A 70,826-nucleotide genomic window follows, 5' to 3' on the forward strand; every position below is an offset into this window, starting at 1 on the left:
GAGAGACTAGAGAAACTGGATCTTTTCAGCCTCCGCAAGAGAAGGTTGAGAGGCGACCTTGTGGCCGCCTATAAGTTCATCACAGGGGCACAGAAGAGTATTGGTGAGTATTTATTCACCAAGGCGCCCCCGGGGGTTACAAGAAATAATGGCCACAAGCTAGCAGAAAGCAGATTTAGACTGGACATTAGGAAGAACTTCTTCACAGTTCGAGTGGCCAGGGTCTGGAACGGGCTCCCAAGGGAGGTGGTGCTCTCCCCTACCCTGGGGGTCTTCAAGCGGAGGTTAGATGAGCATCTAGCTGGGGTCATCTAGACCCAGCACTCTTTCCTGCTTATGCAGGGGGTCGGACTCGATGATCTATTGAGGTCCCTTCCGACCCTAACATCTACGAATCTATGTTTAAGTTAGCAGGCCCAGATGCGCTGCATCCGCGAGTACTGAAGGCATTTGCCGGTGTCATAGCAGAACCACTGGCACAGCTGTTTGAGCACTCGTGGCACTCGGGTCAGGTCCCAGAGGACTGGAAAAGGGCCAATGTGGTCCCCATTTTCAAGAAGGGGAGGAAAGAGGATACAAGTCATTATAGGTCAGTCAGCCTCACCTCCATCCTTGGAAAAGTCTTTGAAAAGATTATTAAGGATCATATTTGTGGGAGTCCAGCGGGAAAAATAATCATAGAATCATAGAAGTCGGGTCGGAAGGGACCTTGGAGATCTTCAAGTCCCACCCCCTTCCTGGGCAGGAAGAAAACTAGGCTCAAATGGCCCCAGCCAGGTAGGCATCAAGCCGCTTTTTAAAGACCCCCAGGGTAGGAGCCAGCACCACTTCCCTTGGAAGCTGGTTCCAGATCCTAGCCGCCCTAACCGCAAAGTAGTTCCTACGGAGGTCTAATTTAAACCTACTCTCCAACAACTTGTGGCCGTTATTCCTTGTTATCCCGGGGGGCGCTAGGGGAAACAAGGTCTCCCACAAACCCTTCTGGTCCCCCCGAGTGAGTTTATAGACAGTCACCAGGTCCCCCCTCAGCCTTCTCTTGTGAAGGCTGAAGAGGTTCAGGTCCCGTAACCTATGGTTGTAGGGTCTGCCCTGCTGTCCCCGGATCATGCGGGTGGCCCTCCTCTGGACCCTCTCGATGTTGTCCACATCCCTCTTGAAGTGGGGTGCCCAGAACTGGACACACTACTCCAGCTGCGGCCTGACCAGTGTCGCGTAGAGGGAGAGGATCACCTCCTTGGACCTACTTGAGATGCACCTGCGGTTGCACGATACAGTCTGGTTAGCCCTGCCGACCGTGACCTCGCATTGTCGGCCCGTGTTCATCTTGGAGTCAATAATGACTACAAGATCCCTTTCTGCCTCCGTGCTCTCAAGAAGGGAGTTTCCCATCTTATAAGTGTGCTGCTGGTTACTACTGCCCAAGTACAGCACCCTGCACTTGTCACTATTGAAACGCATCCTGTTTTTGTTAGCCCACCCCTGCAACCTATCCAGGTCTTTCTGCAGTCTCTCCCTCCCTGCTAACGTGCCCACCTCTCCCCATATTTTGGTATCATCAGCAAATTTGAACAGACTGCTTTTCACCCCCGTCTTCCAAATCGTTGATAAAGCAGGGCAACCAGCATTGATCTGTAGCAGGTAGATCATGCCTGACTAATCTGGTTTCATTTTATAACCAGGTCACAAAATGCTGATGCAGAAGTAGAGGTGGATGTTGTTTTTTGGGATTTTAGGAAGACCTCCGATACGGTATCTCATCCCATTCTCTTAAATAAATTAAGAGGCTGTGACTTAGATGTTTAAACGGTCTGGTGGGTGGCAAATTGGCTTGCGGGTCGCACCCAGAGAGTGGTAGTAGATGGGTCGGTATTGACCTGGAAAGATCCGGGTAGTGGGGTCCCACCGAGCTCAGTCCTCAGACCTGTACTCTTCAGTGTCTTCATCAGTGACTTGGATGTGGGCGTGAAGTGTCCTGTGTCCAAGTCTGCAGATGATACTAAATTGTGGGGTGAAGTAAGCACTCTGGAGGGTAGGGAATGACTGCAGGCAGACCTGGACAGGTTGGAAAAGCGGGCTGAACACAACAGGACGCAGTACAACAAGGACAAATGCAGAGTACTGCACCTAGGACGTAAAAATATCCAGCGCACCTACTGGCTAGGAAATGACCCTCTCAGCAGCACAGAAGCGGAAAGGGATCTCGGAGTCCTAGCAGACTCCAAGATGAGCATGAGTCGTCAGTGTGACGAAATCATCAGCAAAGCTAACTGCACTCTATCGTGCATCAGCAGATGCATGACAACTAGAACCAAGGAGGTGACACTTCCCCTCTATGCGGCACTGGTCAGACTCCAGATGGAGTACTGCGTCCAGTTTTGGGCACCATACTTTAAGAAGGATGTGGACAGCTTCAAGAGGGTCCAGAGGAGAGCCACTTGTATGGTTAACGGTTTACAGCATAAGCCCTATGAGGAGAGACTAAGGGACCTGGACCTCTTCAGCCTCCACAAGAGAAGGCCGAGAGGTGATCTTGTGGCCAACTACAAATTCATTAGGGGGGCGCAGCAAGGAACCGGAGATGCTCTGTTCACCAGAACGCCTCTTGGGGTAACAAGGAACAATGGTCACAAACTGACAAAGAGCAGATTTAGGCTAGATATCAGGAAAAATTTCTTCACTGTAAGGGTGGCCAAAATTTGGAATGGGCTTCCAAGGGAGGTGGTGCTCTCCCCTACCTTAGGAGTCTTTAAGAGAAGGCTGGATAGGCATCTGGCTGGGGTCATCTGACCCCAGCGCTCTTTCCTGCCTAGGCAGGGGGTCGGACTCAATGATCTGTTGAGGTCCCTTCCAACCCTAGCATATATGAATCTATTAATTTATGAATCTTGCGTTTGAAAGCTTATCTAACTTAATTCCAACCACGCAGTTGGTCCAATAAAAGTCACCACACCCAAAAAATCCTTTCCTTTTGCATACTTCCTGGATCATCTCAGTGAGAACACTACTCTAAACAAAGAGTGCTCAACCTTTTTGTCCGGTGAGACGGATGGGCAGTGCCCAATCCGCATGCAAGCAGTACGCAATCAAAGCCCATGGAGGGAGGAAAGGTAGGGGCAGAACAAGAACCCAATCCATCGACAAATGGGGGGGAGGGGAGTGCCTCACCGAAGGAAAGAGTTTAGACAGGTGAGAAACGCCAAATTTCCCAACTGTGGGGAGCCTAGTGGGGCAGATATCATAGCTCCACAGACTGCAATTGGCCCAAGGACCAGAGGTTGAGCACCCGTGCTCTAACACTATCATCAAAACGCTATAACAATATTTATTATGCTTGCAAGCATTGAATCCGAACACTTACAACACGGCTAGCAGGAAGATTCTAGCTATCCCACGCTGCCTGACTCCCAGGAAAGCTCACTAGCAAAGAATCCACCTCTCCCCCTCCACCCCCAATCTCTCCCAACGTCATCTTCTTCAGAGCTAGCCCTTAATTCCACACACATCTAGCTTGTCATTCCCCATACACGTAACCTTCATTCCAGCCTGCCTGCAAGTCACTGCTTGGGTGACTGGAGCCAGCAGGCACACGTGTGTCTCTGCACACACATCCACATGGCCTGCATGCACCCAGGCAGGGTCCTGGGAGAAGCACCAATAGCTGGATGCAGTTAAGTGTATGATCAGTGGGGGTTGGAGGTCCGGGACTTGGGGACTGTGTGTGTGTGTGGGCAGGGGGGATGGGTACCTGCCAGATATGGGGAAGATAGCCGGGCGCCAAGGCTGCATCAGGGCAGGGGGGACGGGAGGGGTAGGCGCCTGCCCCTTCAGCAAGAGAGGGAGGCATCGGGGGGAGCTGCATAGCTGGGCTGGTGGCACTTGAGCTGCTGCTCATACTTGTACGGGCACAGCAACTGGGAGACGCTGCTGGGGGACGGGCTGGAGGGACCGCGACCAGGCTGCCTGGTGAGGCATGGCAGCCCCAGACCAGGGCAGGGGGGGCTGCCACAGCGGACTCACTCCACTGAAATCCGCGTGAACTGCGGGACTTCGGCCCGAATGGCAAAGGGGCAGCTGGGGGCTCCCTTTAGCAGGGCTGGGGGAAAGCAGGTCAGCACTGGCCACTGATCTTCATAAATAGGTCCTGGTACAAAAAAAGTTGAGAACCACTGTCCTAGACCTCCCACCTTTTTAACGGGTATTTATTTCCTTGCCATTGTACACCCACCTTTTCTCTTACATTAGCATATCACTTCATCCTGCCAACTGAAGCATTTGGATTGTCTGTCTGGCTGCCTCTCTCAAGTCATACATTCCTGAAACTGTCCTGCTTGAACCTGAGATGATAAAATAACACACTACCTATTACTTTACAGTTCTTAATTCCTAGATGTTTAATTTTTTTTTAAGTTACAGGAATCAAATATTCAAATAAGTTAAGAGCTATGATGCTATGCGATTGCCAGGTCAAGGTTAAGTGCAGTTTTAGTAAAAACAAAACCCTTCTTTCTCTAAATCAAATTTGCTTAGTATATAAGGGAACAGGTGGAAGAAATGGGGTGTTTTTTTTCATCCCAGACCTACACACTGCTCCTGAATTTAAAAGCCAAACTGACCTCTTGCCTATTTATACATCATGACAGGTGGTAAAAGAAGATATTCTTACAGAATCGTTTTTCAGATTTTGTTCTCTTCAATCACTTCCCCAAAGTCCCCCCCCCCCCCCCCAATTTATATTTGCTTACAGAGATAATTAATAAAACATAAATAAGAATGAAATGTTAGTTAAAATCTCAAAAGATTAAGAAATACCTGTCAGCATTTTCATTTTTACACTCAGCCTTGTATGGATAGCCATTTTAATAATATAACATGAGGTGTCGTCTTCAAAAGATCCTGCCTGTTTGAAAATATGCACAAGTGGAGCAGCTGGAAATGCTTCACAACAAGTTGTAGCGCTGAAAGAAGAAGAAAAAACAGTTAATTTCTCAATTAGTGAATCAGTTCACATTTTGGACTCTAAAAATACCCACGGTTAGTTCTGTAGACAATACATTTAGAAATCCTTTCCAAGAGTTACAAAAGTTCCATGTCCAATACAAATCACCATTTCCAAAGATATTAACAGAGCCAACAAACAGTCTTCAAAGCAACCTTGAAAACAGCACAAGAAAAGCTGGAAAGTAGGGTTTGATGCTTTTCCACCACAAATCATACTAGCCTATCTTCAAAAAGGCCAAAAGGTTCCCAAACAGTTACGACTTTTATTCCCTACCAGCCTTTACTAGACCTGAACTAGCAGCTTAAAAATCAAAACTTTTCATTCTATTTTTAAGCCTCCTTTTTTTTTATTTTTTAAATCTATTTTTAATCTTTCTTGTTTCCCCAAGAAAAGCCATTTTAAGGATCCAATCCAATTGACACTGAGATGAATGGGAGTCTTTTCATTGACTTTACAGAGTACTGAATCAAGCCCAAAGCATTCATAGTGGATGATTTCCTCTTTGGAACCTCACCCCCCACTCCACAAGGGAAATCACCTATCAGTTATGATACCACGTACCAATGTAAAAGCAGAGACTCGCCAAAACAAAAGCAAAACACCCAACCTCCATCAATCATTGTTAAAATAGAAACATGTTTCTAAGTATGTAAATCAGGAAGAAGAGGGGCTTTTTCCAGCATTGAGGAAATCAGGACTGTTAGTCTTAACTTTACACAGAAGAGCAATTTTTAAAATATCCCATACTAAATCCTAAGATTAATGTAAAAAGATGATACTATCTCACCAGAGGAAAGCGTTTAGACAGGTGAGAAACAGAATCTAGTATTCATGGAAGGGTAATTATTGGTTTGGCTAGACACTTTTGCTTCTATTTGCTCTAATATCATTTCCCAACCTTAAAATACATTGTACTTTCTCTTTGGGTGTGCATCATACAGTATTTCATGACAATACTTTACCCATTTAAAGGTAAAAATCCCAGTGATACAACATTCAAATTGGAAGATTTAAAATTATAGCAAAAACTGGAATAAATATCCCCCACCACAATTCTGCCTAGATAAGTCTTTTGGTTTCTATTTAACAAAAGAAGATTGACAAATATAATTCTTCCTACACGTTCAAGTTCACAGGAACACAATGATTCATATACACTACAGTACTAAAATAACTGCCTTACTGGACTCATTTTTGGCATCTAAACCTATTACTTATGTTCACTTGGAAATTTTAAAAGCCTTGGTGGGGTGATGTAGTTGGGGGTAGTCCTGCTTCAAGCAGGGCATTAGACTAGGTGACCTCCTGAGGTCCCTTCCAACCCTAGTTTTCAATAATTCTGTTTAGCTTTGAGAGCTTTGAAGCACGGAAAGTTTCATTCAAGAAGTGAGACTTTCTAGTCAAGATTTTTCCCCTCCCCCCAAAATGCAGGAGCATGTGAAATCAGATTTTACTGTAAGTATTTTTAAAGCATAATTATAACTGCTATTGCTAAATGAATAGATCCTACTAGAAAGGTAAGCCAAGCAACTTCCTATGTCAGGGAGCAGATATGTAGTAAATTAACTGAGATCAAAGTGGTTCCGTAACTTCATCAAGCACTTTCTCCTTTCTTTTCCTATGTGCATGCATGACTATGCAAAGGGTGTGGGAAATAATGTTTCAGGCCTCACCGAGCCAGATATTGTGCCTATTTAATTAAAATTGGTTTAAAAAAGTTATCAACACAAGCTACACCAAGAAAACCACCTGTGAATTGGTGTGCACTACTTAAATTGGCCAGATTGAGTAAACCAGAGGTAAACTGGTTCAATTTTTTGTGTAAGCAAAGCCAGAGGCATAACCAGGAACTTTAGTGCCCTGGGGAAGACGGCGCAGAGCGCTGGGGAGGGAAGTGAGGAGTGTCAAGTGCTGGAGAAACAAGGAGACAATTCCAGTCCTACTTAATGTCTTCACTGGAGCATTTCTGAAATCAGTCCCCATTAACAGGCATGAAAAATATATCCAGTTGCTATTTAAGATGCTGTAGAGAAAGCTATCATCATGGCTTCCTGTACCTAGTACACTGGTTTCTCAGCCTTTTTCAGCTCCAGGCGCCCTTCTGTAACTTGCCTGAATTTTGTGGCACCTGCATTTCAAAAATTTCACTCATTTTTTCATTATGAAAAATAGTAGACTGACTCCCACCCCTACCTCTTGCCAAGAGCTTAGACCACAGCAGATACGAACGGCTTCTGAAGCTATGGCTTCCTACCTGAAATCTCGAGGTTTGTCTTGTGAATCACATGCAGGTGTTTACATGCCTAATAGAGCTAATATCACAAAGGAGCCCAGCTGAGACTGACATTTCATGTACCCAGACAATCTTGTAAGGTCTCTTTATTTGGGATGTTGCTGGAAAAAAAAGTTGATTTTTGCCAGATGCTTACAAAAGCTGACGCATCTCTGATTCAGTGAGTCTACGTGGTGCATACGACAACCAACACCATTCCTAAGGTTACTGCAGAAATCTAAGTATTGAACCAGCCTTAACTCTTACACCTGGGCCACGTCCAGCTGGGCAGGCAGCATGGGCTAGGAAAAACAAGAACAGCACCAGCAAGGGCTGCACGTGCCCATGAGCTTCCAGTGAAAGGGGTCGCCCGGATTCACCTCCCTGGGCTAAAAGGGATCTCATTGTAAAGGGCGACTCCACCAAACTCTGTCCCCCGCACCCACTGCTCTGGGAATCGAGTGCTCAAATCCACCCGGTGCTCGCCTCACTCACTCTGTATGTGAGCCAATGCAGCCACATACATGCATGTACATGTGTGTACGTACATGCATGCACACGCATATGTATGTGTAGGTGTATACACACAGTGCAGTGTATGGGGTGCATGTGCATACCATGTGTGTGCACAGTGTGCACGTGTTTGTGTGCGTGCATGCAGGTGTACACAAACAGGCAGACGTGTATGTGCACTGCCACACGCACTCTTTCCAAGTATGTATACTGACGTGCACATGTATGTGTATACATGTACAAGTGTATATGTGGATATCCACACCCCGCCCTACCCCCTACAAACACGGGGTCCGGACTCTAGCGCAGCCGGGGCGCGTGTCTGCGCGGGGGGAGGGCGGCTCTGGAGTGCGCACCCGGACACAACGCCTGCTCCTGCCCCTCCGGCTCCCCCCGCCCCCCGGCTGTGCAGAGACCCGGCCTCCATCGGGGCGGTGCCGGGCCGGGGCCGGCGCTGCCCCAGCGCTCATGTCGGTGCCGCAGGGTGTCAAAGCGGGCCTGAGGCGGCCTCGACACGCTTCCTCCGCCGCCTGCTGCTGCCGAGCGCGCGTGACCGCGACACCCCCCCGCCGCTCCTGCCGCGTTTCCGGGGCGACGGACGGACGCAGTCCCGGCACTACCAGCAGCGGCGCGGGGCGTGGGGGACGGGGCCTAGGCGCGGGCACGTGACTCCCGCCGACCAGCCTGCGCTGCACTGCGCACGCGCGAACCCTCTGCTCCTTCCCCCCCTTCGCCCCGCTGTTGTGACGCGTAAGCTCTCCATTGGCCGCGGCGCAGGTGGGCGGGCTGAGGGCGGGGCGGAGAGACTTGAACCCTTTCGTGTCCTGTCTGCACCCACCCTGGGCACCGGGTCACACCTGTGTCTACCTCCAGGCTTCCAGTTGCACCCCCTTCTCCCCCAGCACCCAGCTGCCCCGCTTTTCTCCCCATCATGATGGTGTGCATGTGATGGGAGGCAGCAGACATGGGCGTGGGAGAGGGGGCTGTCCCCAGAGCAGAGGGGAGCACATGCATGCAGAACCGCGTATCCATGGACGGGGGGCGGGGGGGGGCAAAGGACACGTGCATTGGGCAGGAGGGGTGCAAGGGGAGGGGTGGTGAGCGCAGAGTGCCCCCCCAAGCCCCTGCTGCCCCCCAGCTCCAGCTAGTGACTCCCTGAGGGAAGTGGGTGGTGGGGGGTTCTCATGCCTCTCTGTGAGCCTCCCACTGCTGCCCCCCAGGTGTGGATGAGCTCAGGACCCCCAGCCAACTGCATCTGGGAGGTAACCGGGAGCCATCAGCTACTCCAGGCTGTGGCCCAAGGGGGGCAAATCCACTCCCCAAACTGGAACTGCCCCCCACCGCCCCACACACACACACTGGAGCCCTCCACAGTGCCAGCAGGCCCAGGGCTGGTGTCCATTAACACAAGAGAGTGGAGGCTGGATGTGGAGCTGGATCCTGAGCAGGACAGAAGTAAAGTTTTGTGTTAAAGTGTGTGAACTTTTGGCAAGGCAGGAGTTGAGAGTCCCAGGGGGCGAGGACCAGACCCCCAGGCATGAGGGCTGGGTGGGCAGTGACTGCAGGGACTCAGATGTCCATGTGGGGAGAGTCATGGGGTGCAGGGACCAGGCCCCGTCACCCCCCTGGTGCAGGCAGGGTTTGGGCTGACTGGGGCACAGCGCTGGTGGCACCTCTGGGGCTGCAGTGGGGTCGCTGCTCTGGGCAGCTGCAGCATCCCCTGCTCGGGCTCTGCTCCCGGGCCTCACTGCCCCATGGGGAGGCTGCCCAGTGCCGCGCTGCTCCCGCACAGAGAAGCACCACTCTGGGTAGCAGGAACAACGCAGACCCAGGTCACCCAGCGCAGGTGGAATGAGAACAAGGCCATTCTTTAGCATGCAGGAGCCTACCTGCAGGAGACCTGCATGGAGAGGCTGCGGCAGTACCTGCAGCACGGGGAGGCAGCGCTGCAGAGCAGTGAGTCCCAGTGTCACCGCCCAGGACAGCACTGACCGGGCACCCCCTCACCCCAGGGAATGCCTGCCCCATCCCCCTGTGTCCAGGATGGCGACCACTGCTTCTTGGTCTTGCTGCTGGGTGAGACCCCAGCACAGCTGTAGGACACGGTGCCTCTGTCCCTGCCTTGGTCAGGCCTCCCAGCTGGGCAGAGCCCACGTGGTGTCTGTGCCCTGGCCACGTGTCTGAGAACCAGAGATCAGCTGTGTCGAACCCTGTTCCTGCAGCCCTGAGCCCAGCGCATCCGTGTCTCCCGTCCCCCACGCTCCTTCCCCAACACTGCCTGCTCCTGCCTCAAATGGGCGCTGGAGCCAGTTTGTGTGGCCCGGTGCAGGGCCCAGCCCGGGCTCCTGGCAGGGGTGCTGAGGGCCCAACAGGGCAGTCACTCTAGCAGGTGTCTCCTCCCTCCCAGAGCATCCCGTGGCACAGGTGAGCGAGAAGCCATCATCCTGGGGCGGACGCACCACCCTAGCCTGCCAGGTCCATGACTTCTGCCCCAAGGACATGGCTGCTGTCTGGCTGAAAAATGGGGAGGTGCAACCCCAGGAGACGAGCTATGCAGGGGTCCTTCCCAGCAGAGGTGAGACCTACCAGACCTGGGCCACCATCGAGATTGCCCCGAGCAGCAACCACAACTACGCCTGCAGCGTGAGGCACGAGAGCCTGGGGGCAGCTCTGAGAGTGGCCTGGGACAAGGGCCGGACCGGTGAGTGACCCCCCGCACGGGGAGGGAGAAGAAACGTGGTGCTCAGGAGGGAGGAGCTGACTGACCCTGCTGAGCGGGGAGGAATTGGGGGGTCTGAGGATGCAGGGGTACTGATGGGGAGGGGGCACTGGGCCCATGCAGCATTGGGATCAAGTCTGGGGGTTTGCCTCACTCACAGACCCCTTCCCTCTCCAGAGTCCAACCCAGTGCTGACTGTGGGCATCATTATTGGTGTTGTGTGGGTCATTGCAGGTGTTTACTGCCACAGTAAGTGCTAGGAAGAGCCCTTGGAGCCAGGCCGTGCCCAGGCCTTGGTGCAGGGGAGCAGGAAGGGCTCATCACTGCTGTGCCTGGGACCTGGGAGGACAGTGGATTCTCCAGCTGCTCTGGGCTCCCAGGCCCACATGACCCGGGGGTGGCAGCAGCTGGGGCTGGGGACAGGTCTCACCCTTGCTCCCGTGGAGCTAGCAGCTCTGGCTGGGCGTGGGGCCACGGAGCTCCTTGGTGTGAGCTCTGGGTGAGAGGCAGGACCAGGCCAACTTCAGCTAATACAATCACCACTTCTCAACACATCTGGAGGGCGCAGACCCCGGCCAGGCTCAGGAGCACAGTCCCATGCATGGTCCTGAGGTTGCTTGATGTTCACCCAGGGATGCACACGCTGGACAGCCTCTGCCTGCTGTGGCTCACAACTCCCCAGCCTGCAGCTTGTGCAGCATCCACATTACTGAGGAGTGTTTGGCCTCTCCCTCTCCCTGCCCAGATCCTGGGTTCCCCTGCCACCATCACCCTCCAGGCACCCACCTTCCATCTCCTTTGGGCACAGCCCTGAGATGTTGGCAGATATGATGTCCTGCAGTAACCCGACATGGGAGAGAGGCAGAGATGACCGGAGTCCCGTGGCTGCACCAGCCTCAGGCTCAGATGCCCACGGCCCGCTCATCCCCTGGTCTGGGCAGGGCCTGGAGGACCTGGAGGAGGGAGCAGGGGGTGTGCACTGGGCCAGCACCTGGTTCTGGGCACTGGGCACCAGCTACACAGCAAATAGCCGAGAAAAAGGGGCAGGAGCCACAGTGTCAGGTCCAGCAGGTCAGCGACAGAGGCGATACCCAGGAACCACTACTTAGCGGACCAAAGGACTGTGGCAGGGGCAGTCCTGGGCATCTGGAGGGCCATGGAGACCTCTTCAGATGGCCAAGCGGACACACCGTGGGTAGAGCCATGGGGCAGGAGGGGAGGGACTCACCCGCTCTGTCTCCAGTGCACAACGCAGGCTGGCAGCTCACTGCTTCAGGCGCAGGCTGGGTCACAACTCAGGATGCAGCCGTGGCAGCTGCTGTACTGCTCACAGGCCACGGTGTTGACCTGGGTCACATCCATGGAGGAGCCCACGTACAGCTAGCTCTGCACTGGGGATGCACAGGCAGGGAGGGACTGGTGTGAGGGGGAAGCCACATCGGAGGCAATGTGCACGTGCACATGATGGGAAGGAGAGGGAGCAAGGCCTGCCTGTGCTGGGCTTGCTGAGAGCTTGTTTGGCGGGCTGGGTGTGTGGGTCCTGTGCTCTGAGCAGTTTTGCGTGCTGCTAGCTGAGTGGTTGCTGAGCTAAGCACAGACAGCCAAAGAGCCTGAGGATGAAACAACGCAGTCAGTGCTCACCTGTCAGTCGAAGCTGCATGGACTGAACTGAGAAGCAAGTGAACAGGCATTCAGTTTTTTTCAGGAAAGGCAGCCACATCCCCACAGTGGCGCAGGGGGGCACTAGAGCTGGGGGGCGCTAGAGCATGGCTTCCTGCCTGCCAGCCACTGCCAAAAGAAGGGACTGAAGCTCCAGTGGAGGGCACGGGCACCAGCCTGAGGACGACTGCCCCACAGGCAAACCCTGGCTGTGGGCTGGGCCGGGAAGGGGATTGGTGGGATGGGCGGAGCCTGGAGCCTGGGGGCAGGGCTTGTGCAGGCGGCAGGGCATGGAACTTTGGGGCGTCCTCATTGTGCGGGGGGCCCCTTAGGGTTGGGGGTCTGCAAGGGGGGCTCTGGGGGTGCCTGGCCTGGCTGGGGTTGCTAAGAGGGGGTCTGCCCCCTCAGCCCTGCACTTACCCTAGTGACCCCGTGCAGGCAACGCTATCCTGGAGCTGTTGAAGGAGAAGGTGAACAAGCAGGCGTGGAGTGTACATACTTTTTCCTATCTTCAAGGCCGCGGTGAGTGAAGCAGTTGCAGAGGAGTTACAAAGAACAAACACTTTCCCTTATCTGTTCTACTGTACAGAGCCAGCAATTCTCCACAAAGCGGTTATGTCATCTTATAACTCAAATGATCAAAGTTTAAGGCATTTATTTTTTTCTGATTCCACAGTCCCCCCCTTTGAGACTATTTAGTCTCACTTTAGCCTTAAACTTCCATTCTCATGAGCCCCTCTATTTCATCATGCAGCCTTTCATGTTTTCTTTCAATCTGCTCACACTTTTGTAACACCATTATTCTAGACTCTGCTGTGGGTTTTCTTGCCTTGCTAAAGTTTCTATTGTGGCTGAAATGTTAATTATGGCTAATTCCAATTCTCTTATTTCAAGCCACGGTATGAAGGCTCTCACAAATTGATGGAACCCTGTGTTTCTGGTAGCTAAGGGATTAACCGCCCTTTTCATGTGATGGTTGAAATTTTTTACTTGTTCCAGATATATTGCACTATGCAGTTCGAAACCAGGGATAACACGTCCACGATTGCATGCCCCCACTCAATTCCAGGGCAAGATTTTATGAGCCCTGTTTCCGCAGATCCAGTAAAGGCCCGGGATAAAAAGGGTACTCAAATCTGGACAGCTGTTGTGCCATATACAGCACTTTCGATTGATATGCATCGTATAGGACGGACCACGTTCGGTTGCTATCCTGCTGGACCGAGATATATTACAAGAAGTAAAATTGGAGTGAATGTCAAATTCCGATCTGTTTGCAATGAGAGCAACATGAGGTTCCTTAGAAAAGTTGTAGACCATGAATCCTGTACAACTGAGAGAGGGTACTTTACCCAACAGGATTCCACTGGTGCTATTAGGGCTATAATCTAGAGTAGTTAGGCAATGAGGGTAGTGTCCTACAGGTGTGGCTTTATTGTAAGCTCCGGTGTTGTTGGATCTGTAACAGAAAGGCGCCTCTACTCTTGGGGAGATTATCCATTTAGCAGGGGTGGCCCTCCTTTCCTTAGGAGCGGACCGATGGGCAGCTAACGAGTAGTGTCTAAGGCAGCCGCCGTTAATTTTTCCCCATTGCTGGAGGGATATTGGCACTCCGATCATTGGGATTCGTTGGTGTAGGTGCGCTGGGCTGTGAGAGCATATCCAGCAGTCACTTTTATTTCCAGCTTGAGCCACCGTAAGGGAGATCTGCAAGTAAAAATTTTTCTCCCACCTGCCTTGGGTGATACTAAGATACTCAAGTGTGATGTATCAGGATATCAGTGCCATTTTTAGAGACAGGAGGGACAAAGAATTTCAACAACAAACATAACCAGCACCAGTAAGAGAAAGAACACTACCAACCAAACCCAGGATGGCAGCCAAAGCCTTTCTTCGTCCTCTGGGCTCAGGTTACCTAAAGGACTGAGAACGTCGGCTATTGGTCTTGATCGAGGTGGTGATCTTCCTAGTGGGAGCCTTCACTTTCTTCGAGGCCGGAGATGATATCTTTGTTCTTCAACTGATGAATCTGGCTGGGCTGAGGTGCTGGGTTCAGGGGAGAGGTTACTAACACTTGCACCCTGATGCTCCTCACTTGCCTGAGTGAGGTCCTGAGGGTCTTTGTCCTTGGCCTCAGGGAAAGGTCCCAACCTTGGTTGGAATTCAGCTGCTTCGGGTTCCAATGGAGGTGATACCTTCTTGCAGTGTGAGGCGTGAGTCTACATTTGGTGACCCTGGCAACGAACAGCAGAATTAGCGGTCAGAAGTACCTGGAAAGGTCCCTTCCATCTGGGTTGAAGTGCGTTTTTCCATTGATAGACCTTTACGTAGACCCAATCTCCTGCTTTAAGGTTGTGACAGGGAACATCCGGTGGTTGAGGTAAGGCTTCTTGGACCTGGGCTGCAGCCTGATGTTGAACCGGTTGTTGCTGATGTGTGTGTCTCAGGAGAGCAGGGTTTGAACAAAGGTCCAGGATATCCTCTGCTGGCTCCGGCGGTGGGGGCGCCCCGGGCAATGCTGGATACATCAGAGCGGTGGCCGGCGTGTAATTTTGGGGAGCAGCCAATTTCTCCCGAACAGCTTTGAACTGCTGTTTTAATTTTTCTTGAGAGTCTTTTAGACTTCTAGTTTGAGATTCTGTCCGCCTTTTGGACATTTCATCATACCAATAAAAGAATGCATCCCACTGGTTTTGTGGTGTTTTGGATCCACGGGACTCTAAAGCCCCTCTTAAGTGCACTATTTTATCCCGATCCAATGTTCCTTCCTGTGGAAAATGCTTTACGGGATCATCCCTAGTATACCAGTTCCACTTATCCAGGTACTTGCAAGCCTCGGGAGAATAGTGTGTGTACATGAAGTACGCCGGAGTCCCCTTAGGGGGGACGGGAACTTTTTTAGACTGACTTGTTCCCATTTTCAGTCACACAGGGAGACGTAGGAGAGGCTTATTTAGGATGTCCGGGCCGCTCAGTGCCTTGCCCCGCAGTTTTTCACCGCCCAGACAAAAGGCTTCTGACCTGACACCGGCTCATAAAATGGAAATGGGGAGGGAAACACAAGAGGGATCCTTTCACTCCTGCTCTCGGCAGAAGCTACTGGGACAAGGGGTTTGGAAAAGACAAAATCACTCAGACGCCCTGTCCACTGGGTCACGAGGTTCCAGCTGGGCCCCTTGCTTTCAACGCTACCTTTTTAGGCAGAATCGGGGTGGCTAGACCCAGCCTTAGTCCCAGACCTGGTCAGTGGCTCATTTTTCTAAATGCACACACACACATTCATTCAATAGCCAGAGAGAAAAAGACCAAATCACTGGGAAGCCCTGTCCACTGGGTCACGAGGTTCCAGTTGGGCCCCCTTGCTTTCAAAAGTGCCCTGTCAGGCAGAATTGGGGCGGCTGAACCCAACCGTAGTCTCAGACCTGGTCAGTGGCTCATATCTCTAAATACACACACACGCGCATTCATTCAGTCAGCCAGACCTCCTCCCCCACACCGCCTGAGTTAATTAACTACAAGCCCGATGTGCTGTTGGATGAAGGTGCTTCAAACAGTTTCTCCCTGAATAAAACGTACGTTACCAGACACAAAATTGGATCCTTTACCAGACAGAAAAGTTTAGCCGGCAGTAAGGTTCAGACTGACCTGGGTTTTGTCATTACCTCTGGTGACACGTGGGCATGACGATCTTGTCTTTTCTTCTCTCTTAGGTGGCTGGTGAGACTTGAGACCCCAAGCATTCTGCTTCTGCCTTTTATGTTCAACTTCACAGCTCAACAGGTAATGGAAGTTAAATGGCTCATACTGGCCAGCCAAGTAAGGCAACGATGCTGCAGAAGCCAGATGGGTGTGAACTGCTTCCCTGGGCATGCTGGCCTTGGGGAAAACCACCAGATCCCTCCTGGCTGGGAGGAGAGCATCTAACAAGTTGAGTGTCCCAGTAGAAGCTCCCGGGGGTGCCTGCATCTGCAAGCCCACTTTTCACCCGTTGCAGCCAAGCCCTTGGCCAATGGGCGAGGCTCCACTGTTCGCTGTGACACTGGATGCTTGAATGTAGCTGGGACACCTGAGTGGCAGTGCGGAGGTGAGTCGGGCGGGGGCCTGTGACAAGGTTACATGAGAGTGAGGGGGCAATCTCAACATGAGGACTACGAAGCGCCTCTGTTGGAGTGCACGGGCCCAAGGCAAGGACGCAAGAGAAGAGGCTTCAGAAAACTACAATTAATGAGAAGCCACTTACATGCTCAGACAGGCAGAGGCAGCAAGGCTGTCATCCCATGGACGCATCCCGGCAGATCGGGCAGGGGAGGACGAAGGGAGGGGATGACGGGGGTGGAAGGGGAGGGGAGGAGTGCAGGGTTTCACCTCCTCAGGGTGAAGCAGCATGGGAGCAGCCAGGCGAGCTGGAACCTGCGGGAGAAGGGCAGAGTCAGGGCATGCTCAGTGTGGGGTCCTTCCGCTCAACCCCGGGAACAACCACGGGGTAAAGGAGCGTCTCCCCAGCAGGGAGCAGGACGTGGCTCTCACACATGGCTCAGTGGGGCTTTCTGTCCCAGCGGGCCTGGCCTGGGCCAGAAGCTCTGATTCCCGGGATGAACCCCTGGCAACAGGGTCCTGAGGCCCAGAGTTGGGCAATGAGAGGCCAACCCAGGAGATAGCTGGTCCATGCAGGGCACTAGGGCCCTGGCAGAGAGGTGGCACGGGTCATCCTGAGTGGCCTGGAGGTGGAGGGCACCCAATTATCATGTGGGCTGGTGGAGGGGCAGCCCCTCAGGCCTGGGTCTGGTTGGGGTGCAGGGGGGAAACTCACCTCCTTGCTGCCCCCGACCTTCTCCTCCTCCCCTTTGCCACAGTGTCAGCCCTGCAGGTGGGAGGCAGAGACACTGGTCACCTCCCATTCACCCCAAGCCCCCAGGCTCTGGCCACTGCCACCACCCCATGCCCAGGCCTCCCCTCTCTCCATCACTGCCTTTGTACCAGGGACCGGCCCTGGGTGTCCTGCCAGACCCACCTCCCTTCCTCCCGCTGTGCTGCCTGCGCCTAGGTCTGGTTCCTGGCTGCCGTCTGGACATACACAACAGGGACGGCTCCCAGCACAGAGAGCCCAGGCCTGCAGCGCCCCTGTCCCAGCCTTGCCCCACCTAGACACTCAGGGCGCTGGAGGGAGTTGTGGGCAAGGCACTTACTGAAGACACACTAGTCATATCCCTTCATTCACCTCTTCCCTTCCTGGGCTCCTGGCCCCCACCCCGTCCTTCTCCCAACCTGTGAGACCCTTCCCAGGTCCAGGAACGGGCTCCTGGCTCCAGCCCTCCTTGAGCTCCCCTACTGATCCCACGCTCACAACCTAACGCTAGAGAAAGCATCATGTTTGCTGGCTGTAGGGCCACTTATGGTTCTGGACTGACTCACGGAGCTGGCTGATTTGGCTTGGAGCATGAAACATTTCTTTAGAAAACCCCCCAAAAAACTAGGCACATCATCATACCTTTCCCCCTGTCTTGTCATCTTTGGACCCTGCAAGGCTTTGGTCCATAGGGGCAGGGGGTCACAGCCCACGTCTACCAGGCAGAGGGCCCTTGTCTGTGTGGAGGTGTCCTGATTTTGGGGGCCCTCTGCCTGGGTGCTGGGTTCCACAGTGGGGGGAGCACTTTTCTGCGTCCCGGCCTCAACCACCTGGGAGGGGCTTTTCTGCCTGATTGCACAAGAAGCAACTGGTCAGAGATGGATCGTGGACTGAATTCAAGCCCAACAGGCCCTTTGACAGAAGAACTCCCTGACCTGCAAAGACCCCTGCTCCCAGCCCTGCCAGCCTGCCCTGCAGCAGGAACACTGCACGTGACACCCCCAGCACCCCCACACACTAGCAGTATAAAAAGCATCAAATCTTTCCCTGTGCCCCAGTCCTTTTGGACAGCGGTGAGCCTCTGTTTGTGTGCTCGCCGCTGTCCTGGCCAGGGGTTCCCCCTGGCAGCCCGTATTGGCCAGGCAGAGGACCCTGGTCTGGTACCGGCGTGTTCGTGGCAGGGGCCCTCTGCCTGGGTGCTGGCCGCCACGGTAACGGGTGGGCACTCCTCCACGACCCCCTCCACAGGACGCTGTTGCAAATGAAAAAACAGTGGCAGTGAGGACAAAATGCAAGCCCCTGGCGCAGTGCTGGCAACCTGGCGGAGTATGGGGGAGGGGACAGCCAGCCACGAAGCAAGGGAGGTCCGTGCAGCACAGACCCAGACCTGTCACCCCACCGGTCCCACAGTGTGACACCCACAAGGCTCACGTAATGCCCAGCACCGCAGACACATGCCCTCCCCCCATAGAGCCGGGGCAGCACCCATCCCCTTGAGTGCAGGGCCTGGCACAGCGGGGCACAGCCTTGACCTGGGCACACACGGGGCCACACACACTCCCCATCTCCCTGGGCAGGGGCATGCAGAGCAACTCACCTCTGTGGGCTGTCCTCCAAAGCCTGGCCCTGCTCCCTGTGTGCCTGGAGGGCCAGCACCAGGGCGCGATTCTCCTGTTGCAGCTCCTCCACTTGAGTCTGCACCACAATCACCCCAGCCCATCAGACCATGCCCATGGCTGAATCGAGCATATCAGGCACCCAAAAGAGGCACCTCCCGAGGCACCTGTCAGGCCCCACCTGCCCCAACACGCAAGGTGCCAGGACTCTGTTTCCCGCTTTCATGTCCTCTGGGATATACCCAACTGGCCAAGCTCGGCCTAAGCCTGCTCCCTCCCCTGCCCCACACCGCTGCTGGCCTTGCCCCCCCGCCCCGCCCCCAGCTCACCAGGAGCTGCTCTTCCCTTTGCTGAGTTCTGTGGGGACAAAGCACATTTGTGGGCTCAGGGAGACTGACGGCGCCATCCCACAAAACAGCCCTTCCCCAATGAGAGACTTGTGCAGAAGCAGGGACGGGCCCTGGGCTGCAGCCCCGAGCCCTGCGTGGCACCCCAGGAACAGCCCGGTGCTCCCCAGCCCCACACCTACCGGGACAGGAGGACTGCTGCGTCCTGCTCCTGTTGAGCCAGGCAGGCCCTTAGTGCCTTCAGCTCCAGCTGCAGGAAACGAGAGCGTGTGGGTTAGAGAGGCCTCATGCCACTGCCCGTCTGTCTGCGCACGGAGCCACCTCTTGCACCATGTGTCCTTCTGGCCCTGCTTTTGCCCTCCATCCCGCAGCCCAGGCCCAGCCTTGTCCCTCTGGTCGACGCCTCCGTGCACCCATTAGCCAGCGCACTTGGTCTCCTCACAGCCCCCAGCCCCGCTGGGACCCGTTCACCTGCTGCTGGTGGTACCGGCAGCGGGGTTTGTGCTCCTGGAGAAAGAAAGAGCGTCTGGGGCGATGGGCTAACTTAGGCAGCAAGGTCCCATCTCCCCGTGATGCAGGGTTGGTGGCCCCCCGAGCCCTGGGGCCAGGCACGGCTCCTAGAGCTGGGCCCGGGGATCCCAGGGGCTGGTTGTTACCCTGTGTCCCAGGTGAGTCCCCAGCTCCAGGTCCCCCCAGACACTCGTATTCGGGAAGGACTGTCCCTGTGATCGGGGGATGAGCCCATGACCCTCCCTTAGTCTTGGAGGGCCCGTGGAGTTGGTGGGAGACAGAGACTGTCCCCAGGGTCCCATGTGCTGCATGGAGCTGGGAGGGGCACGGGTCACCTGGGGAGAGACCCCCACCCTCACAGCCCCAGAGCCCGTATGAGCGCCGCCTTGCAAGGGAGCAGAGGGCAGCAGGGCCATGGCCAGGAGGAAGGCTCCCAGGGCTGGGGCATGGGCAGGGGCTGCAGGGCCAGGACCTGGCCCAGCGTGTGGAGCCCATGGGGGCCAGTCCTGTTCCCCTTCCCCAGGGAACTTGCTGGTGAAGAGCAGGGGGTGACAGCTGGTGGGGGGTGGCACAGGGCGGGGGCTGTCCAGATTACACCATGGACAGCGTGGGCTTAGCCTGCTAGCCAAACCCTGACGGGAGGGGAAGCCACACAGCCCTGTGGACTCTCGTGCTGCCCAGCCCTTCTTGCTCCCATGGCGGGGCACGTGCCCAGGTCTCACCCAGGTTGCTGGAGCGCAGGCGCACGGGGGGCAGCTTCTCCCGCTGGAGCATCTGCAAAGAAACACAGCCCTGAGCTGAAGGAAGGAAAGAGGAGCCGGACTGCCGCGAGCAGGGACGAGGCATGGGGCCGAGTGCTGGGCCCTTGCCCACCCTCAGCCCCCGCTCACAGCTTGTCACATCTCCCAAAAGTCCCCGGGATGGACCCGTGCCATGTCCCCAGGGCTGCCCCCATGGCTGAGGGAGAAAGGGCACTCATGTCTGCGACTGGTGCTCGCCTCCGATGCCCGGATAGGAACTACTAATCTAACTAAGAAACAAACAAACAACTAACTAACGAACTAATGAAATAACTAACTAACTATTGAACTATCTAATGAACTAACAAACAACCTATCAACTACAAACTACCTACCTAACGAACTAAGAAGCTACCTAAAGAACTAACAAACTACCCAACAAACTGCTAAAGTAAGGAACTAACTAACCAACAGGCACAAGGACAAGGAAGGGCAAGTGGCGCGGGCGAAGGGCAGGACAGCACTGGGAGGAGCCGGTATCTGAGAGTGAGGCTGGGCATTGTGATGTCACTGGGCACAACAGCTCTTTTGCCATGGCAACCAGGGGTCTCCCTCCCACCTGGGCAAGGTGCTGAGTGTGGGGGCTGTGGGCGCCTTTGGCCTGGCCTGGCCTGGGGGTGCTCCCGCCCCAGATGACCTGAGCCCCTGAACTCTTTGGGCGCATTGTCTGTCCTTGTCCGTGTGGCCCAAGCAGTGACCGCCCTGGCTGGTCACAGCAGTGACCACCCTGGTGCAGGGAGTCCCGGTTAAACAGTAGCCCCCTTTGATCACTGCCCGGTGGGGTGGGGCTGGGAACACAGAGCCCAGCTCGGCCTCAGCCCCATCTGCAAATCCAGAGTTACAATGGCCTCCGAACCCTCCACCCCTGCTTCTGTTGGAGAGAAATAGCTCCCATTCCTCTTGCCCCTGCTCAGATACAGCTCAGCTCCCCAGCACGGTGCGGTCACTAGGAGTGGACTTTCCTGATAGTCCTCTTGCCCCACACTCACCCCCACCACCAGCAAGGGGATGGGGGGAACTTGTGCAGCTCAGGGGGACACTCCCTGGGCTCTGTTACTCCACATGGGGAAGGGGGAGCAGGGACGGGCATGCTCATAGTTGTGGCACAACCAAAACACCAACAGGACACTTGTGGGCTTCTCACATGAACCCAAGTGCCAGGGATGGGCCCATGGACAGTGCTTGCTCTATGGCATGGGTCCCAGGGATGAGGCACTCACTCAGACCTCCATGCCTTTGGGGTCTGTCTACGAGTCACCATTTGGCTGAGACCGGGGGCGTGGCAAACAGCTTGATCTTTATTAGGAACAGGATTCAGCAACTCACAAGCTCACAGCTTGCAGGGAGAACTACAACTACCCACCAGCACAAACCACACCTGCAGGGCATCACAGGGAGAGACTGGGTCATCCCACTGCTGGCCCCTTCAAGGGACCTCCCATGTACCACATCCCCGTCCTTTACTCGGGCAGCTCCCTCTTAGCTACTTGGATGTTCATCGGGCGCTACTTTAACTGGTGTGGAAGAAATCAAACTTCACGTTGTGGTTGTATTAGAATTGGCAGAGCCATCTAGGTTTCTTTAAAACTGTACTAGTGATCACAGGGAAAGTTCTCAAAGGAACTCTGACCTCTACAAATTTACAAGCGTATTTATACTTCAGACAGCGAGAAAAAAACACTATGTTTTGGGAACAGTTATCAGCTTCTGGTTCGGCGGAAAGGAGGAGGTTAACATCTGCACACAGACAAAACAAGGCATGAAGGTTTCTCCTTATCTTAGAACATTTTAAAACACATAGCATCAGCATCAGCACCTTTTTTCTTCTCTTTCTCTCTCTTCTTAGTCAAGTAAGAGGCCTGGTTAAACTTATTTCCACTTTCCCCCTCTTTTGGGCCTTTTTGGCCCAACATATTAGATATTTATAGACATGAGCCTTTTAACTTCTAATTTTTCTTTCTTTTTACCTTTTCACTATTTTAACATACATATCACAAAAGTCGTCCAATTAAGGGAGAAAGCAATCATGGGCACCCCTGTCATTGTACTAGGAGGCAAGTGGGGACATACCCAACATTTAGAAACATTTAAATCCTTTGCATATGGGTAAGACAGCTGAAGAAAAGCACTTTGGTGAGCATGCCAGTGTGGGAGTGATCTTTTTGACCTGTTTTGAAGTCTAGTCTGATTTACAAAGTTTCTTTTAGCTACTGAGTCTTTAAGTTCATATAAGATGATCCAAAAGGAAAGACTGAGAAGTACCCAAGTCACGACTAACCAACCCCACCTCGGGAACCAGGAACTAGGCAGAGGCCTTTTTCCTTTCCCGAAAGGCATAGTGGTGTCATTGGGGTACATTTTCTTCATTCTGTAGTGGTAAATCCTCTTCTCTCTGTAGTGGCAATCCTCTTCACCAGTAGGCGCTTGGCTCACTACTGGTCTTGAGCTCTCCTGTTGGCAGGCGCTAGGCTCACTACCGGTCTGTGGAGGCTGATTACAAGGTTGATATGGAGGAGACTCTAAGTCTAGCAGGGCTGATGTTTTCTTAGTGTGTGAAGCATGGATCCACAGTTGGAGTCCTTGACACTTAATTGCAGTGTTGGCTGTCAGGAGTCCCTGGAATGGGCCTTTCCAGCGGGGTTCCACCGATGACTTCAGTTGATGGACTTTTACATGGACCCAGTCAGCAGGCAGGATGGAATGGCAGGGCTCATCTGCTTCCTTGGGGACAGTTGCTTGTACCTGTGAATGAAAAGCCTTAACACACTTCATTAGTGCCGTACAGTAGTCTAGAATAATATCATCAAGTAAATGTATATTGCAAAAGTGGGAGGCAACAGGTGGTGAGGCAGGGAGTCTCATGGGTCTTCCCATCAGGATTTCATGTGGGCTAAGTTTGGTGTTTCGATTGACAGTAGATCTCATACTCATAAGGGCTATGGGAAGTGCATCTGGCCATTTCAAGTGAGTCTGAGCACAAATTTTGGCCAGTTAATTTTTTTAAATGCCATTTTGGCGTTCCACTTGGCCCGAGGCCTGTGGATGGTACGGGCAATGAAAGTTCTGCTGGATTTGCAGGACTTTGCAGACTTCTTTCATTATCTGCCCAGTAAAATGAGTTCCTCTATCGGAGTTTATGGATAAAGGAATACCAAACCTTGGAATAAAGTCTTTGAGCAACTTTTTGCTCACAGTGATGGTATCAGCTTTTGCACATGGGTAGGCTTCTACCCATCCAGAGAACATACATACAATAACAAGACCATATTCATAAGAACAACATTGCTGCATTTGAATAAAATCTATTTGTAAATTTACAAATGGCCCCGAAGGTGGGGGATGTGCTGCTTTTTTGTTTTTACAGGTTTTCCCTAATTTGGGGCTTGACAAACAGGGCAGGTATAACAGTATTGTTGAGCCACAGATGAACAAGTTGGAGCAAACCAATCAAGCTTAACAGCTTCTATCATCCCCCCTTTGCTCACGTGTGCTATGCCGTGGTGTATGCGAGCAAGATAGGGAAGAAGGACCGCTGGGGCAACCAGGCGGCCGTCCGGGCAGCGCCACAAATGGTCAGGGTGTAACAAACACCCAGCCAGTCTCCACGTATATTTTTCTGGTTCTGGAGCCTGATCTTGGAGGAGGGCAATGTCATGAAGACTTGCCAATGGAGACTGGTTAATTGAGATAGACAAAAACACAGGTGTAGCCTGAGGAGTGGAAATAGCCACAGCTTTGGCAGCGGAGTCTGCCAGAGCATTTTTACATGTAACATTATCATAAGGTTTGTGGTGAGCTTGGCATTTAATAATAGCAACAGCAGAAGGTAACTGTAAAGCATTTAACAAGGCATTTACATATGGCCCATTACTAATTTTGGCACTTCTTGACATGAGGAAGCCTCGTTGCTTCCAAAGTTGACCATAATCATGTACAATACCAAAGGCATAGCGAGAATCAGTGTCAATATTAACAGAGGTACCAGAGGCTAGGGTGCAAGTCCTGGTAAGGGCCACAAGCTCAGCAACTTGAGCTGAATATACATTGGGCAAGTGATGGCTTTCTATAACATCACATTGGGAACATACTGCATATGCTGCAACAAGAGAACCTTTTGAGTTTCTTTGATGTGACCCATCAACATAAAATACTAGATTTGGGTTTTGCAAGGGGGTGTCCTTTAGATCAGTGCGGGGCATTGTTAGGTGGGCAGTAACAACAATACAATCGTGGGGTTCACCATCTAAAGGAGTAGGCAACAGGGAGGCAGGGTTTAAAACAGGGCATCTAGTGAAAGTAATATATTTCCAGCAGAAAAAGCAAAATGTCATACTTAGTCAATCTAGCATTTGAAAGGTGTTGAGTTTTAGTTTTTAGTAAAAGAGCTGCTACAGCATGTGGGATAGGAACAGTAAGGGGAGAACCTAATACAAGGGTACAGAACAGTTCAACAGTAATAGCAGCTACAGCACGAAGACATGGAGGAAGTCTGGCTGCAACTGGGTCAAGAGCAGAGCTATAATAAGCAATGGGACGGTGCTTGTCTCCATGTGCACAGCAAGTGCAAATCCGTCTTTTTCATGACAAAAAAGAATAAATGGTTTGGTATAATCAGGAAGGCCTGGGGGATGAGCTTGCGACAGAGCTTGTTTAATAGAGGCAAAAGCGGCTTCGGCTTTTGAAGTCCAGGGCAAAGGCTCAGAGGTATTAACAAGAGTCAGGTTTTGCAGTGGCTTGACTATAGAGGCATAGCAGAAATATCATGACCCAAATAGTGGACACGAGGGAGACAAAGTTGTAGCTTTTCTTTAGATGCTTTATGGCCTTTTAGGCCAAGAGAGGTGAGAAGAGTTAAAGAATCAGCTTTACAGGCTTTAAGGGAGGTAGATGCTAACAGCAGATCATCAACGTACTGCACAAGCACAGAATTGTCTTTAAATATTATGTATTCTAAATCCTTCTTCAGAATTTGAGGAAAAAGACAAGGGGATTCAGTCTAGCCTTGGGGCAATCGAGTTCAGGTACACTGAAGTCTCTTCTAGGTAAATGCAAAGAGAAACCGGCTATCAGGATGTATAGGGATAGAGAAAAATGCAGAACACAAGTCAACAACAGTAAAATAACAGGCATTAAGATGAATACAGGACAAGACAGCGGCTGGATTTGGCACAACAGGAAAAGTAGGTAAAACTGCAGAATTTACTGCACGGAGGTCTTGTACAAAGCAATAGGTATTCTTTCCAGGTTTCTTTCCAGGAAGAATAGCTGTATTACAAGGACTCTTAGTCAAGACAATGAATGATACCTTGCTTCAAAAGAGCTGTTATAACAGGACGTATCCCTTCTTCGGCTTCTGGGCATAAAGTGTATTGAGCAACTTTAGGTAATGGCTTAGCTGGGTTTAATCTAATTTTTACAGGCTGGGCAGTATGAATTTGCCCTACTTCATTAGCATGTTGGGACCAGAGAAACGGAGGGACAGCCTTTATGATTTCCTCTTGCAACAGAAAGATTAGGGGACTCAGGCTCAGGAGGTGAGCTAGCTAGCTAGGATAGCAAGTACAGCCATTTCATTAACACAGGGAACATCCACATAAACACCATGAGGAGAACAATAAATAGTACAGCTGAGTTGACAAAGCAAATCTCTGCCTAACAAATTAACAGGAGAACAAGGACTGAGGAGAAAAGCATGTTGATCAGAAACAGGGCCGAGAGAAACATGTAAGCGTTGGGAAACAGGATGAGAAACTATCTGATTTGAAATTCCTACAGAGTTTACAACAGCAGAGGAGAGGGGGGGAGGGAAAATTTGTCACACAACCCTGATCTCCTCCAGTCTAAGAGTTTCCACCTTGCACCCTTGCTTTCGAAGAGCACACAGTCTGGTGTCCTGGGGGCAGCTGCACAAGGTTTCCACTCCTAGCTTCAGAAAGACCTCATAGTTCTTTGCAGAACTGAACTCAATGCACACGGGGAAATGAAATACATTCACTGACCACAGCAACACAGTTTCTTTACTCTTTTCTTTAACCTTCATTCACAGTTCCTACTTACATAGTGGGTCTGACAATTCTGGCAGCAAAAGGGTCGGATACGGTAAGCCTCAAGCGGCGAACAGGAAGACACACAGGCAGTCTCTCACTGAAAAGCCCCAGTAGAGATTTCAAACGGTCTCTTACCTTAGTTTGGCTAGCCGGGGCATCGGTGAGGAGATGGTCTGTATCTCAACCGATCACTCCGGGCGTCTCTATCCGAGTCACGGCACCAAATTGTGGAAGAAATCAAACTTCGCGTTGTGGTTGTATTAGAATTGGCAGAGTCATCTAGGTTTATTTAAAACTATACAAGTGATCACAGGGAGGGTTCTCAAAGGAACTCTGACCTCTACAAATTTACAAGCGTATTTATACTTTAGACAGCGAGAAAAGATGCAGGGTTCAGACAAAGCAACCTGGGGAGAAACAGAAAGGTGTTGATCATTCGTTTGTCGCACGTAAGCAGTTTACTTATTTAGAAAAAAACACTATGTTTTGGGAACAGTTCTCAGCTTCTGGTTCGGCGGAAAGGAGGAGGTTAACATCTGCACACAGACAAAACAAGGCATGAAGGTTTTTCCTTATCTTAGAACATCTAAAAACACATGGCATCAGCATCAGCACCTTTTTCTCTTCTCTTTCTCTCTCTTCTTAGTCAAGCAAGAGGCCTGGTGAAACTTATTTCCACACTGGGAACGTTTCAGGATCGTGGAGCCAGAAGTTGCTAGTACTCGGCTCACCAGTGGGCTCTAGCCTTTACCGCTATCCCATTATGGTCCTTGTTCTTCACATGCAATCTCACCACACGTCCACTCTTAGTTGGCGTGGTGGCATCAGGTTCCTCTGGGCAACAGGTGGATTGTCTGCAATGTGATGAAACTCTTGCTCATGGTGGTCTGGTTCATCTTCTGAAGTTTGCTCTGCTGCCATTTCTTGAGGTACACCAACTTGTCGTGCTGGGACTGACGAGCAATCCTATCCTAAGTGTCTTCTGTTCCTCCTGATTACCGCTGGGGGCTGTCGCACGGTTCATCCCTTTTTGCCGTGATGGATGCTGGTGTCCAACTTGTACTTGTTTGCATCCCTACTTCTCCCCGTGTGGTAGAGGCAGCAGGAAACCAGCTGGGCAGTCTTAGCGCTCCTTCTGGTTCCTTTGAAGGTCCCGCAAGTAGTGGGAGGCGATCGACGGTCGTCTGGGTGTCAGCATCCCCGCTGTAGCAGGGAGGGGACTGCGGAGGAGTCTCCCCATCAGAAGCTGCGCTGGACCTTACTCAAGACCGGAAATGGGCATGTTGCTCAGATTGATTAAAGTAGATCAGAGCCATCCTGCAATGTCGTCTTAAGAGTTGATTTGATGGTCTGCACTGTGCGGTCAGCCTGGCCATTGGATTGTGGGTACCCGGGGCTAGAATGGGTGATGGTTATGCCCCAGTCGGTTGCAAATTGTTTCATCGTGTGACTTGCAAATGGCACGTGATCACAGACAATTTCTCTAGGTATGAAATGGTGAGCAAACACAGACTTTGTTTTGCCTACTATCATGCCAGCTGTTTTGTCTGGCAGGTGCAAAACTTCAGGGTACTTGGAGTAATAGTTGACTAGGATCAAATGAGACTGTCCCTGTTGGTCAAAAATGTCTGCTGTCAGTTTTAGCCAAGGCAGGTCTGGGATCTCATGTGAGATCGTGGGCTCTTTCTGATTCCTGGGTTGGAGCTCTTGAGAAGGTGCACAATTCGCAATCCATCATTCGATGTGGGCATTCATTTTAGGCTCACTTTTCGTCTTGAGGGCGGGCTTCAACTCACCTGAGGTTGCATAGGGAATTTTTCTACAACCATGCACAACTGGTGGTACCGCTGAGTCGACATCGGTGTGGTGGGTACCAGGAAACTGGCCCAAACCTTCAAAAACGTCCAGGTATATTTTGAGACGGTCCGCCTTGGTTGCAGGTGCTGTCCGAGCCATTCCATGGACATGTCGGAGAAGGTCTAAGGTGGTGCATGCCACCCTACCACATATTGGTGGGTCACTATTGTTTGTTATATAAAAAGTTAAATCACGTTCATTAGCACCAGATTTGCAGTGTGCAAGGATTGCACTTTTTGGTTGGATGTGTGCACTGCTGAAGGCAATCAATGTAACATGAGCTGGAGTCTTCCGCACTTTCCCTTTCAAAGGCTTTGCTACATCTGCTGGGATAATGTTTGCTTCTGCTCCAGGATCTCACTTCAAAGCGACTGGCAAGCCAGCGATCACGACTGTGCTATACCAGGCATTCTGGCTAGGAAAGGTCTGTGAAAGCCGCCTTGCAGCCATTGGGACCATATATAGGGCACTGGCTCCTTTTGCAGATTTTGGACCCTCTGCCTTTGATTTGCACATTTTTGCAAAGTGGTTCACTCCCAAGCATTTGTAACAAGTTTCTCCAAAAGCTGGGCAGGACCCAGGCTTGTGTGTGCTTCCACACCTTCTGCAGGCTCTGCCTTTGTTTGCTTCATTGCTCACCTGTGGAGCAAGCTTCGCTGGTGGCTTGCTTTGCTTTTGCAAAGTGCTCTGGCAGCTTGGCTTTTGCTCCCCTGTATGCACGCTTGCTTCTGCAGACATAACTCGGGCCTGAGCACTTGTGAGAGCCTTTGCTCTGCAGTTATCCACAGGCTGCGCTAGGGTGAGGGAGGGATTTAGCTGAAGCTTTTCTTTCAGGTTGCAGGCAGTTATAATGAAGACAATTTTGTCCTGCAGCACAACATCCTCAGCAAGTGCAAATTCACAATGCTGTGCTCTGCTTCTGAGCTCCCTTACACAATCACCTATGCCTGCAGCTTCACATTGTAGCTAAGCTGCCAGAACTGCTACCTTTCAAAGACAGGGTTTTTCCTGGGTTTGCAGTACTTTTTGAATTCTGCAAACACCTCAGGAAGGGTTTTGACACCCCTTGCATGTTGGTGTCAACTTCTAGGGCTTTATCCCCAGTGCAGTGAAGCATGACTGCAATTTTATAATCCTCTGCCTCTTCCGCAGCCTTTGTGACTGCAAGGTGTAATCGAAGCCTCTGTTCCCATCTCCTCCAATCTGCCCAAGATTTCCAGTGAAGGAGGATGCTGGTGGAAGTTTGAAATGCTCCATTTTTTTCTTGGAATGAACGCTGCAACCCCCTTAATCAGGATGCCGGTGACTCGACCGAGAGACGGGTCACTTGTGACACTGTACAGTGTTTGCTGTATGCCACCGGATCCCAGGGACGGGGGACTCGCTCAGACCTCCGCGCCTTTGGGGCCCCATCCTCCAGTCACCATTCAGCAGAGACCAGTGGAGTGGTAGACAGCTTTATCTTGATTAGGAACAGGATTCATCAACTCACATGCTCACATCGTGCAGGGAGAACTACAACTCCCCACCACCAGAAACCGCACCTGATATATATCACAGGGAGAGACTGGGTGTCCCGCTATTGGCCCCTTGAAGGTACATATCCTATACCACAAACAATGCTCGCATCCAAAGGGGTGCGATGGTGAAGCCTAAAGAGCTTGCCCAGGCTTCCCCAGCAGAGCCGGGAAGGCCTGGCCAGGGACAGAGGAGTGCACATGCCCTCTCATCTGTCCTGGCCTCCCCTGGCACACTCCCTCTATGCTAATCACAATTTGATCCTGCTCAAGGACCTGCCCTTGGGTGCTGGGGACCACGGCCCCAGGAGCTGAGCTTCCATGCTGGGCTCTGGGCTCCCTTCCTGCAGCACCATGACCGCCCTGGTTGTCCTGGCCCTGCTCCCCCACGAGCGCTTGGGGCAGGGCTTGGGCTGGCAGCAGGGCTAGAGTCAGGGCCCTGGTGCCCAGAGCCAGGTTGGGGCAGGTGAGGGGGGCTCCTGGAGGCTGTGGGGAGAGATGTGCATCCCACGGACAACCCCCTGCTCCCCACAAGCAGTCCAACCCCAGCCCTGACCCTCCAGCCTCAGCTCAGGCCACCCCAGCCCTCTGGGCCACCTCTAGCCCCAGCTCCTTCTCCCACGGCCCAGCCCCTGCAGCTTCCCTGCCACCAGCACCCGCGGCCACAGGCTCTTTCCTGGGCCTGTCTCCAGGAGCGGGAGGTGCTGGACTGTGAGGGGACCTTGTGAAGGTCAAGTGAAGCAAACAAAAAATCACTTCAGATTCAGATGATTTGGGGGACAGTGATTCAATTTGGTGATTTGACTCATTGTCCTGAATTAATTCAGCCAGCCCCAGGTCCCAACTCTGAAAAAAATGAAGAAAAGCCCCCAGTTCACCAAGTACTGCCAGGTAGGGGGGTGGATCCCCGCTGCCCCCTGCTGAATGGGGGGCTCTGCCATGAGCCCCCGAACCCGCATGCCACTGCAGAAGCTGGTGAGTGGGGGGCTTTATTTTTTTCTTTAAACTGGGAACTGGGGCCAGGTTGGGCAGCCATGGTTCAGGGTGCGGGGTGGGGCTGGGGCATCGGGCATGGGTCAGGGGCCACTCAGGGTGGCTGGGGGAGCAGGCAGGGGATGCGGCCTGGTGGGGTACCCCAATCGGTCCCTTTCCCCCTCCTCCAGCACCTCCTGCCCCTACCCACTACTTTCATAGTTTCATAGTCCCTTCCGAGCCTGGAAATCTGTGAAATCTATGACCAGCCTGAGGTCAGACTGGCAGAAAGGGGCACAGCTATAGATTGCACACTTGCTCCCTGCGGCCCGGTCCACTCTGCCTTATCTGCTCTACCAGCTCTCCAGGGGCTGGACCACCCTCCACCTCCAACAACAGCCAGCAGGGAGGGGAAGGCAGTGGGGAAGAGGGGAGGGGATGAGAGCAGGAAGGGGAGCGGGGTGACCGGTGGCTCTGTCTCTCTGCGACCACCACTGCGGCTGTAACCACTGCCACAACCACTGCCACAAGCGCAGGCCAGGCTCCTGGGAAGGGACTAGAGGGGGGTCACAGGTATAAATGCTTCACACCTGTAATCTCATCAAATACTACAGGGCTGCGGTGAAGGGGCGATTGAACATCTCCAGAGATGACTCCAGCAACACCTTGTACCTGCAGAAGAACAATCTGAGAGCTGAGGACAGGGCCGGGTATCACGGTGTGAAGCCCACAGTGATCAGAAGCCTGCTGTGCCCAATACAAAAACTTCTGAGCAAATCTCTTGTCAGCTCATGCCCAGGAGCGAGAAGCAGCCACAGCCTGAACAAACAGCTGAAGCGGAGCTGGACACACACCCCAGGCACATTTCTCCCTCTGGGCTCCAGCCCCTGCAATGGGCACCAAAAATAATGCACAGTGGGAAACACAGAGCACCTGGTCCCTGCCCAGCTGGGCAGCAGGGACCTGGCCAGAGCACCCACCCAGCTCCTTGCAGCAGCCGGCTCAGATGCAGCCAGCCGGGAGACGCCAGGATCTGGGGAATTGCCCCAGCGCCTCACACAGCCAGGGCCAGCCTGCTTGCACCGTCCCCAGGCAGGCTGGATGGGACTTCTCCAGCACTCACACCCTGGGAAACACCCCCAAGCTGTGGCACAGGGAGGGGCAGTGCTGGGCTGCAGCCTTTGGCTGGTGGGTGCTTGTAGTCAGACCAGGACAGTCCCACATCCCAACAGCTGGGGCCAAGTGTGACCAGGGAGGACAGGATGTGAGAGAAGACACTGGCCGTGCTTGAAGTGGGTGCTCCAGGGAGTCTCAGTGACTCTGTCCTGCAAAACCCACCATGCAGGCCTGGGCACCGGGCACCCAGTTCCCTCAGCCACCTCAGGCTCAGCCGCTCAGCCAATACTGGGTAATGCAGCCTGTGCGCACCTGCAGCCCCTGCCTGGGGCAGAGCCCTGTGCCTCAGCTGTGTGCCCCCTCCCTTCATGGGGAGCAGGGCAGAGAACAGCCCTAGCCTGGCCCAGAGCATCAAGGACCCAGCGGGGCTGTGGGCAGTCAGGGCTTGGTGCTGCAGGGGGATGGATCCAGGAGTCAGGAGCAAGCCACAGCAGGAAGCAAGGGGGTAGAGAGCAGTCAGAAGATCCAGGGTTGTCACCTGGATCCAGACAGAGGAGTCTGTCCTGCTATCCAACCCATGCTCCCACAGGAAACAAGGTCCAGCTGGGCACACTGAGGAAGGCAAAGCCAGGTCCTCCCAGACCCTTCTGGTCCATTATGGGGGATGTCAGTGAGTGGGGGTGGGGGGTGTCTGGCATTTTTGGCTAGTTGGTGGTACCCCACGACCCCCCTCCCTGAGAACTCACTGTCTCCTGCTCTGACATGACCAAGCCCATGGGCCATATCTCCATGCCACACAGCAGCAGGGCTAGTCATGAGTATGCCTGCAGAGACCAACCCAGGGACTGCTGGGAGGAGCTGCAAGAGACCCCACCAGAACAAGAGGATGCTGATAGGACTGGACCCTGTCCCAGCCTCCTGTGGCTTGCACACACACAGGGCAGGATGGGGCTCCCCAGCCCTGGGCTGTCCCCATCATGCAGCACTCAAGGGCAGCTGGGCCGTGACCCATACCCTGCAGGCAGAGGGGAAAGGTCCTGGGGAAGCCTGAACTACTCCAGTAGGCCAACAGACACCCAGGGGCTGGGGCTTTATGCAGCTGTGTAGGACTAGGCTTCAAGGGGTTAACCACCCTGAGCCACTCAGGTTTTCGACCGTGAGGCAAAATACTTAGGCACCCAGGGTTTGGTGCCCTCCTCCAGCTTGGCATCTGTGCATGGCAGGATGTATCCCTGATGGACCTCACCCTTCTCCTATCCCAGAGACCAGACGAGTGCACATCCACATCCTGTGATACAGTCGGACACACCAGATCCATGCATGCAGCCTCCCCCCCCCCCCGCACACACACAGGCACCAGAGGGCAAAGACACCCAGCAGATGTGCATGGGCAGAAATAAGCACAAAGCAACTATGAAGGACCAACTGCTCTCTTAGGAAAGGGAGGATTTTTATGCTCTGCTTTTTCATCATTTCCCTCATTTGCCTCGTTCAAATGATAGCCAGTTTCCCAGACATGAAGCAAATTCACAGCATTTATCCTTCACACCCTGGGATACCTTCCATATAAAATAAAAAGCATCCAGTTTCATTAGGTTTCTGTATTCTAGTGGTATTGATCCCTCAGCTGCTATGAAACAAGTTGTCACTTCTACCAAAAGTCAGGAACCCTCTGAATAAAATAAGGCACCCCCAAGCCTCTGGGGCTCATTCGACATTTAAGTAGCATGGATCCATCCTTCACTGAGAAACTGGAATTTTCCCTGGGAGATTTTTCCCTGGCAGGACTCTGGGATATTTCCCTGGGAGAGAGGGGAAGTCCCAGATCATGGGAGGTTTTGCCTTGATAATATCCAGCCGGAGACAAAATCTGTAACTCCTCTAGATTTTTATTGTTTGGCTCTTGGTTTTCTGTGCCATTAGTCTGGTACAATAACAAAGCCAACTCCCCATTTCCAGGTTTCCCTTTGGCTCTCAAAACCCCTTTAGTCAACAGCCAAACCTACCTTGTGTGAGATCTGTGAAAGGCCCTTATAAAAAGAGCACATGCAAATGTTGTTCCCCAATTTCCTGCTTAACGCAGGCAAGGTTCCTCCTTAAACACCAGCCCTGGCTCTGTGCACCTCAGTGTCTCCCCAGAGCTGCCGCCTCCTGTCTGCTGGGGACACCGGGCACCAGCCACAAGGACCATGACGCCAGCGCTGGCTTTGCTCATCCTTCTGGCAGCTCCACCAGGTAAGTGCCTCCTGTCTTGTGGGATAGAGGGATACAGAGGCAGGATGAGAGGGAGACTTGTAGAAGATTGTTCATTTGCTAATGCTGCATTTTTCTCCATTAGGTATCCTGGCCCAGATCACGCTGAAGGAGTCTGGCCCTGGGGTGGTGAAGCCCGGAGAGACCCTCAGCCTGACCTGCACCGTGTCTGGATTCTCTCTCACTAGCTATTATGTGCACTGGGCTCGACAGGCAGCAGGGAAAGGGCTGGAGTGGGTCGGAGCTATCTGGGCTGGTGGAAGCCCCTACTTTAACAGCGCTCTCCAAAGCCGCCTCACCATCAGCAGAGACACGTCCAGCAGCCAAGTTTACTTGCGCCTGACCGGGGTCCAACCTGCAGACACGGCCCAGTATTACTGTGCCAGATGCACAGTGAATGAAAATGCATGAGAGCCTGCACAAAAACCAGCCCTGCAGGACCTGCCCGCCGGTGTGAGCAGCAGAGGCAGCAGCTGCCAGGCCCAGGCGCTGCTCCCTGCTGGGTCGGACACATCAGGCCTGTTAGATCACTTGAACCAGCCAGGGATTCAAGCCAGGGAAGGAGGCTCAAAAGTGACAGTGGGTCGGAATCTGATATTTAGCGTAGCAATCTTACCTTTCAGAGGTTGGTTTGAATCCTATGCTTGAGATTCCACTGTTTTGATTGGTGGAGCCCTTCCACCAATTAGGAGGCAGCAAGAGAAAGACCCTCACACCCCTTTCCTGAAGGGAGGGGGAGAAGAGCTTCTCAGGACCTGACTGAACACTGAAAACTGTCAGGTTTGGGGGACTTTAGGGGCAGAGCCCTGGGGCGTATAAAAGGAGCTGCGCCACAAGGGGCAGATGCAGAGAAAAGTGGGGTTTAGAAGAGCTGAGGAGAGCTGCTCAGCAGGGCAAAGCAGTAGCCCAGGAAGAGCCCCTGCAGACCTCTGTCGGTGGGGAGCATGGCACAGCTCCAGCGGTTAGGCTCTCGGTGCACAGCCCAGCGCATGGTGTCCAGACCCTGGGAGCTGCATGAGGCGGCTTGGGTCTGCAACCTCTGGTGTGCGGCCAGACACAGTGCACAGGCTGTTGCACGGAGCAGGACCTTAGAAGCCTCTGGGGTGGCTCAGGTCCTCAACCCCGAGAATGAGGCTGGGAGCTCAGTGCTTGAGGCACTACATGGAGGGTGAGAGACCCTGGTCGCCGCTTGAGGCGTCTTGGGTCTACAGCTGCTAACATGGGCAGCAGCTCAGTGCAAACAATGCAGCCCAGAGGGTCCGGGAACAGACCAAGCCCTGGTGCTACACAAGGATATCCAAGCCGCCAACCCCTAGCATAAAGCCAAGTGCCCACTACACACAGCGGTGCACGTGGCCCTAAGCCAGGATAGCAGCAGGAGAGTCAGGCAGCAGAAAAACCCATCAGGGACAGAGCTTGACCTGGAGAACAAGAGGCAATTCTCCGGGACTGTGGAATAGTAAGTGAACCTGGAGAGAGGGTCCCCATGGGGAAGCCCCTCACCCCTCAAACTGGGTGAGATATATACATACACACACACACACACACATATATAGGGTTTATTGTTTTGTCAACTTGTACATAGATTATATATATATGATCTTACCCTTTAATGGTTTTGTTGTGATAATAAATCTGTATATAGTTAAGTAATTGATTGACTGGATCTGACTCTATAGGAGACAGAGGCGGCCACTGGGCTGTGGTGTCCCTCCACAGCTCACTGCCCTACCAATAATTCCCTCAACTGGAGAGGGAAGTACAAACCTGTGTACACCCAGGTTACATTAGAAAGGACCAAGGAGTCCTGTCCCCAGTCTCCATCGTGCCCCTGCTCTGCCTGTCCTTCTTGCAGGAATACAAGGCAAAGACTCCCTAGGCTGGCACCCAGGACTCAGGCAATTGCCAGCAGACTGCTGTGCTGTTACAGGACTAGGGACACAGCTCTGTAGTCCTGATGTTGGTCCTGGACTTGATTAGCACTCTCCAATTAACAGCTGACAATAGTCTGGTTCCAAGAGAAGGTGATTCTTGGCTAACAAATTGACCAGGCGTATCTATCACCACACTATCAATCCAGCAAGTGCTTGTACTATGAGTAATCAGGCTGTTCACACACTGTTGTGTAACTGAAACATATTGAATGGTTTATTAATAATATAACAACAAATATACAACGGGTACATTACATAACAGCACTAAGCAGGAATGAAGCCCACACCCAATACAATTATTCTTATTATTCCTAAAACCTATACCTAACTGATCTCATACCTATTTTACAATTCAATCACCACAAACACTAGTACCACAGAATCAATATCAAATTGGGGATGACTTTGAACTTTTTTATGTGAGCGGTAAACTTTATTCGCCACTGGATCTGACATCCCAGAACACAGGGAACATATATCACACTGAAAGGGATGATCTGATGGCAGCTTATCTTCCGCTTTAAGGAAGGAAGGAGAAAGGAACAAGTGATGGGTGGGTGGTACTTATCCCAGATGGCAGAGGGCAGCTACTCAAGTGCTATGCATACCCGGAGAGAGAAATGGGGAACCCACCCTAAGCACTCTTACAGGTAGTCTCAGGATTCGAGGTCATGGGGGACGAATGCTAGCTCTATGGCAGCCTCACTGTCAAGGGTGTGCTTGCCTCATCTGACCTCCATGGTCACGGCATAGCCGAAGGCACAACACCACACATCGATCACCTACACCAACGCACCAATACACCAGAAAGCCACTTCCATTTCTTTCTTTCACCACACTTCTATCAGTCTCTCTCTCTCTTGCACAGGTATCAATCAACAAAACCAACCAGCAAACCGTGAAACCCACCATCCACATCGCACATGTACCCACTCACACCCAGGCATGCTATCACTCACTAACGTGCTAAGGGTCAATCAACAAAAGTGTTCACGGGGGCAGTACACCCAGCATGCCAGGGCTCTGTACACTGCACACCTTTGTGCTAGGCACTCTCTTCCAACATCTTCTGATCTTAACTGGGCACACTCTCAAATAAGAGCTCATCTCAGGCTCAATACATGACCACTTAAGCCAGGAAGCCAAACAGGTGAGGCTAACTAACAGTGCCAACTTTGTCTCCAACACTGACACCCCCTGTCCTGCTCCAGATACTACAGCCCTCTCTGCTCAGCCTGACACAGCTGGAGATGGCAGCTGGACCGGACTTTCCCAAGAGCTGATCCTGACCAAGGCCTCCCCTTGTCCCAAGAGAAACACACTGTATATGGGTGGTTCCCAGGGTCTCAAACAGGAAAGGAAACTCTCTCCAGTGCTAATGGAGGCACTGAGGGACTCAGAGGATGAGGAGGTACCAGAGTTAGATCTCATGCAAATTCCACCTTACACAAGGAGAGGAGATCCTCCTTAGTCCTGGACCTTCAGTCTCTGCCCAGCACCAGCTTTGGTCCCTCCTGCCTGCTGGGGACTCTCCCCCATCCCAGGACAATAAGGGTGCAATCGCTTCTTCTTCTTCTGCTCCTCAGTTTTGCCTACACCTATGGGTGTCCTGGGGACCAGAGCCATGGCTTGGCACAAGGGGTAATGATCCCCTTTCTCTCTGTCCCTTTCCACACAAGTCTTTTCTGAAATCCAGCTCATTGAGTGCAGCCCAGGGGTGCTCCCTGAGAGCTGCAGACACCACCACATTATTACTGTGCCAGGAGAGACATGGTAGCACAGAGCAGGGTAGGGGCTGCACCCAAAGGGGAAGCAGGCTGAGCACTGCTCCCTTGGGCCCATCCCAGCCTCCTGCCCTGCACTGACTCCCTGCACAGCAGTGACCAAGTGCAGGAGCTGAGCCCAGTCCAGGCCCCAACCCCCAGAGCCCTGCTTGCCCCTCCTGCACTGCCCATAAACCCTCCTGGGTCAGCCCGCATTAGTCCAACCCATGTGGGGAAGGGCTGGGAGGGGGGAGTCTCCCAGAGACAGCACCCTGGAGCTTGCACACACAGAAGACGCAGCACTGCACACTTACAATAACTTCCTGTATACCACAAACAGCGCCCGGGACAGCCCCAACACAGACCCACTGTGCTCTGATCTCAGGGCTGCAGCAAAAGCCACCAGCGCAGACACACAGAGGCAGCTGCTTTGGGTACAGCTGGCCCCCACAGCTCCTCCCTCGACACTACAGCTGTACTGGGAAGAGCACAAGTGACCCACCACATCCCCAATACCTGCCTGTGCCCACCAAGGAAATTCCACCAGAGACGAGTTGGGAATCAGACTCAACACATTGCAGCCAGGGCCTGACCTAGAGAGAAGGTACAGAAAGACCTGGACCTAGTGAGACAGATGCCCAGTGCGAGCTTCCCATTACCTGAGCCATCCAGTGAGAGCTTCCCTCAAGCAGTGATAGGCTGGGGAGTGTTTAATAGTGCCCTGAATCCCAAATAGTGCCCTGAATGCCCAAGATGTGGGCACCAAGGAGCAATCTGGTTATGTGGTGTCTAGTGGGTGAGCAAGCAGGGAGGGTCCAGCAGCTGGAAGCAGAATGAATGGAGTCAAGGGAAGAGGCATGTGGTGACCCAGGAAAGTGATTAACCCTCAGGATACTTCACTGCCGGCTGCAATGCATTACCCACCACTTGCTTTCTTGTCTTGAGGCTGATGCCTTTGTTACCTACACAAAGCAGCTAAAAACCAGGTGATGAGGTGAAAGCAGAGACAATCAGTCCACATTCTTAGCCAGGGCTCTCCTATGGGACCTGATCACATCCTCCTTGGCATCTCACCTCGGATACCAATGTGTGGGTCTGGTGCTCGGCAGGGCGCCTGCTGTCCTGTTCCAGTGGGGTTTCGCCCCTGCCGCTCTAGGCAAGTCATCCATGACTGGGGCTCGCTCCCCCATATGAGCTGCAGGAGATGTCCCTCCTAGGCAGATTCCCGGGGAGTGTCCCAGACACCAGTTGATACCACAATTCAACACAACAACAGAAGCTACAACAGGCAACATCTTAGTGACAACCAGACTCACTCAGGTGCCCAGAAATTTGTACCATTCTTGCTCTTGCCTGCCTCCTATTCTCTGCGTTCCCTTCCCTCTCCAGACCAAGACGAAGGGCCCCCCAGCCAGGCATTCCTCAACCCTAGGTCCCACTACAAGACTCAGAGAGGATCAAAGAGCTGAAACTCCTGGTGGCCCTGAAAGCAAGCAAGCAAGCAAGCAAGCAAGCAAGCAGGAGGAGCCTTGTGGGAAGGGATCTCCTCTGGGAAGCTGAAGTTCACACCCCAGAGTCTCCATTTCCCTCTGTCTCTCCCAACTTAGACAACAATTTGCAAACAGGTCAGACAGTTAAGAATCCCAAAGTCTCCTTGACAGAGGTAGCTCAGGGATGTAGGAACTCAAGAGCCACGGCTTTCCAGGGAGACATGGGCTACTCCAGCTCCAAGCCAAGTGGATCAGGCCCCTGCACTTCTGAAACGTTCACCCTCCAGGCATGGGCAAGATCACTGAAGTCAATGGAGATGCCAGGAAATGGAGTGGTTCCCCACCAGACAGTTGCTCTAGCTTCTTCAACCACAGGCCAGGGCTTGTTCCAGCCCAAACAGAACAAGGACCAGAGCAACAGCAGGGGAAGAAATCTGAGTCTTTTAAAAGAAGGTGGGGTATACAAACATGGCAGTCTGCTCCATAAAATGTATTTTTGCCCTATCACAGCCACCACCTATTGCCCTGCAACATCTGTGGACCACACCAGAGGGACCACACCCTAGGCACCAGGCTTTTGTCACATAGGCAGGGTGGAAAATCCCCCCTCCCTTAGGATTTCGACCCCAATGTCCCAAGCTGACCGGGACAGATTTTTGGAGAGAGTCACAGATGGTAGCATTTCTGCCACAGGTGGTATTCTCTTCTGTCCTACCAGTGACCGGACGTTGACGACGAAACGAGACCTGCATCAGAGAGACCGACTGGTGGTTTCGGGAATGGTGTTTCAAGGTGGGCTTTGGCTTCCTTGACAATGACCCACACATCAGGATGAGAGACATGCTTGGGTGGGATGGGCTCCACCTTTCCCCCAAAGGTAAGCAAGCGTGTGTTCTCTTCTAGGTTGATGGATCTCCTCTGGTGGGCCTTAAATTAGGCTCATCGGGGGAAGGGGAAGATGAGGGGGGAGAAAGCCTTGGACCACTAAACCAAATGTCACCCACAAAAACAGCCCAGCCTAGACTGACGATAAGCAGAACAAATGCCCAGGTAAGTAACAGGGGCCAGGGCAGTGCTGAGATTAGGGGACCAGTGCACACATCTTCAGGAGTCCTCAAATGCCTCTACACAAACGCTCGTGGTATGGGGAACAAGCAGGAAGAACTTACCCTCCTGCTAGCTGACACCAACCCAGATGTAGCGGGGCTCACAGAAACGTGGTGGGACCCAACGCACAACTGGGCGGTGAATAGGCTGTACAGGAGGGACAGGACAGGGAGGAAAGGTGGGGGTGTGGCGCTCTATGTCAAGGAGGAATACACATCCTCAATGAGTAGCACAAAGTCAGAGGAGGGGCACGCTGAAGTGCTCTGGGTTAGAATACAAGGACGTTGAGGGGAAAGGGACATAATGGTCATGGTCTACTACAGACCACCCAACCAAGGGGAAGAGCTGGACCAAGAATTCTTCAGTCAGCTCACGGAGGTAGTTAGGCACTACTGCCCAAGTTGAGGGTGGAGTTGAACATGACTCCACCCTCTTACAGATGCATCTAACGTGTGTCTGTCCTTTTCCCCATCCCCATGAAGCCTTGGATGACCTTCTGTCTGTGACAGCCACAGTCAGTGCACTGAATTGTGTGTGGGAGGGAGGGACCCATCTCCTTATTTTCTCTTCAGTCCTGAAAGCAATTGGGAACCTGGACCCATCCTGGATGCTGAATGAAACCCAACACGGCCTGTGGGCATGGAAAGGGGCCGAGTGACCCACAGTCCTGCTGCGCCAAGATTCAAGGGGAGGGCGTTTCAGCGTCTCTGAGGGCAGCCTGCTGTTTCAGCAGATGAAGACCCATGGGCAAGGCCTGATGTTACTGTGAGGAACACAGTGAATGGGACCGCTCTGTGTATATTGAAAAACCCCAGCTGCGTATCACCCTTCTGCTGCAGGGGACAGGCACCCACAAAGCAGACAGCCCTGAGCCCAGGGATGGGAACAGGCACTGTATGAACACAAATCTGCTGGACTATTTCATGTGGGCATCCATTCCCCACCAACAGCCCCTTTTTTACACAAGATCCCTATGTTCCTGCAGGCCAGAGATCACTCCATTACCAAAACATCCCAGCTCCTCTACCAGGAAACAAGGGGCAAAGGCCACAATTACCACATCTAAGAGGATCATCAGAAAGGTGGTGGCAGCCGTCAGCATCTGGTTCTGAGTATCAGTAACCAGCCGAGAAGGTTGAAAGTGTTGCAGGGAACTCCAGTGTCTCCTGCAGAGGTTGTCTGTGAAGAGTATTTCCATGTCCTGATTGCTAGATCTTTTGCCTTCCCATCTGCATTCATATCCCTGATCTTTCCCCTTCCCATGTCCTAGAACTAGACACCTGCACACAATATTTGGCCAACCTAACTCACAGTCCTCTCCCATTAAAGTCAGATGGCTCCTGTGCTGTCTCGAACCAGCCACTGCTACAGCCATCACGTCTGCACCCTGTGGGGCTTGAGACATTTATGGTTTAATGCCCGTACCGATGAGCATCATTTAAAGGCTTTAGTAGTGACCACATGCAAATGAGGCAGAGGAACTCCCTAATAAAGGAGAGGCTGAGCCACACGGGAAAGCAGTGATGGAAAGCAGCATGGCAGGTTTGGGTGTGCTCCTCTTCCTGGCAGCTTGCTCACGTGAGTGTAGAAGAAGCCAGCACTTGGTGAGCACAGGACCTTGTGGAGAGGAGGGAAGACGGGACTAGGCTCCAGGCAGGGATACGGGAACACTGGAGTTTCATTCCCACCCTGGAGGCTCAGCAATGCCACTGTCAGGGTCTGTGAGGCCTGCGATTTCATATTCTTTAGCAGAGATGAGAATCTGGGGCTGATTCTGTGTGGCTTGATATGCTCGAAGGGGAGTAAGGATATCAATCCATCCACTTTGACAGGTTGGCAGTGGGAATAAAACAGTTAATAGATATGAGCAGTTCACATATTTCTATGCGGGGAAACAAAGGGCAGACCTAGATACAACTAGGAAAGGGTTTTTAAAAGGTAGTAATGAACCTGACTTAATTTCTTCCTTTCTTCTTTCTCTTCAGGAGTCAGCTCCCAGATCCAGCTGACACAGTGCAGAGCAGAGGTTAAGAAGCCTGGGGAATCGGTGAAGCTGAGCTGTAAAGCCTCAGGCTACACCATTTACTGATTATAGCATGCACTGCGTTCGCCAGTGTCCGGGGAAAGCACTGGAGTGGGTAGGACACATCACCACGGATCAGGGCAGTACGGGCTATGCCGAGGCATTCAAGGGCCGATTCACCATCACCAGGGACACCTCCATCAGCACAGCCTACCTGCAGCTGAACAGCCTGAAGACGGATGACACAGCCGTGTATTACTGTGCCAGGCACACAGTGAGACAAACCCCAGCTGGAGTCATTCAGAAAGCCCATGTCACACCCTCCATGTCTCTTAGAGATACCAGGGCTCTTGGTCACCCTAATGAGCACTTACCCCATGGAGAAGGCAGTGGCTGCTTTCTGTCAAATGTGTCCCATGTCGAACCAATGGGATTTAGGTTCCTAGGTTGCTTCACCACAGAGCTGTGTTCCCACGTCACAGAGAGCTGTTAGGGATGCAGGTAGATAATCCAATGCCTTTGAGTAGGTGGTTTGATGAGGAAGGAGTGTGTGGAGGTTTGGCCAAGCTGTGTGGAGTTGGATGGCACTTAGAATATATGGATTTACAGGACACTAAGGAACAGGACATCCTTCCTACTCAAATAGGTATATTTATAACTACTGCATCACTGTTTACCACCTCCTCTTTTCCTGTGGAGAGAAATGTCACTGCGTCCCCCACAGGGAGTATCTGGGGAAAGGTTCCCAAGTCCGAGAGGGATTCCTGGGAGAGCCTCTGTTATTTTCAGTGGAAGTTTTACCTGTCTCGACTGGCATTTTCAGGGATCCTCCTCCTCCTTCTTCAGACAAGTCCGGCTTGCAGGGCTGCTCTGAGAAGGCTGGATCTGCAATTTTAGCCTAACAGCAGAGTGTGATGAGAAACATTTTTGATGGGGCGCATGAGGGGTCTTGGAGAAGTCCTCTAAACCAGGGGTGCTCAACTTCTGACCTGTGGGCCAAATGCAGCCTGTGGAGCAATGACACCTGGCCTCTGCAAGTCCCCACAGCTTGGGAATTTTGGCAGCAGGGGAGCAGTGGCCATTAATACTGCCATCCTCCCCCACTGCCAAATTCCCATGCCTCCTCCTCCCAGAAAGCCGGGTCAGGGCTAAGCCACACACCCTTCCGCCTTCGCTGCCAGTTTGGGACCAGGTCATGCCCCCACCCTCAGCAGGATAGATTGGGTCCAGGCCATGCCCACTTCCCACGCATGGCTGAATTTATGGCCTCCACCTCCACTGCAAGGTGGCCAGATGGTACCCTGCTGTTCTGGGCCCTGTTGGCTGGGAACTGGGGTTGATGGGGATACTGTGAGCCCAATCTGGGTGGTGGGGGAAAGCGCAGACCCAGTCAGGGCTAACAGGGGCTGCCAGGCCTAATGGGATCCTGCCAGGTCCCAGTTTCCCTCAGTCTGGTCCAACTACCCTGTCCCTGAGAGCAGGTGTGCTGGGCAGGCCCAGAGTCAGCTTGGCTCCTAACTCCTAGCATGCCCCTGCTCACTAGGGCTGTGCTGGTCTTTGGATCATGCTTCAGATCTGGTGCCGCTTTGGACACTTCGGCATCCCAAGCAGCATGCCTGGATCAACGCGTGGGCTCAGTTAAGCTATCTGAAGCAGTTCGGAGCGTCCAAAGCACTTCGGAAATGCTTTGGATGCTTCAGACGCTTCATCCCCTTCCTGGGGCAGAGCCGTGTGCCTCAGCTGCATGCCCCCTCCCTTCACAGGGCCTTGAACAGCCCATGCCCACACAGGAAACAGGGGCCAGCTGGGAACACTGAGGCTGCCACAACCAGGGCCTACAAGACCTTTTGGCCCATGGCGAGGCTGGGCTCCAAAGGGTTAACCACCCTGGGCCACTCGGGTTTTCCACAAGAGCCAGAAGGATTTGACATAAGACAACAGACAAGTGCACGTCTACATGGTGTGATGAAGACGGACGCACCGGATCCGTGCATGCAGCATTCCCCTGCGCACACAGGTGCCCCGGCATGTGCAGAAACAACCGCAGTGCAACCATAAAGCACCAACTGCCCTGTTAGGAAAGGAAGAATTGTTATGCTCTGCTTCTTCCCCATTGCCCTCAATTCCCCATTTCAAAAGAGAGCCAGTTTCCAAGACATGAAGGATATTCATAGCATTTAACTCTCACACCCTGGGATCCCTTCCTAGTGCAAACAAATGTATCCAGTTTCATTCGCTTTTGTATTCTGGGGGTACCACTCCCGCAGCTGCTATGAAACAAGTTGTCACTTTAATCCCAGGAGAGGGATTCTCTGAATGAAGTAAGGTACCCCCCAGCTGCTGGGGCTCAGTCCACTCATTGAGCATTGAAGTAGCATGGACCCATCCTTCACTGAGACACTGGATTTTTTCCTGGGAGATTTTTCCCTGACAGGACTCTGGGAGATTTCCCTGGGAAAAAAAAGGTTAGTCCCAGACCATGGGAGGTTTTGCCTTGATAAGATCCAGCCAGAGACACATTTCGGAACTCCTCTAGATCTTTATTTGCTCCCCAGGCTCCTGGTTTAATGTACCATTGGTCTGGTACAGTAACAAAGCCCACTCCCCATTTCCAGGTTTCCCCTTGGCTCTCAAAACCCCTGTAGTCAACAGCCAAACCTACCTTGTGTGTGATCTGTGAAAGGCCCTTATAAAAGAAGCACATGCAAATGTTGTTCCCCAATTTCCTGCTTAACGCATGCAAGGTTCCTCCTTAAACACCAGCCCTGGCTCTGTGCACCTCAGTGTCTCCCCAGAGCTGCTGCCTCCTGTCTGCTGGGGACACTGGGCACCAGCCACAAGGACCATGACACCAGCACTGGCTTTGCTCATCTTTCTGGCAGCTCCACCGGGTAAGTGCCTCCTGTCTTGTGGGACAGGGGGATGCAGAGGCAGGATGAGAGTGGGGCGGGTAGAAGATTGACCATTTGCTAATGCTGTATTTTTCTCCATTAGGTGTCCTGGCCCAGGTCATGCTGAAGGAGTCTGGCCCAGGGGTTGTGAAGCCCGGAGAGACCCTCAGCCTGACCTGCACCGTGTCTGGATTCTCTCTCACTAGCTATAATATGCAGTGGTTTCAGCAGGCAGCAGGGAAACAGCTGGAGTGGGTCGGAGGTATCTGGGCTGGTGGAAACACCTGCTATAACAGCGCTCTCCAAAGCCGCCTCACCATCAGCAGAGACACGTCCAGCAGCCAAGTGCATCTGCGTCTGACCGGGGTCCAACCTGGAGACACAGCCCAGTATTACTGTGTCAGAGACTCACACAGTGAATGAAAATGCATGCGAGCCTGCACAAAAACCAGCCCTGCAGGACCGACCTGGCTGTGTGAGCAGCAGAGGCAGCAGCTGCCAGCCTGTGCTCCGCTGCCTGCTGGGTCGGACACATCGGGCCTTTTAGATCGCTTGAACCAGCCAGGGATTAAATCCAGGGAAGGCTCAGAAGTGACCAGTGGGTCAGAATCTGATTTAGAAAGGACCAAGGAGTCCTGTCCCCGGTCTCCATCATGCCCCTGCTCTGCCTGTCCTTCTTGCAGGAATACAAGGCAAAGACTCCCTAGGCTGGCACCCAGGACTCAGGCAATTGCCAGCAGACTGCTGTGCTGTTACAGGACTAGGGACACAGCTCTGTAGTCCTGATGTTGGTCCTGGACTTGATTAATGCTCTCCAATTAACAGCTGACCAAATAGTCAGTGAGGTGATTATTGGTGAACAAAATGACCAGGTGTATCAATCACCACCCTATCAATCCAGCAACTGCTTGTATTGTGAGCAATCAGGCTGTTCACACACCGTTGTGTACCTGAAAGAAATGGAACAGTTTATTAATAATATAACAACAAAGACACAACAGGTACAATAAGCAACAACACTAAACAAGAGCGAAGCCAACATCCAGTACAACTATTCTTAGTATTCCTAAAACCTATACCTAACTGATCTCATTCCTATTTTACAGTTCAATCACCACAAACACTAGCACCTCAGAATCAATATCAACTTAGGGATGAGTGTGGACTTTATTTGAGTGGAAAACATTTTTCAACACTGGATCTCTGCCATCCCAGAACACAGGGAACATATATCACATTGAAAGGGATTATCCAATGGCAGCTTACCTACTGATTTAAGGAAGGGAGGTAACGGAACAAGTGATGGGTGGGTGATACTTACCCCAGAGGGCGGAGGGCTGCTACTTAAGTGCTATGCATGCCCAGAGAGAGAAACTGGGGAGCCCACCCTAAGCACTCTTACTGGGAGATCACAACCAGGAGACCAGCAGTGGTGCAGACAGGTGGAGTCTCAGGATTCGAGGTCAGTGAGGATGAATGGTAGTTCTGTGGCAGCCTCCCTGTCAAGAGTGTGCTTGGGTCGTCCGACCTCCACGGTCATGTCATTGCCCAAGACACAACACCACACAATGATCACCCACACCAATGGACCAATACACCAGAAAGCCACTTCCACCTCGTTCATTCACCACACTTCTATCAGTCTCTCTCTCTCACAGGTATCAATCAACAAAACCAAACAGCAAACCATCAAACCCACCAGCCACACCAGACATGCCCACTCACAACCAGGCATGTTATCATGCACTCACGTGCTGAGTGCCAATTAACAAAAGTCTTTATGGGGCAGTGCACCCAGGATGCCAAGGCTATGTGCACAGCACACCTTTGTGCTAGGCACCCTTTTCCAACATCTTCTGATCTTAACTGGGCATGCTCTCAAATAAGAGCTCATCTAAGGCTCAACACATGACCTCTTAAGCCAGGAAGCCAAACAGGTGAGGCTAATGAACCATTCCAATGGACTCAGACCCAACTTTGTCTCCAACACTGACACCCCCTGTCCTGCTCCAGAAACTACAGCCTGGGGTACTTGGGACAGGTCCCAGAAGACTGGAAAAGGGCCAACGCGGTCCCTATTTTCAAGCAGGGGAGGAAGGAGGCACGTAATTATAGGCCAGTTAGCCTCACCGCTATTTTCAGCAAGACCTTAGAAAAAATCATAAAGGATCATATCTGGAGAGGGCCAGTGGGTAACACAATGTTAAGGGGCAACCAGCATGGGTTTATAGCAGGCAGATCCTGCCCGACTAACCTGGTCTCTTTTTATGACCGGGTCACAAAGCACTTAGATGCAAGAGCAGAAGTAGACATTATTTACCTGGATTTTAAAAAGGCTTTTGAACCAGTGTCACACCCAATTCTGACGAGCAGACTGAGTATCTGTGATGAGGATTTTCTCACAGTACAGTGGGTGAAAAATGGATTTATGGGATGTACCCAGAGAGTGGTGGTGGATGGGTTGGTTTCACCCTGGAGGGATGTGGGCAGTGGTGTCCCCCCAGGTTTTGTCCCGGGACCAGTACTTTTTAATATCTTCATCAGTGATTTGGATAAAAGTTGTTGAAAGCAACTTGTCCAAATTGGCAATTATGGGGTATAGTAAACACACTGGAGGGCATGGAACAGATTCAGGCAGATTTGGATAGACTGGGGAAGTGGGTGGATCAGAATAGGATGCAATTTAACAAGGGTAAATGCAAGGTGCTGCACCTGGGGAGAAAGACTCTCCAACACACCTATTGACTGGGGGTTCCCACTCTGAGCACCACAACAGTGGAAAGAGACCTCGGAGTCCTGGTTGACGCAAAAATGAACACGAGGTGCCAGTGTGACAAGATGATGCGCAAGGCTAACTGCACTCTTTCTTGCAACAGCAGGTGCATCACAAGCAGCTCTAGGGAAGCGATAATTCCCCTCTATGTGGCATTGGTGAGGCCACAGATGGAGTACTGCATCCAGTTTTGGGCACCACATTTCAAGGGGGATGTGGATACCCTTGAGAGGGTTCAGAGGAGGGCTGCTTGTATGGCTGAGGGCCTGCAGGTAAGACTCTCTGAAGACAGACTGAGAGACCTGAGTCTCCTCACCCTGCGCAAGAGAAGGATGAGAGGCAATCTTGTGCCTGCCTACAAACTCATCGCGGGGGTCATCAGGAAATAAGGGACACTCTGTTTACCAGGGCGCACCTTGGGGTTACCAGAAATAATGGCCACAAACTGAAGGAGAATAGATTTAGATTGGACAGAAGGAAGACATTCTTTACGTGAGGGTTGCTAAAATATGGGATTGGCTTCCAAGGGAGGTGGCTCTTTCCCCAACCTTGGAAGTGTTCAAAAAGAGACAAGGACAGGCATCTGGCTGGGGTTACTTAACCCCAGGGCTCTTTCCTGCCTGGAGCAGGGAGTCAGACCGGCTGATCTACCAGGTCCCTTCCGACCCTGGAAATCTATGACATCTATGAAATCTATGACCAGCCTGAGGTCAGACTGGCAGGCTGGGGTACAGCTATGGAGTGCACTCTTGCTCCCTTGGGCCTAGTCCAGCACCTTATCCACTCTACCAGCTCACCTGACCCCTGTCTGGAATTCTTGTGGCCAAATTATGATGTTGAGCAATTACACATCAAACTAAATTACATAAATTAATTGAAATTAATCATTCAAACATTAGTGTAATTAATTTAAGGCATTAAGGCAGTCTTAAACTCTGAGAGAGTGAGCCCTTTCCCCTAGGGTAGGACATCCCAGTGCTGCTAAGTATGGTGAGACCCATACACCATGCCTTGAACCTCTGATATAAGCCAGAATGGGAGAAGAAGTCCTGGCTAGACAAGCCCCTTGTCTGATCCAATTAAGATAAGCCCCATAACCTGCATTCACACTTCAATGGAGACCCTTGGACTTGACCCACCAAGGGCCCTTGATGCACCTGCAGCAGTAACAGGCTCTCCCTGTAACGGACTTCTCCATGCAGAACAGGGCTGGAGTGCACAGGATCCCACCTGCCATTAGTATCTAACCTTTAAAATGATACAAACCTTGTATTCTCCTTTAACTGCCTTAAAGACTGTTGGGAAAAAAAACAAAACAATGTTTCCTCCCATGATCGCACATACCAAGAGCAGACAGACCAGAACTGACTTAAAAGAATTGCTCCTGAAACTTTTCCAGTGCACTCACCCAGGAGCCTGATCCCCGGGAAGTGCATAACAAAAATTCACCTGCTTTCAGGAAAGCAGCTGTTCTGATACCTCAATTTTTACACCAACTTTCCATGATCAAACTAGAACCTAGAATTACTCCAGATTCTTATAAAAACAGGGTGAATTTCACTCTAAATCTTTGGTGAAAGCCATCAAGAATAGCAAACTAGGGCATGCCATTAAGGACAAGACAAGATCCCCATGACAGAATACAAATACCTGAAGACAGAACAATCTGCCCTTTTCCTAAGTTGCTACCCAGTGGCCACATCTACACAAGATGCTTCATGCACAGTAGCCTAATAACACTGTGCAGTAGTGCATCACAGCATGCACAGTGCTAATACACTACTGTTTGTAATTATTTGGCTACTGCACAGAAGTGTCACTAAAAAGTCGTGGCCACGGTAGTGGCCACAGGCTCACATGACAGTGGGGACTAAGGGGCCAGAGCGGGCGGTAGAGGAGGGAGGCATTGCCCACCCCCCTGACCCCTTTCCTGCTCCTAGGAGGCAGCAGGGGCATGGGGTGCTGCGCAGTGCTGGCCTCAACCTGCCCCACATGGTGGAGTACTGCCATAATAGCAGGGACTGGGGCTGGATTCCCCCTGCCCCACTCCTTGCAGCCAGGGGTTGGAGCCCCCCACCACCACCAGCCTGCAGGGAGAGGCAGGTTGTAGGGAAAAAGGGATGGAGGTAGGAGAGCAGGAAGGGGAGGGGTGGGTGACCGGTGGCTGTGCCCTGCCGTGACCACCACTGCGGCTGTAACTAGTGCCGCAACCACCGCCACAGTTGCAGGCCTGGCCCCAGCTTTGGCCTTGGACTGAAGTGGAGGTGGGAGAGGCCCCAGCCCCCACCCAAATCGGCAGCGAGGAGCAGGGAGAATGGCTTCGGCCCCAGCCCCTGCTCCAGCCCAAAGTGGTAGGGGGGAGGCAGAGAGCGGCCATGGCCCCGGCTCCAGCTTGAGGTGGGGAGGAGGGGGGAGGGGGCCAGATGCAGGTCTCTGTCTCTGCCAGCAGCGCGCCCCCCTCCCGGGCCCTGTCATTCTTGATGGACAACTTGCAAGTAAATACATAAGGGGTTTTATATCAGGAACTGGGAGACCGTCTGTGCACCAGGGCACCCCAAGGGAAGACAAGGTCTAACCATCACAAACTCCTGGAAGACCGTTTTAGGCTGGACATAAGACAAATTTTATTTACTGTCTGAGTCCCCAGAGCTTGGAATAGACTCCACCCAGAAGTGGTGCAAACACCTGCTCTGGACACTTCTAAGAAACATTTGGATGCTTATCTAGCTTGGGATACTTTGACAATAGCTTCCTACCCCTGGGCCAGGGGACTGGACCCAATGATCTTCCGAGGTCCCACCCATCCCTAACGTCTCTGAAATCTGTGAAATCTGTGAAACTTCCTACAGTTCTGTGTACAGACCCAAGAAGCAACATACAATACTCACCTGATGCAAAGGCGAATGGAAATTGGCAGTTAATGCCCCTTGGTTCTGTGGGCTTTTACACAGGCTGGCAGGCACAGGATCCTGAATCATGCTCTTTTCTCCCCAGGTGCCCAGTCCCAGGTGCAGCTGCTGGAGTCTGGAGGGGATGTGAGGAAGCCTGGAGAGTCTCTGTGCCTCTCCTGCAAAATCTCTGGGTCCACCATCATCAACTTCTTTATGATTTGGGCTAGCCAGGCTCCTGGGAAGGGACTGGAGGGGGTCGCAGGTATAAATGCTTCACACCTGTAATCTCATCAAATACTACAGGGCTGCGGGGAAGGGGCGATTGAACATCTCCAGAGATGACTCCAGCAACACCTTGTACCTGCAGAAGAACAATCTGAGAGCTGAGGACAGGCCCGGGTATCACGGTGTGAAGCCCACAGTGATCAGAAGCCTGCTGTGCCCGATACAAAAACTTCTGAGCAAATCTCTTGTCAGCTCATGCCCAGGAGCGAGAAGCAGCCACAGCCTGAACAAACAGCTGAAGCGGAGCTGGACACACACCCCAGGCACATTTCTCCCTCTGGGCTCCAGCCCCTGCAATGGGCACCAAAAATAATGCACAGTGGGAAACACAGAGCACCCGGTCCCTGCCCAGCTGGGCAGCAGGGACCTGGCCAGAGCACCCACCCAGCTCCTTGCAGCAGCCGGCTCAGATGCAGCCAGCCGGGAGACGCCAGGATCTGGGGAATTGCCCCAGTGCCTCACACAGCCAGGGCCAGCCTGCCTGCACCGTCCCCAGGCAGGCTGGATGGGACTTCTCCAGCACTCACACCCTGGGAAACACCCCCAAGCTGTGGCACAGGGAGGGGCAGTGCTGGGCTGCAGCCTTTGGCTGGTGGGTGCTTGCAGTCAGACCAGGACAGTCCCACATCCCAACAGCTGGGGCCAAGTGTGACCGGGGAGGACAGGATGTGAGAGAAGACACTGGCCGTGCTTGAAGTGGGTGCTCCAGGGAGTCTCAGTGACTCTGTCCTGCAAAACCCACCATGCAGGCCTGGGCACCGGGCACCCAGTTCCCTCAGCCACCTCAGGCTCAGCCGCTCAGCCAATACTGGGTAATGCAGCCTGTGCGCACCTGCAGCCCCTGCCTGGGGCAGAGCCCTGTGCCTCAGCTGTGTGCCCTCCCTCTTCACGGGGAGCAGGGCAGAGAACAGCCCTAGCCTGGCCCAGAGCATCAAGGACCCAGCGGGGCTGTGGGCAGTCAGGGCTTGGTGCTGCAGGGGGATGGATCCAGGAGTCAGGAGCAAGCCACAGCAGGAAGCAAGGGGGTAGAGAGCAGTCAGAAGATCCAGGGTTGTCACCTGGATCCAGACAGAGGAGTCTGTCCTGCTATCCAACCCATGCTCCCACAGGGAACAGGGTCCAGCTGGGGACACTGGGAGATATCAGGGAGTGGAGGTGGGGGGTGTCTGGCATCTTTGGCTGCTTGGTGGTACCCCATGACCCCCCTCCCTGAGAACTCTGCCTCCTGCTCTGACATGACCAAGCCCATGGGCCATATGTCCATGCCACACAGCAGCAGGGCCAGTCCTGACCATACCTGCAGAGACCAACCCAGGGACTTGTGGGAGGAGCTGCAGGAGATCCCAGCTGAACAAGAGGATGCTGATAGGACTGGACCCAGTCCCAGTCACCTGTGGCTTGCACACACACAGGGCAGGATGGGGCTCCCCAGCCCTGGACTCTCCCCATCATGCAGCACTCAGGGGCAGCTTCTCCATGAGCCATACCCTGCAGGTAGAGGGGAAAGGTCCTGGGGAAGCCTGAACTACTCCAGTAGGCCAACAGACACCCAGGGGCTGGGGCTTTATGCAGCTGTGTAGGACTAGGCTTCAAGGGGTTAACCACCCTGGGCAACTCAGGTTTTTGACAGGAGGCAAAATACTTAGGCACCCAGGGTTTGGTGCTTCCCTCCCAGCTCAGCATCTGTGCATGGCAGGATGTATCCCTGATGGACCTCACCCTTCTCCTATCCCTGAGACCAGATGAGTGCACATTACATGCTATGATGCAAATGGACACACCGGATCCATGCATGCAGCATTCCCCCGCACGCACAGGCACCAGAGGGCAGAGACACCCAGCACACGTGCATGGGCAGAGATAAGCACAAAGCAACTATGAAGGACCAACTGCTCTCTTAGGAAAGGGAGGATTTTTACGCTCTGTTTTTTTTCTCATTTCCCTCCTTTCCCCTGTTCTAATGATAGCCAGTTTCCCAGACATGAAGCAAATTAACAGCATTTAACCAACACACCCTGGGAGTCCCTCCACCTGCAATAAAAAACATCGAGTTTCATTAGGTTTCTGTATTCTAGGGGTATCACTCCCTCAGCTGCTATGAAACAAGCTGTCACTTCTACCAAAGGTCAGGGACCCTCTGAATAAAGTAATGCATCCCCAAGCTGCTGGGGCTCAGTCCACTCATTGTACATTGGAGTAGCATGGATCTATCCTTCACTGAGAAACTGGATTTTTCCCTCAGAGATTTTTCCCTGGTAGGACACGGGGATATTTCTTTGGCAGAGAGGGGAAGTCCCAGACCATGGGAGGTTTTTGCCTTGATAATATCCAGTCAGAGACACAATCTGGAACTCCTCTAGATCCTTATTTGTTTCCCCAGGCTCCTGGTTTAATGTACAATTTGTCTGGTACAGTAACAAAACCCCATTTCCAGGTTTCTCCATGGCTCTCAAAACCACTGTAGTCAACAGTCAAATCTGTGAGATCTGTGAAAGGCCCTTATAAAAGAAGCACATGCAAATGTTGTTCCCCAATTTCCTGCTTAACGCATGCAAGGTTCCTCCTTAAACACCAGCCCTGGCTCTGTGCACCTCAGTGTCTCCCCAGAGCTGCCGCCTCCTGTCTGCTGGGGACACCGGGCACCAGCCACAAGGACCATGACACCAGCACGGGCTTTGCTCATCCTTCTGGCAGCTCCACCGGGTAAGTGCCTCCTGTCTTGTGGGACAGAGGGATGCAGCAGCAGGATGAGAGTGAGACTGTTAGAAGATTGTTCATTTGCTAATGCTGTATTTTTCTCCATTAGGTGTCCTGGCCCAGGTCACGCTGAAGGAGTCTGGCCCAGGGGTTGTGAAGCCCGGAGAGACCCTCAGCCTGACCTGCACCGTGTCTGGATTCTCTCTCACTAGCAGTGCTGTGAGCTGGGTTCGGCAGGAAGCAGGGAAAGGGCTCGAGTGGGTCGGAGATAGCTGGATTGGTGGAAACACCTATTATAACAGTGCTCTCCAAAGCTGCCTCATCATCAGCAGAGACACCTCCAGCAGCCAAGTGCACCTGCGCCTGACCGGGGTCCAACCTGGAGACACAGCCCGGTATTACTGTGTCAGATACACAGTGAATGAAAATGCATGCGAGCCTGCACAAAAACCAGCCCTGCAGGACCGACCTGGCTGTGTGAGCAGCAGAGGCAGCAGCTGCCAGCCTGTGCTCCGCTGCCTGCTGGGTTGGACACATCGGGCCTTTTAGATCACTTGAACAAGCCAGGGATTAAATCCAGGGAAGGAGGCTCAAAAGTGACCAATTGGTCAGAATCTGATATTTAGGAGGAGTTCTGCTTCACTGTGCCTCTGCTCTGCCTGTCCTTCTGGCAGGAGTACAAGGCAAAGACTCCGTAGGCTGGCACCCAGGACAAAGGCAATAGCCAGCAGACTGCTGTGCTGTTACAGGACTAGGGACACAGCTCTGTAGTCCTGATGTTGGTCCTGGACTTGATTAGCACTCTTCAATTAACAGCTGACAATAGTCTGGTTCCAAGTGACCACAGGCACATCAATCACCACCCTATCAATCCAGCAAGTGCTTGTACTATGAGTAATCAGGCTGTTCACACACTGTTGTGTAACTGGAACATATTGAATGGTTTATTAATAATGAAATAACAAATACACAACAGGTACATTAAATAACAGCACTAACCAGGAATGAAGCCCACACCCAATACAACTATTTTTATTATTCCTAAAACCTATACCTAACTGATCTCATACCTATTTTAAAATTTGTTCACCACAATCACTAGCACCTCAGAATCAATATCAACTCGGGGGTGAATATGGACTTTTTTATGTGAGCGGTAAACTTTATTCATCTCTGGATCTCTGCCGTTCCAACACAGGGAACATATACCACACTGAAAGGGATGAGCCGATGGCAGCTTATCTTCGACTTTAAGGAAGGGAGGAGAAAGGAACAAGTGATGGGTGGGTGATACCCCAGAGGGCAGAGGGCTGCTACTTAAGTGCTATGCACCCCTGCAGAGAGAAACTGGGGAGCCCACCGTAAGCAATCTTACTGGAAATCTCAGGATTGAGGTCATGGGGGAAGAATGCTAGCTCTATGGCAGCCTCGCTGTCAAGGGTGTGCTTGCCTCATCCAACCTCCACGTTCACAGCACAGCCCAAGGCACAACACCGCATAATGATCACCCACACCAATGCACTGATACACCACAAAGCCACTTCCACCTCGTTCATTCACCATGTTTCTATCAGTCTCTTTCTCTCTCTCTCTCACAGGCATCAATCAACAAAACCAACCAGCAAACCATGAAACCCACCAGCCACACCACACACGTAATACTCACACCCAGGCATGCTATCACGTACTCACGTGCTAAGGGTCAATCAACAAAAGTCTTTATGTGGCAGTGCGCCCTGCATGCCAGGGCTCTGCACATGGCACACCTTTGTGCTAGGCACTCTCTTCCAACATCTTCTGATCTTAACTGGGCATGCTCTCAAATAAGAGCTCATCTCAGGCTCAACACATCACCACTTAGGCCAGGAAGCCAAACAGGTGACTTGGCAGAAGGGGTAATGATCCCCTTTCTCTCTGTCCCTTTCCACACAAATCTTTTCTGAAATCCAGCTCACTGAGTGCAGCCCAGGGGTGCTCCCTGAAAGCTGCAGACACCAGCACATTATTACTGTGCCAGGAGAGACATGGTGGCACAGAGCAGGGTAGGGGCTCACCCAAGGTGGAAGCAGGCTGAGCACTGGTCCCTTGGGCCCATCCCAGCCTCCTGCCCTGCACTGTCTCCCTGCTCAGCAGCAACCAAGTGCAGGAGCTGAGCCCAGTCCAGGCCCCAACCCCCAGAGCCCTGCTTGCCCCTCCTGCACTGCCCATATCCCCATCCTGGGTGACTTCCATGAGCTCAGCCCTCATTAGTCCAACTCATCTGCGGAAGGGCTGAGAGGGGGGAGTCTCCCAGAGACAGCACCCAGCAGCCTGCACACACAGAAGACAGAGCACTGCACGCTGACAATAACTTCCACTATACCACAAACAGCGCCCAGGACAGCCCCAACACAGACCCACTGTGCTCTGATCTCAGGGCTGCAGCAAAAGCCACCAGCCCAGGCACGCTAAGGCAGCTGCTGGCTACAGCCAGGACCTTCGACTCCCCCGTCTTTCCCCATCTGCCACTACAGCTTTACTGAGAAAAGCACAAGAGACCCACCATATCCCCAACACCTGCCCACCACAAAAATCCCAACAGAGACTAGTTGGGAATGAGTCTCAACACATTGCAGTGACCAACTAGAAAGTGGAAAGAAATCCCCTTTCCCATTCCTTGTAGCTGTTATCCATTCTCCCACTCGGCACCAAGAAGACGGGGCAGCAACACTCACCACCTGTGCTCAGAGAGAGTGCAACTGGGAGAGAAACATGCCCAGACCGGAGGAAGGGCTCTTTGTGCCAGAGACTGTGTCTAAAATGCCTTTCAACTGTAATTTTGGTAAAATACAACATCTTAGAACAAAACAAAACAAAACAAAACAAAACAAAAAATCACTTCAGATTCAGATGATTTGGGGGACAGTGATTCAATTTTGTGATTTGACTCACTGTCCTGAATTAATTCAGCCAGCCCCAGGTCCCAACGGGGGTGGGGGGGGAGGGGAGGACGCTGCCCCCTGCTGCATGGGGGGCTCTGCCATGAGCCCCCGAACCCGCATGCCACTGCAGAAGCTGGTGAGTGGGGGGCTTTATTTTTTTTTTTAAACTGGGAACTAGGGCCAGGTTGGGCAGCCATGGTTCAGGGTGCGGGGTGGGGCTGGGGCATCGGTCAGGGGCCACTCAGGGTGGCTGGGGGAGCAGGCAGGGGATGCGGCCTGGTGGGGTACCCCAATTGGTCCCTTTCCCCCTCCTCCAGCGCCTCCTGCCCCTACCCACTTCTTTCATAGTTTCAAAGCCCCTTCCGAGCCTGGAAATCTATGAAATCTATGACCAACCTGAGGTCAGACTGGCAGACAGGGGCGCAGCTATAGATTGCACACTTGCTCCCTGCTGCCCGGTCCGCTCTACCTTATCTGCTCTACCAGCTCTCCAGGGGCTGGACCACCCTCCACCTCCAACAACAGCCAGCGGGGAGAGGAAGGCAGTGGGGAAGAGGGGAGGGGACAAGAGCAGGAAGGGGAGCGGGGTGACCAGTGGCTCTGTGTCGCTGCGACCACCACTGCGGCTGTAACCACTGCCACAACCACTGCCACAAGCGCAGGCCCAGCCCTGGCTCCGGCCCCAGACTGAAGTGGCGGCAGAGAGACGCCCCGACCCCTGCCCAAATCAGCAGGTGGGAGGGGGGAGAATAGCCTCCGCCCCAGCCCAAAGTGGCAGGGGGAGGCGGGGAGCGACCCCGGCACTGGCCTGAGGCATGGAGGAGGGGGCCAGATGCAGACGTCTCTCTCTGCCTACACCCCCTGCCCGTCCCTCCCCACCCGGTCATTCTTGACAGGCAAATTGCTAGTAAATACATAACGGGTCTTGCATCACGAACCAGGATGTTCACCATCTGTTCACCAGGGCACCCCAAGGGAAGACAAGGTCTAACCATCACAAACTCCTGGAAGACCGTTTCAGACTAGACAGAAGACAAAACTTCTTTACCATCCGAGTCCCCAGAGCTTGAAACAGACTTCACCCACAGGCAATCACCTACCCTGGACTCTTTTAAGAAATGTTCGGATGCTTATCCAGCTGGGATACTTTGATCATAGCTGACTTCCTACCCTTGGGCCAGGGGGCTGGACCCGATGATTTTCTGAGGTCCCTTCCAGCCCGAATGTCTATGAAATGTATGAAACCTCCTACAGTTCTGTGTACAGACCCAGGAAGCAACATGCAATACTCATCACATACAAAGGCTAATGGAAATTATCAGCAGGTCTGTCCCTGGTGGGGCGGAGGGGCAATTCAGGTGACCGTCCCAGGCTCTCCGCTTTGGGGGCCCCCGCAGAGCTGGGTGAAGCAGCGGTGGTGCCAAGCTGCGCAGTGCAGCAGCTCCACGTCCAGCTACCTGCTACCCGCCACCCCCAATACCACTTCTTAAGATCTGGGGCACATGGGATCAGAGTAGAGGCAGGGCCCCACATGGGCAGACTTACCACAGGCCCAGCACGCTGCTCAGTTGAGCTCTGATGGGCAGTGAGTGGCCTCTTGGCTCTGTGGGCTTTTGCACAGGCTGCCACGAAAAGGATCTTGAATCATGCTCTTTTCTTCCCAGGTGTCCAGTCCCAGGTGCAGCTGCTGGAGTCTGAAGGGGACAAGAGGAAACCTGGAGAGTCTCTGCGCCGCTCCTGTAAAGTCTCTGGGTCCACCTTCAGCAACTTCTTTGTGATCTGGGCTTGCCAGGCTCCTGGGAAGGGGCTGAAATGGGTCACAAGTATAAATGCTGCTACCAGTAACCTCACCAGTACAACAGTGCTGTGGTGAAGGGGCGATTGAACTCCAGCTGCACGTTGTAGCTGCAGAAAAACAATGTGAGAGCTGAGGACAGGGCCTGGTATCACGGTGTGAAGCCCACAGTGATCAGAAGCCTGCTGTGCCCAATACAAAAACTTATGAGCAAATCTCTTGCCAGCTCATGGCCAGGAGCGAGAAGCAGCCACTTGTCATAAAAAGAGACTAGATTACTCAGGCATGATCTACCTGCTACGAACCCGTGCTGGTTTCCCCTCAGCATAATTTGTCCTGCCAGGCTCTCGCAAATGTGAGCCTTGATAATTTTTTCAAAGATTTTGCCAAGGATGGAGGTGAGACTGACTGGCCTATAGTTGCCCGGGTCCTCCTTCCTCCCCTTCTTGAAGATGGCGACCACATTGGCCCTTTTCCAGTCCTCTGGGACTTGGCCTGTGCACCACGAGCGTTCGAATATTCCCGCCAGTGGCTCTGCAATGATGTTGGCCAGTGCCTTCAGCACCCTCGGATGGAGCTCATCCGGACCTGCCGACTTAAAGGCATCCAGTTCTTCCAAGTGACTCTGCACCATCTCAGGGTCTACGCATGGTAGTCTGGCGCCTTGCTGCTGCCTCTCTACGACCCCAGTGAGAGAATTGTCGTGCCCCTCGCTTAGGAACACTGAAGCAAAGAACTCGTTGAGGAGTTCAGCCTTGTCCCCCCTGTCCGTCACCAATTGCTTCTGCCCATTTAGCAGGGGCCCTATTCCTCCCTGGGCCTTCCTTTTACTCCCAATATATCTAAAAAACAATTTCTTGTTGTCCTTTACTTGGGATGCCATCCTCAGCTCCATGGTAGCTTTGGCCCGTCTAACTGCCTCCCTACAAGCGCGAGCAGAGGAGGTATATTCATCTTTGGTGATCTCTCCCTGTTTCCACTTTTTATGTGCTCCCCTTTTCGCCCTTAGGCTGCCCTGGATTTCTCTGGTCAGCCAAGGAAGCCTCCTGGCCCCTTTCCCTCTTTTTCCTCGCATCGGGATCATCTCACTCTGTGCCCGAAGGATCATTTCCTTAAGGCACAGCCACCCTTCCTGGGCTCCCATCTCTTCAAAACTCCTACTCTGCAGTGCGCCCTTGACTAATCATCTGAGTTCATTGAAATCAGCTTTCCTAAAGTCTAGCACTTTCACCCTACTAGTTACCTTACTCACTCAACCTCTTATGGTGAATTCTATTATCAGGTGATCACTGTCCCCCAGATGGCTACCGATCTGTAGGTCCCCTACCATGTCATCCCCCGTTGCCAATACCAGATCCAGTATGGCATTCCCCCTAGTGGGACCGTGTACCTCCTGTGTCAGGTGGAGGTCCTGTACACAGGTTAGAAACCTGCGTGAACAGTGGGACTTTGCCGTCTGCGTCTCCCAGCAGATGTCTGGGTAGTTTAGGTCCTCCGTGATTACTGCCTCTTTAGCTTTTATGGTCTCCGAGAGCTGCCTCAGGAGCCCCGAATCTATTTCTTCCCCTTGGTGTGGGGGTCTGTAGCAGACCCCTACCACCAAATCCCTTTCTCCTTGCCCCCCATGTAGCCTAACCCACAATCCTTCTACTTCCTCGTCCTTCGATTCTGTCTTGATGAGGGTCGAAGTATATTGCTCATTGACATAGAGCGCAACCCCTCCCCCTTTTTTCCCCACCCTGTCCTTTCTGTACAATCTGTAACCCTCAATATGTACCGCCCAGTCGTGGGACGAATCCCTCCAGGTTTCCATTAGCCCTACTAAGTCATAGGTGTTTTGTGCAAGCAGGAGCACTAGTTCATCCTGCTTGTTCCCCGTGCTCCTAGCATTAGTATTTAGGCACTTGAGCCCTGCGACTGGTGCCTTTGCTGCCCCCCCGCTCCGAGTCCCAAGGGGCCCATTGTTTCTTACCTTCTCATTGCTCACCTGTGCTGTAGTACTGGCCGCCCCATGGCTTGCAGGTTCCCAATGTTCTCCTTCTTCAGGCTGGGTTGTCCTTGTGGGTGCCTCATGGTTTGGTGGTTCACAGCTTCCTCCGCCCTCATCTTCCCCTCCCCCCGACGAGCCTAGTTTAAAGCCCACCGGATGTCAGTGAGTGGGGGTGGGGGGTGTCTGGCATCTTTGACTACTTGGTGGTACCCCATGAACCCCCTCCCTGAGAACTCACTGCCTCCTGCTCTGACATGACCAAGCCCATGGGCCATATCTCCATGCCACACAGCAGCAGGGCCAGTCCTGAGCATACCTGCAGAGACCAACCCAGGGACTTGTGGGAGGAGCTGCAAGAGACCCCAGCTGGACAAGAGGATGCTGATAGGACTAGACCCAGCCCCAGCCTCCTGCAGCCTGCACACACACAGGGCAGGATGGGGCTCCCCAGCCCTGGGCTGTCCTCATCATGCAGCACTCAAGGGCAGCTGGGCCATGACCCATACCCTGCAGGTAGAAGGAAAAGGTCCTGGGGAAGCCTGAACTACTCCAGCAGGCCTACAGACACCCAGGGGCTGGGGCTTTATGCAGCTGTGTAGGACTAGGCTTCAAGGGGTTAACCACCCCGGGCAACTCAGGTTTTCAACGTGAGGCAAAATACTTAGGCACCCAGGGTTTGGAGTCCTCCCCCAGCTCAGGATCTGTGCATGGCAGGATGCCCGGTGAACCTGGTCCTTCTCCTATCCCAGAAACCAGACAAGTGCACATCCACATCCTGTGATGCAGACGGACACACCAAATCCATGCATGCAGTATCCCCCTGCACACACAGGCACCAGAGGGCAAAGACACCCAGCAGACGTGCATGGGCAGAAATAAGCACAAAGCAACTATGAAGGACCAACTGCCCTCTTAGGAAAGGGAGGATTTTTATGCTCTGTTTTTTCATCATTTCCCTCATTTGACCCATTCAAATGATAGCCAGTTTCCCAGACATGAAGCAAGTTCACAGCATTTAACCCTCACACCCTGGGAGTCCTTCCACCTGAAACAAAAAACATCCAGTTTCATTAGGTTTCTGTATTCTAGTGGTATCGATCCCTCAGCTGCTATGAAACAAGTTGTCACTTCTACCAAAGGTCAGGGACCCTCTGAATAAAATCAGACACCCCCAAGCCTCTGGGGCTCATTCGACTCATTCCACATTTAAGAAGCATGGATCCATCCTTCACTGAGATACTGGATTTCTCCCTCGGAAATTTTTCCCAAGCAGGACTCTAGGATATTTCCCTGGGAGAGATGGGAAGTCCCAGATCATGGGAGGTTTTGCCTTGATAATATCCAGCCAGAGACAAAATCTGTAACTCCTCCAGATTTTTATTTGTTTGGCTCTTGGTCTACTGTGCCATTAGTCTGGTACAGTAACAAAGCCGACTCCCCATTTCCAGGTTTCCCCTTGGCTCTCAAAACCCCTGTAGTCAAAAGCCAAACCTGCCTTGTGTGAGATCTGTGAAAGGCCCTTATAAAAGAAGCACATGCAAATGTTGTTCCCCAATTTCCTGCTTAACGCATGCAAGGGTTCTCCTTAAACACCAGCCCTGGCTCTGTGCACCTCAGTGTCTCCCCAGAGCTGCCGCCTCCTGTCTGCTGGGGACACCGGGCACCAGCCACAAGGACCATGACACCAGCGCTGGCTTTGCTCATCCTTCTGGCAGCTCCACCGGGTAAGTGCCTCCTGTCTTGTGGGACAGAGGGATGCAGCGGCAGAATGAGTGTGAGACTGGTAGAAGATTGTTCATTTGCTAATGATGTATTTTTCTCCATTAGGTGTCCTGGCCCAGGTCACACTGAAGGAGTCTAGCCCAGGGGTTGTGAAGCCCAGAGAGACCCTCAGCCTGACCTGCACCGTGTCTGGATTCTCTCTCACTAGCAGTGCTGTGAGCTGGGTTCGGCAGGCAGCAGGGAAAAGGCTCGAGTGGGTCGGAAGTATCGGGAGTGGTGGAAGCGCCTGCTATAACAGCGCTCTCCAAAGCCGCCTCACCATCAGCAGAGACACGTCCAGCAGCCAAGTGCACCTGCGCCTGACCAGTGTCCAACCTGTAGACACAGCCTGGTATTACTGTGCCAGATACACAGTGAATGAAAACCCATGAGAGCCTGCACAAAAACCAGCCCTGCAGGACCTGCCCGCCTGTGTGAGCAGCAGAGGCAGCAGCTGCCAGGCCCAGGCTCTGCTCCCTGCTGGGTCGGACACATCAAGCCTTTTAGATCACTTGAACCAGCCAGGGATTAAATCCAGGGAAGATTAAATCCTAAGGGGGAAGCAGGCTGAACACTGCTCCCTTGGGCGCATCCCCGCCTCCTGCCCTACACTGACTCCTTGCTCAGCAGTGACCAAGTGCAGGAGCTGAGCCCAGTCCAGGCCCCAACCCCCAGAGCCCTGCTTGCCCCTCCTGCACTGCCCATATCCCCATCCTGGGTGACTTCCGTGAGGTCAGCCCTCATTAGACCAACTCATCTGCGGAAGGGCTGAGAGGGGAGAGCCTCCCAGAGACAGCACCCAGCAGCCTGCACACACAGAAGACAGAGCACTGCACGCTGACAATAACTTCTTCCATTACACGAACAGCACCCAGGACAGCCCCTACACACCCCCACTGTGCTCTGATCTCAGGGCTGCAGCAAAAGCCACCAGCCCAGACGCACAAAGGCAGCTGCTGGCTACAGCCAGGACCTTAGACCCCCCCATCTTTCCCCATCTGCCACTGCAGCTTTACTGAGTCTCTGTGCCTCTCCTGCAAAATCTCTGGGTCCACCATCACCAACTTCTTTATGATTTGGGCTTGCCAGGCTCCTGGGAAGGGACTGGAGGGGGTCGCAGGTATAAATGCTTCACACCAGTAATCTCACCAAATACTACAGGGCTGCGGTGAAGGGGCGATTGAACATCTCTATAGATGATTTCAGCAATGCCTTGTACCTGCAGAAAAACAATCTGAGAGCTGACGACAGGGCCTGGTATCATGGTGTGAAGTCCAAAGTGATCAGAAGCCTGCTGTGCCCAATACAGAAACTTCTGAGCAAACCTCTTGCCAGCTCATGGCCAGCAGCAAGAAGCAGCCACAGCCTGAACAAACAGCTGGAGGAGTCTGTGCTGCTATCCAACCCATGCTGACACAGGAGCAGGGGCCAGCTGGGGACACTGGGAGATATCAGTGAGTGGGGGTGGGGGGTGTCTGGCATCTTTGGCTGCTTGGTGGTACCCCATGATCCCCCTCCCTGGGGACTCACTGCCTCCTGCTCTGACATGACCAAGCCCATGGGCCATATCTCCATGCCACACAGTAGCAGGGCCAGTTCTGAGCATGCCTGCAGAGACCAACCCAGGGACTTCTGGGAGGAGCTGTAAGAGACCCCAGCAGAACAAGAGGATGCTGATAAGACTGGACCCTGTCCCAGCCTCCTGTGTCTTGCACACACACAGGGCAGGATGGGGCTCCCCAGCCCTGGGCTCTCCCCATCATGCAGCACTCAAGGGCAGCTGGGCCACGACCCATACTCTGCAGGTAGAGGGAAAGCTCCTTGGGAAGCCTGAACTACTCCAGCAGGCCTACAGACACCCAGGCGCTGGGGCTTTATGCAGCTGTGTAGGACTAGGCTTCAACGGGTTAACCACCCTGAGCCACTCAGGTTTTCGACCGTGAGGCAAAATACTTAGGCACCCAGGGTTTGGTGCCCTCCTCCAGCTCGGCATCTGTGCATGGCAGGATGTATCCCTGATGGACCTAGCACTTCTCCTATCCCAGAGACCAGATGAGTGCACATCCACATCCTGTGATGCAGTCGGACACACCAGATCCATGCATGCAGCCTCCCCCCGCACACACACAGGCACCAGAGGGCAGAGACACCCAACACATGTGAATGGGCAGAGATAAGCACAAAGCAACTATGAAGGACCAACTGCCCTCTTAGGAAAGGGAGGATTTTTATGCTCTGCTTTTTCATCATTTCCCTCATTTGCCTCGTTCAAATGATAGCCAGTTTCCCAGAAATGAAGCAAATTCACAGCATTTAACCTTCACACCCTGGGATACCTTCCATATAAAATAAAAAGCATCCAGTTTCATTAGGTTTCTGTATTCTGCTGGCATCGATCCCTCAGCTGCTATGAAACAAGTTGTCACTTCTACCAAAAGTCAGGAGCCCTCTGAATAAAATAAGGCTCCCCCAAGCCTCTGGGGCTCATTCGACATTTAAGTAGCATGGATCCATCCTTCCCTGAGAAACTGGAATTTTCCCTGGGAGATTTTTCCCTGGCAGGACTCTGGGATATTTCCCTGGGAGAGAGGGGAAGTCCCAGATCATGGGAGGTTTTGCCTTGATAATATCCAGCCGGAGACAAAATCTGTAACTCCTCTAGATTTTTATTGTTTGGCTCTTGGTTTACTGTGCCATTTGTCTGGTACAATATCAAAGCCAACTCCCCATTTCCAGGTTTCCCTTTGGCTCTCAAAACCCCTTTAGTCAACAGCCAAATCTACCTTGTGTGACATCTGTGAAAGGCCCTTATAAAAGAAGCACATGCAAATGTTGTTCCCCAATTTCCTGCTTAACGCAGGCAAGGTTCCTCCTTAAACACCAGCCCTGGCTCTGTGCACCTCAGTGTCTCCCCAGAGCTGCTGCCTCCTGTCTGCTGGGGACACCGGGCACCAGCCACAAGGACCATGACACCAGCGCTGGCTTTGCTCATCCTTCTGGCAGCTCCACCGGGTAAGTGCCTCCTGTCTTGTAGGGCAGGGGGATGCAGCAGCAGGATGAGAGGGAGACTGGTAGAAGATTGTTCATTTGCTAATGATGTATTTTTCTCCATTAGGTGTCCTGGCCCAGATCACGCTGAAGGAGTCTGGCCGAGGGGTCATGAAGCCCGGAGAGACCCTCAGCCTGACCTGCACCGTGTCTGGATTCTCTCTCACTAGCAGTGATGTGAGCTGGGTTCGGCAGGAAGCAGGGAAAGGGCTGGAGTGGGTTGGAATACTCTGGAGAGGTGGAAGCACTGAGTATAACAGCGCTCTCCAAAGCCGCCTCACCATCAGCAGAGACACGTATAACAGCCAAGTGCACCTGTGCCTGACCGGGGTCCAACCTGTAGACACGGCCCAGTATTACTGTGTCAGATACACAGTGAATGAAAATGCATGAGAGCCTGCACAGAAACCAGCCTTGCAGGACCGACTTGGCTGTGTGAGCAGCAGAGGCAGCAGCTGCCAGCCCCGTGCTCTCCCTGCTGGGTCGGACACATCAGGCCTGTTAGATCACTTGAACCAGCCAGGATTAAATCCAGGGAAGGCTCAAGAGTGATCAGTGGGTCAAAAATCTCATATTTAGAATGGGCCCCACATACCCTGCCCTTGTCTCCATTGTGCCCCTAGCTTGACCTGTCCTTGAAGAACTACAAGAGAAAGGCTGCCCAAGCTGGCACACAGGATTCAGGCAGTTGCCAGCAGACTGCTGTGCTTTTCCAGGACTCGGGACACAACTCTGGAGTCCTGACACCCCTTGTCTGTGCCAGGACTTACAGACCTCTCTGCACTGGTCAACACAATTGGAGACGGTGGCTGGACAGGGCTTTCCTGAGACATGATCCTGACCAAGACATCCCCTTGCTCCCACACAGACCCATTACCCTTGTCTACACAAGATGATGACTGTGCAGTCATTACTGTACGGTCATTTAGTACTTGTATAAAAAAATACTAAATGACTGCACAGCAACTGGAGTTACTGTAAAGTAGCATCACCAAATGGCTGTTTTGTGATGCTGGCTCTGCAGTAGCCTGGGACTCCAGCTGCCACAGCAGGATCCTGACCACCCTGTGGATGCTGGATACCAGGTACCTGCAAGGACGTTCAGAGTGCCCGTGGCTGGATGTCAGGTAGCTCACAGGGGTTCACAGTGGCCATGGCTCCAAACTACCCACAAAGTTTGGTCTGACACAGCCCTGCCCTGAGTTAGGCTCGTGGCTGGGGATGAATCCTGAAGAACCTTCCCACTTGAAGAGAAGGCAGACATGCTGCAAGGTTGCAGCTAGGCCTGTAAGCAGAGCCAGACAACTATTTATGGTATATTGTTGTTTTTAACGATTTCTATGTGGCCTGGACATCATTGACTACAGACCCTTACGAGATGCACAGGGCTCAGCCAGCTCATGTTGGGCCAAGAATTCTGGCATCCTGGCCTAACCCCATGGGAAAGGGATTTCTTGGCTGGGGTTGGCATTGCACAGTCTGTCAAAGAAGTTTCTTTGGTTCAGTCAAGTTTTCATACTTCAAAAGATCCCACATCCACAGGGTGGCACCAAATGTTCACATTAGTAATGATACAGAGATACTAGAAGACAGCACTTAGGACAGCACCGGGGGCTCCTCCCATCCTCTGCTCCATGAAGGAGAGATGTTGGAAGGACATGGGGATCTCTGCTGTGAGTGCCTTTTACCATCAAAGGCACTGCAGTGTCCAGCTCTTGAGGGGTGGAGTAGCATGGGGGAGGCGGGGTGAAGGGGGTTGAGACCTCAGTGCCCAGCTCACCAGCAAGGTTTGCCCTCATTCATGGACCAATTCTTTGGTAACAGACAGCTTGACCCCACCATCACCTTGGCTTTCATGGGGTCTTATCAAGCTGCACTAGTGGGGATTCCCACCATTGCCTGGCACATCTGGAACTTGGGTGAGTGCCAAGAGAGAGGGAATACAAGTGCAGGATATGGACAGAGGGACATACAACTGTTATAAGACGCAGAGAAAATGATGCAGCCTCCCTCTCTCCAGATACCCACCATGACCAAGAGAAACCTTCTCCAGTGCCCTCTATGAGTACAACATGATTCCCGGCCAGTTCACACTGTCTGGTAGACTAAGAACACCCTCATTTACCAAGTTATTCACACAATGTAATGCTACAGATATAGGGGAACACAGGGGTGCAGCACTGCCCAGCACAGGCAGGCACCCCGCAACAGAGACACTCAGCGAACCTGCATGGGCAGAGATCAGCATGGAGCGAGCACAAAGGATGAACTGCTCAAGTAAGGAAAGGAAGGATTTTATGCCCATCAGTCCCTATTCTATTTATCCCCATTTCCATAATTTTACCAGGTCAAAACTTAATGATTATCACCATTATACCTGTTTCGTAGACAGTAAGCCAATGTGTTCCACTTAAGGGTCACCCCCTGAGATCCTTTTTCAACACACAAACACCTGTATAGCAAATTTCTGTTCTGGGGGTATCACTCCCCCTGCTCCTATGGAGTAAGTTGAGACTTCTAGCCCAGAAAAGTCACCTTCGGAATAAAATAAGACCCCCTTTTCCCTCCCCCTCCCCTCCCCTCCAAGATCCTGGGGCTCAGTCTATTGATTGTAACACAAAACAGCATGGACACATCCCTCCCTGAGACCATCATAAGACAAAAGCAGGGGAAGTTTTGTTCCCTGGGAGAGAAGGGAAGGTCCCGAGCTTGAAAGGATTCACTTTGACAACTCCTGGCTCATGCACACTTTCCATAATGCCTCTAGGTCTTGATCAGCTTCTCCACGTTCCTAAACCCCTCGGCTTTCAAAACCCCAATAGTAAATAGACAGATTTACATTGTGTTCAGGGAGATCTACAGAAAGGCCCCTTATAAAACAAGCACATGCAAATTGTGCGACCCAGTTTCCTGCTTGACACCTGGAAGTGTCCTCATTAAGCACCAGCCCTGGCTCTGGGTGCTTCGGTGTCTCCTCAGACCCGCCACCTCCTTTCCCTTGGGGATACCAGGCATTAGTCAGAAGGACCATGACACCAGCACTAGCTTTGTTAATCTTGCTAGCAGCCCCCCTGGGTAAGTGTCTGCTGGGATGTGGGGCAGGGGGATGAAGATGCAGAGGGAGAGGGTCCATTGGCTAATTCCCTATTTGTTTCTCCATTAGGTGTCCTGTCACAGATCATGCTGAAGAAGTCTGACTCTGGGGTGGTGAAGCCCGGAGAGACCCTCAGCCTGACCTGCACCGTGTCTGGATTCTCTCTCACTAGCTATGGTGTAGAGTGGGTTCGGCAGGCAGCAGAAGAAAGGCTGCAGTGGGTAGGAGTTATCTGGGGTAGTGGAAGCACTAACTATAACAGCGCTCTCCAAAGCCGCCTCACCATCAGCAGAGACACGTCCAGCAGCCAAGTTTACCTGCGCCTGACCGGGGTCCAGCCTGCAGACACAGCCCAGTATTACTGTGCCAAACACACAGTGAATGAAAATGCATGAGAGCCTGCACAAAAACCAGCCCTGCAGGACCGACCTGGCTGTGTGAGCAGCAGAGGCAGCAGCTGCCAGCCCCGTGCTCTCCCTGCTGGGTCGGACACATCAGGCCTGTTAGATCACTTGAACCAGCCAGGGATTAAATCCAGGGATAGCTCAGAAGTGACCACTAGTATGAGAATTGAACCTAGGTGTCCTGCCCTGGTCTCCATCATGCCCCACTTCTCCGTCTGTCCTTCTTGCAGGAATACAAGGGACAGACTCCCCAGCCTGGCAGCCAGGACTCAGGCTGCCGCCAGCCTGCTGTGCTATTATAGGACTAGGGACATGACTCAGGCGTACACGTGCCTGGGAGCTCAGCCTCGGCGTAGGAGGCAGAGCACAGCCCTGGCCCTGCACTCCACCTCCCACCACTGGGCTGAGCTCCATGGAGCCGTGCTGGATGCAGGCTTCACCCAGCGCCAGTCCGAGGTGGCAGCGGCAGCCTCCTGTCATCCGGCACAGATCCAGGGCCCCACAGCCCTGAGACAGCTGGGAGGCTGTGCGAGACTCCTCCCAGGTGTGCGGGCCCCCAAATCTATGCCTGGATGGCAGGAGGCTGCCGCTGCTGCCTGGGGCCAGCGGCACCATCTGTCCTGCCCGGTGCTGGGTGCAGGCTGAGCTCAGTGCCGGTCCTAGGCAGCAGTGGCAGCCTTCTGTCATCCAGTGCAGATCCGGGGCCCGCACCCCTGGGAGGAGTCCGGCGCAGCCCTCCGGGGGTGCAAGCCCCCGAGATCAGCTTGCCAGATGACAGAAGGCTGCTTTCAATACTTTGAGCTGCACTTTCCAAGAAACTTCTGCACCTATGTCCTTTAAAGTTGGCAGGCTTCATGCCCTCAGAAGGGGCTACCACCCCTGCAACGTGCATCTGAATCAGGCAAGATCTGACAATGTTTTAGGCATTTTCATCATTCCCCATTATAGCCTATGGGCAACATGGTAAAACGAGACATTGCTTTGAAATGAAATGAAATGACAAAATGAAACACTGTCCCTTCAAAATGAAACGATGGTGTTTCACACAGCCTGAATGGCCTGCTGTGCTGGGGGAGCTCCAGAGCCACAGGGTGCAGGGCACTGTGCTGGGAGCAGCACACAGACAAGAGCAGAAGAAGACAGACCCTCGGCATTTGAAACACCCTTAGGCTGGTCACAGGTCACAGGGAGATGCATTCACACCTCTTGCAATGCTGAAGGCCTCGACCACAGGCAGGGGAAGACTTATTGTCACCCCACTGAAATGTTGAAGACCAAGGTGGTACCTGGAGAGACCCCTAAATACCCGCTTGGTTGCTGCAGATGGAGGCAGCTGGGACTCAGACCAGTGGCCTGTCCCTCACACATTGGGTGCAGCACCTAACACACCGCATGGTCTAGCCATCTCCCAGGGGAAGCCCCCACTCCTCCAGCCCCTGACAACAGGGCCCAGGGTGCTCCAGATCCACCATTGCTGCCTCCTGTCCCATCCCCCTGCCCTGTCCAGGCTCCTGCAACAGTCACTGGAGGAGAGCAAGTCCCAGCAACCTGGAGATACCTGGGTCAAGGCCAGCAGGTGCCAGAGGAAGTTCCTGGGGAGCCTGGAGGCTGAAGTAACAATCCCTCTGGAGAGGGGAAGATGCCCCATGCCCACACAGCACTGCCCAAGTAGGTGCTTCATAGGGCTCAGCCCTGTGGGGAGACTCACAGCCAGAACCAGACTCAGGGGGTCTCTAGGCACAGGCCAGGGCCAAGGCTGCTGAACCCCTGCTGTGGTAATGGAGACAGCCCAGTCAGCCATACCTGTGCTGGGCAGGGAAAACCCGTGTGCTAGGGGCACCTGGTTAAAACAACAGCTCCTGGGTGCCGAGCTTCAGGCCCTCTTTGATCATTGCCCTGTCGACTCAGGGCACAAA

At 52.8% G+C, this 70,826-nt stretch overlaps 1 protein-coding gene, 1 long non-coding RNA gene and 2 gene segments (V, D, J or C); 3 read left to right on the forward strand and 1 right to left on the reverse strand.

Moving 5' to 3' along the window:
* Positions 1–4,185: 4,185 nt before the first annotated feature.
* On the reverse strand, positions 4,186–7,246 carry LOC132244890 (uncharacterized). Its single transcript, XR_009456720.1, has 2 exons — positions 4,810–7,246; positions 4,186–4,334 (listed from the first exon to the last, which is right to left on the reverse strand). It is a non-coding gene; the product is annotated as an uncharacterized LOC132244890 (long non-coding RNA).
* Positions 7,247–8,005: 759 nt separating this feature from the next.
* Positions 8,006–15,861, forward strand: LOC132244859 (uncharacterized). The gene is made up of 4 exons (XM_059717517.1): positions 8,006–8,534; positions 10,192–10,485; positions 12,601–12,684; positions 14,300–15,861. The coding sequence occupies exons 1-4, from the start codon at positions 8,006–8,008 to the stop codon at positions 14,377–14,379; spliced, it is 987 nt and encodes a 328-aa protein (XP_059573500.1). The 3' UTR covers positions 14,380–15,861.
* Positions 15,862–62,281: 46,420 nt separating this feature from the next.
* LOC132244860 (Ig heavy chain V region MOPC 141-like) lies at positions 62,282–65,805 on the forward strand. The segment is given in 3 exon segments: positions 62,282–62,327; positions 62,431–62,724; positions 65,480–65,805. Coding segments are annotated over 3 exon segments (666 nt in total).
* A 2,636-nt stretch (positions 65,806–68,441) lies between these two features.
* LOC132244861 (Ig heavy chain V region PJ14-like) lies at positions 68,442–68,901 on the forward strand. The segment is given in 2 exon segments: positions 68,442–68,487; positions 68,576–68,901. Coding segments are annotated over 2 exon segments (372 nt in total).
* Positions 68,902–70,826: the final 1,925 nt, after the last annotated feature.

The sequence above is a fragment of the Alligator mississippiensis genome, chromosome 14 (genome assembly GCF_030867095.1).
Source record: "Alligator mississippiensis isolate rAllMis1 chromosome 14, rAllMis1, whole genome shotgun sequence".
Lineage (NCBI taxonomy): Eukaryota > Metazoa > Chordata > Crocodylia > Alligatoridae > Alligator > Alligator mississippiensis.

What these genes read in the sequence shown, in the direction of transcription:
- LOC132244859 (XM_059717517.1), top strand. Translation starts at nt 8,006, where the DNA reads ATGTATGTGTATACATGTACAAGTGTATATGTGGATATCCACACCCCG. An exon ending in TCGCCCCGCTGTTGTGACGC is followed by an intron (nt 8,535 to 10,191) that starts GTAAGCTCTCCA and finishes CCTCCCTCCCAG; the next exon opens with AGCATCCCGTGGCACAGGTG. An exon ending in CTGGGACAAGGGCCGGACCG is followed by an intron (nt 10,486 to 12,600) that starts GTGAGTGACCCC and finishes GACCCCGTGCAG; the next exon opens with GCAACGCTATCCTGGAGCTG.